The following is a 72,089-nucleotide window of genomic DNA, read 5'->3' as shown; positions in this document are numbered from 1 at the left end:
GAGAAGTTTGTCCGGCTCATCTAGCTAATCCTCGTCTTACATTAGCATCACAGGAGGTTGCTGGCACCTTAATTGGGGAGGACGGGCTGGTGGTAATGGCTGGAGCGGAATTAGTGGAATGGTATCAAATACATAAAACACATGGTTTCCATTCCATTTGCTCAGTTCCAGCCATTATTATGAGCCGTCCTCCCCTCAGCAGCCTCCACTGATTAGCATAGCACGCCTCAAACCTAAGTTGTCCGTCACAGTGAAATTGGCTACTTCTATGTGAATTAATGAGGAGGCGTGCTATGAATTAATGAGAGGTTGTTACACAACATGCCTTTAGATAATTAGCAGGCAGCATGCCTTGGTTTGAGGTCAGGAGGTGTTAACTGTCCTGTTGTGTAACAATCATATTTTGGAACAGTGAGCGAATTCGGGCATTACGCACATAAGAAAACTCACTCTGGGGGGACCGTTAGAGATATTTTGGAACTCACGCGTGAAAAGGTTAATCATCTGCTTTGCCCCTGTGATATTAACAGCACTTCTCATCCAATTCACCCTCTCATCTGTCCACTCTCCTATTCATGGTACTGGCATTGAAATGCGGTCATTATCATTGTTTACATTTTAGTCATTTGGCAGACGCTCTTATCTACCCTGGACCAATTGTGCGCCGCCCCATGGGTCTCCCGGTCGCGGCCGGTTACAACAGAGCCTGGATTCGAACCAGGATCTCTAGTGGCACAGCTAGCACTGCATCCTTAGACCACTGCGCCACTCGGGAGACATTGTTCCCATCAATCACTACTGCTAGTGCTAGGAATACGGTTATCAGTACACAGATGGATGCTGTTATGACAACACTTTTCTTAACATAACTCCTACTCTCAAGTCTCCTTTTCTCCAGCTCTTCTGATAGTAGTGCCTCCTCCAGCTTACCTATTAGTCAGCCGGATCTTGTTTCACATGAGAAGTATGGACCCACTGAGGAGAGGCTGTAGTTTTCACTGCTGTAGGCGCGGTGTGTAGTACTGTGTGGGGCCCGGACAAGCGTTGTCTGAACACTCCGGCTTGGTGGACCTTGATGTACACTCAGTCCCCCAGACTCAGGCCATGCTTGCGGTTATCTCCTGGGGTCCGTTCCTCGTGTGTTACTTTTACCTGTGAATAAACACACTGCAAGGCATGGGTCATTTTCTGACAGTATGACAACATTGATTCACCCATCGTGGAATTACCTCCTTTAGGAGAGCCTGAAAACCGGTCCACAATTACCAGTGTGTGAGTTTTACCCCTACTTTGAGGAAGTGGCCCTACAAAGTCCATCTGCAATGATGTAAAGGATCCGTCTGGTAGTGGTAGCTGTTTGGTGGGTGTAGGCACTGTGGGTGCTACATTGCATTTTGTTAAAATCGTTAAACCTAGTCCCGGAAAGTACCCAACACTCCCCTCCGTAGTATACCACACCCCATCAGTGTCTACTTCACACCCGTTCTCTAACCACTCCCATGTTTCCTTGCTGGGAGTTTGCTGCTGATGTTCTCTCAAGCTGAGAATCCCAGCTTTAGTATTTACACGATTTACATGCAGTTTGGTCACATCTTCTATTTTAGATTGTGGCGCCACTTTACCCGTCTCATCTGCTCGGCAATTCCCTACTTCTATCTTATCAATACGACTGGTGTGAGCTTCACATTTTACCACAGCTAATCTACTGGGTAGTAGATACACTTCTAGTAATGCCTCTACTTCGTGTCCATATTTAATTGGTGTTCCTGTTGCAGTTAGCATGCCCCTTTGTGACCACAGAGTCCCAAAATCATGAACCACCCCTAACGCGTAGCGAGAGTGTGTATATTGTAACATCCTCCCCTACTGACAACTGACAGCGCAACTCCCTGGGCTGAAATTGATGCAGGCAATGGGCCAGCTTTAAATACTCCCACATCATCACACACAGCATATCCAATCACTCGCTTTCCTCCTGTCGTCATGTGACTAGAGCCGTCCGTGTATAATAGCCTACTTTACCCGATTATTTTATTGTTTTACAATGACGGCCTACCAAAAGGCAAAAGGCCTCCTGCGGGGACGGGGGCTGGGATTAAAAATACAAAATAAAATAAAAATATAGGACAAAACACACATCATGACAAGAGAGACACCACAACACCACATAAAGAGAGACCTAAGACAACAACATAGCATGGCAGCAACACATGACAACACAGCATGGTAGCAACACCACATGACAACAACATGGTAGTAACACAACATGGCAGCAGCACAACATGGTAGCAGCACAAAACATGGTACAAACATTATTGGGCACAGACAACAGCACAAAGGGCAAGAAGGTAGAGACAACAATACATCACGCGAAGCAGCCACAACTGTCAGTAAGAGTGTCCATGATTGAGTCTTTGAATGAAGAGATGGAGATAAAACTGTCCAGTTTGAGTGTTGTTTGCAGCTCGTTCCAGTCGCTAGCTGCAGCAAACTGAAAAGAGGAGCGACCCAGGGATGTGTGTGCTTTGGGGACATTTAACAGAATGTGACTGGCAGAACGGGTGTTGTATGTGGAGGATGAGACCTGCAGTAGGTATCTCAGGTAGGGGGGAGTGAGACCTAAGAGGGTTATATAAATAAGCATCAACCAGTGGGTCTTGCGACGGGTATACAGAGATGACCAGTTTACAGAGGAGTATAGAGTACAGTGATGTGTCCTATTTGGAGTATTGGTGGCAAATCTGATGGCCGAATGGGAAAGGACATCTAGCCGCTCGAGAGCACCCTTACCTGCCGATCTAAAAATTACGTCTCCGTAATCTAGCATGGGTAGGATGGTCATCTGAATCAGGTTTAGTTTGGCAGCTATGGTGAAAGAGGAGCGATTACGATAGTGTCACGATTCCCTCCGAAGCTGCCTTATCTCCTTGTTCGGACAGGCTTTGAGGTTCATCGTCACCTGCCTTCTAGTAACTGCCACTCCTCTTTTCATCATTCCATTTGTTTTGTCTTGTTTTCACACACACCTGGTACATATCCCCTCATCAGTCTCTGTATAATTATTCCCTCTGCTCCCCCATGTCTTTGTGTGTGATTGTTCCATGTGGAGGTGTCGCTAGCTCGTGTTGAGCATTATGTTCGCCGGGATATTCACCTGTGTGTTTTGTTTTCCCAGTACGCATTTAAGTCGCACTGTATTTGGTTTACACATTGCTGCGGACTGCTGTATTGGCCTCCTGCGCCTGGCTCCGTCCTACTCACCTTGTTACAGAATAACACATCCAAACAGCATGGAGTCAGCAGGAGCGGGGAATATGCCTGGAGTCATTGAGCGGGTCCGGGAGCATTCCACCATGTTAGCCAGCTTGGGTGAAGCGATGGATCGGTTCTCCAGGCCATCCAGCGCCTGGAGAAGAGAGGATCCGACCCTGCGGAACCAGCTGAGCAACCGGATCCAGCCACCCACACACCAGCAACCAGGGGTATTCACCTGTCTCTACCGAGGTAATACGACGGGACAGCTGCCCGCTGCCAGGGTTTCCTCCTGCAGCTGGACCTCTACTTCAACACCATCAGCCCTGCTCCATCGGATCGGGAGAAGGTGTCCGCCCTCGTCTCCTGCTTCTCGGGGAAAGCCCTAGAGTGGGCCAACCCGGTCTGGAGTGAAGGAGGAGACGCGTTGGACAGCTGTCGCTCGCCTCTTCCATGCAGTCTTTGATCATCCCCCCAAAGGAAGAGAGGGGGGCGAGTGTCTGTTCCATCTGAGGCAGGGGACGAGGACCTCGCAAGACTTTGCCCTGGAGTTTAGAACCCTAGCGGCTGGGTCCGGGTGGAACGAGCGGTCCCTCATCGACCATTTCCGATGCAGCCTGCGTGAGGACTTTCGAAGGGAGCTAGCCTGCCGGGATACCACTCTGACCTTCGACCAACTAGTGGACATGGCCATCCGGTTGGACAACCTGCTGGCTTCGAGAGGACGTCCTGGAAGGTGCCTGCCCGTTACACTCCCCCTCACCCCGGCTCACGTTCCAATGGAGCTAGGTGGTGCAGCATTCCTGGAGAACGGAGGACGACAGATCCAGTGTCACTCATGTGGCAGAAGAGGACATACCCACACTCGTTCAGAGCCCTCTGCTGCGCATTTAACCATCCACGTCAACTTCCCTGATTACACGGTAGTTCCCCAGTGTAAGGCGCTGGTAGGTTCAGGCGCAGCTGAGAACTTTATGGACAGGTCTTTAGCTCTTAGTCTATGTATTACATTGGTTCCCCTGTCTATTCCATTGCCCGCCAAAGCACTTGACAATCGACCATTAGGGTCAGGTTTTGTTAGGGAGGTTACAGCACCAGTCACTATGATTACGCAGGAGACCCATAATGAGCAAATCACGTTTCATATTATTGAGTCCCTTGATTTCCCTGTTGTGTTGGGCCTTCCCTGGCTAGCACTACAGGACCCCTCCTTTTCATGGCCGCAGAGGGCTCTCACGGGGTGGTCGTGAGAGTGTCAGGGTAGGTGTCTAGCTGTTTCCGTTGGTGTGACCATGGTGGAAGTCCAGACAATGCCTCCACCATGCGCATTCTCCCCGAATACCTCGATTTGGCGCACGCCTTTTCCAAAACGCAGGTGACCAAATTACCACCCCATCGCTCAGGGGATTGTGCGATAAACCTCCAGTTAGACGCTGTGCCGCCCAGGAGTCATGTATATCTCCTGTCGCAGGCTGAAATGGAGGCTATGGAAACATACATCCCTCCTCTTCACCCGCCTCCTCAAGTTTCTTTTTCATGAAAAAGAAAGACGGGGGTCTGCGCCCATGCATTGATTACCGTGCATTTAATAAAATTACAATTCGCTATAGTTATCCTCTACCCCTCATTTCCTGTGTGATCGAATCAATGCATGAGGCGCGCTTCTTCACATAATTAGATCTCAGGAGTGCGTACAACCTGGTGCGTGTCCGGGAAGGGGACGAATGGAAGACAGCATTCAGCACCACCACGGGGCATTATGAATACCTGGTGATGCCGTACGGGTTGATGAATGCTCCATCAGTCTTCCAGTCCTTTGTGAACGAGATGTTTCGGGACATGCTTGGTCGCGGTGTGGTGGTCTACATCGATGACATCCTGGTGTATTACACTATGCACGCCGAGCATGTGTCCCTGGTTCGCAGAGTGCTTGGGCGACTGTTGGAGCATGACCTGTATGCCAAGGCAGAGAAATGTCTGTTCTTCCAACAATCCGTCTCCTTCCTCAGATACCACATCACCACCTCAGGTGTGGAGATGGAGGGAGACCGCATTTCAGCCGATAGGTGTACACCCTTTGATAAGACCGCAATCCAAAGGCGTCTTTTGCCCACAGCTCACAAAGATTATCCAAACCTAAAATCGGTTCTACCCCAGCTACCATAAAGAATGATCTCTGTGTTGTTATTGGACCTATTGTCAATGGCATGGGTAGTAGTTGCATAGCTTTAGATACAGCCCCAGTTACTCCAAGTTTTTTTATTGGTCACGTCATACTAGAGTCGTCTAGTCTAGTTGACCCCGCAGGTCTTTAATTTTAGTTTTATCAGTTTTACCTTTCCATTGATAGAACTCTGACATTAAAACGCTTGTGCCAACTCACAATAGCATCTCTGATTTATTTTTATCCGATCAGAATTTTCCATCCGCAGGGAAGTGCTGACCAATTTTATAACATTTGCAAGATTTTCCCCATACTCAAACCGAGTTGTTAGATTGCTCATGAGCCTCTTTCAGCATATCCATGGCTCTGTTAATGTTCCTTTCTCCAGAATGTACATGCATACAGATGTGCCAGCTTCTCCATATACCACACTGATAATGCAGACAATTAAACAGACATGTCGTAGGGACGGCCACTCCCCTCGACCCTCCTAGGGGACTTCAACCCCTAGTCCTAGGGGATGGTTAAACCCTCCTAGGAACGCAGTGCCCACAGTACCTACAGTAGCCTAACCTATATGGGGGCTAAACCTTCCTAAGCACGCCATGCCCACAGTGCCTAGTCTAACCTATATGGGGGTTAAACCTTCCTAAGCACGCCATGCCCACAGTGCCTAGTCTAACCTATATGGTCTAAACCTTCCTAGAGGACTCCAAAACTCTAGGTCTACGACCGGTCATATACACAGTGGGCCTACTGAATAACTCCAGCCTTTCTAGGTCCGTTTCCTATACATTTTGTATTCAGCCTATGACTCTCATCTCCCCAAGATGTCAGAATGAGTGGTAACAGGTTTAGGAACTTTGCCTATCTTGTTTTGTGCCGGCTGCCGTTCCACTGATTCGGAATCGTTAGTTTGACTGTAGATCGTGGTGAATACTGCCAACAACGCCAACTGTTAGGTTCTAATTTCTAGGATGAACAATCAGTCTCATAAAGTTATAGTGTGACTTTATGACTTTCATGTTCCAATAATGTTCCCTAAACATTCTTCAGCAATCATGTCTGGATTCAATTAAATTGCTTCTGATAAAACATTACTGGAATCTTCCGCTAACATTAATGGAGATGTCATCCAAGACACCTACCTATGTATAAGATCTTATATGTATGAATATGTATTCACTCATTAACTGTAAGTCACTCTGGATATGAGCGTCTGCTAAATGACTAAAATGTAAAATGTATATTGACCAGTTTCTCACAGCAGGAATATAATCCTGCAGCAACAGGAAATGCAAATTACTATCCTACAACAGGGTAGTCAAATTAAGATCCTGCATAGGCCTAACAACCAATGATGTGTGTTGATAACAACAAACAGCCCAGCAAACTGGAAAAATTCCCAGAACATTAGCTAACATTCCAATTAAGTTATAGTTAGGGTTTGAGCTAACATCAGAATGATAACGTTCCACAAACATTCAAATAATGTTTTGGATCACCAAATGTTTTTCTCTAAGAAAATGTTTGAAATGAAATATCTTTGGAATGTTATGCTAACGTTCACTAAAATGTTGTTCACAACATCTGTAAAAACGACCACAGAACATTCCCCTAAGGTAATCGATAGGTTGCCAGGGAATGTAATAGCACAATGTTCCGGTAATGTTCTTAGAACATACTGTTGCAACAAAGTGTGGGAGCAATAGAAGTGGTTCTGAGGAAACATGTTATTCGAAAAACCCATAACAACAAGCAGGGAATATTTCTACAATGTCCTCATAGTATGACATTATGACATGATTGTTCTAATAACATTCCCTGAACATACTTCAGCAATATTCAGCTAATGTTGATGGAGATATTACTATTAAAACCTATAACAACAAACAAGAAACATTACTGCAAGTCTCGCACAATTGGCCCAGCGTCGTCTGGGTTAGGGGGGCTTTACTTGGCTCATCGCGCTCTAGCGACTCCTTGTGGTGGGCCGGGCGCCTGCAGGCTGACCCCGATCGTCCGTTGAACGGTGTTTCCTCCGACACATTGGTGCGGCTGGCTTCCGGGTTAAGTGGGCAGGTGTTAAGAAGTGCGGTTTGGCGGGTCATGTTTCGGAGGACCCATGATTTGACCTTAGCATCCCGAGCCCGTTGGGGAGTTGCAGCGATGAGACAAGATCGAAATTGGGGAGAAAAAGGGGGTAAAATACCAACAAAATAAATAAATAAAATAAAATAAAACATACTTCAACAATAATGGAAGTAGTTCTGTAAACCTTGCTGCAATGTTCTGCTAATATTGATGAGTAATGTAACATTATTATAAGAAGTTGCCAAACTTTTAAACAAATAGCACTTCAATCTTCTTACATCATTATATTTCATTAGGGTATTGTCCAAACATAGCTAAAAATGTTTGTAATCAAGTAGATTTGAACCTGCGATTTGCCATCTTCAAGCCCTGTAGGCTACTTAGTCTGCTGCACCACCATGATCCTAATGTTTTTAGTGGATTTCCCTTTGTACTGAAATCCTTCTATTATGATCCAAACTATGGCTATATGTCTTAGTACATATGCACATCTATGTACAGTACCAGTCAAAAGTTTGGGCGCACCTACTCATTCAAGGGTTTTTCTTTATTTTTACTATTTTCTACAATGTAGAATAATAGTGAAGACATCAAAAGTATGGAATAACACATATGGAATCATGTAATAACCAAAAAAGTGTTAAACAAATCAAAATATATTCTAGATTCTTCAAAGTAGCCACCCTTTGCCTTGATGACAGCTTTGTACACTCTTGGGATTCTCTCAACCAGCTTCATGAGGAATGCTTTTCCAACAGTCTTGAAGGACTTGTTGGCTGGTTTTCCTTCACTCTGCGGTCCAACTCATCCCAAACCATCTCAATTGGGTTAAGGTCGGGTGATTGTGGAGGCCAGGTCATCTGATGCAGCACTCCATCACTCTCCTTCTTAGTCAAATAGCCCTTACACAGCCTGGAGGTGGTATTTATGCATAGTCACTTTAACTCTACCCACATGTACATATTACCTAAATTACCTCGACTAACCGGTGCCCCCGCACATTGACTCTGTACCGGTACCCCCTGTATATAACCTCCCTACTGTTATTTTATTTTACTGCTGCTCTTTAATTATTTGCTTTTATAATTTTTTTCTTAAACTGCATTGTTGGTTATGGGCTTGTAAGTAAGCATTTCACTGTAATGTCTACACTTGTTGTATTCGGCGCATGTGGCAAATAAAATTAGATTTTATTTGACAATATTGATGTGAACATTGATGGATAATACACTGTTATTAGAGCAGATCGAGACAAAACAACATCACATAAATCAATAGGTGGCGGGCTATGTATCTTTGTAGATAATACTTGGGCCACGCAGTGTAATTGAACAAGTGCGCACCAGAGACTATGAGATTCTCGTTGTATCATTCAGGTCATTCTATCTACCACGCAAGTTTGGAGAGATTACCATTATTCTGGTATATGTGTCTGGACCTAACAATAAGGAAGTTGCGGACAGGATTACAGACTGTTTCAATGCTGCACTTTCACGATCAACTGACCAGCCAGTATTTGTGCTTGGGGATTTTAATACACTCTCCCTCTCCGCGCACCTCCCCACTCTGCATTAGTATGTCACCTGTCCAACTCACTCAACTCGCATCCTGGACCATTGTTATGGCAACGTAGAGGACGCATACAAGGCAGTGTGCAGAGCACCAATCGGGAAATCAGACCATAACGTTATCCATCTCCTACCGAGATACAGGCAGCAGGTGAAAAAGTGAAAAACCTGTAGAGAAATCCATTCAAGTATGGACAGAGGAGAGTAGGGAGGAGCTCAAGGATTGCTTTGACGTCACAGACTGGGAGGTGTTCTTTGACTCATGCAGAGATCTCCACGAGTTGACAGACAGCATCACATCATACATCCAGTTCTGTGAGGATACTGTCATTAACACAAAAACTGTCAGAGTATTTCCCAACAACAAGCCCTGGGTGTCTAAGGACTTGAAAATGTGCCTCAATGAAAGGAAGTTTGCGTTCCTGAAAGGAGATACTGATGCTTTAAAGGAGAAAGAAAATGAATTCAGGTCAAATGTGGAATGCTTAAAAGGACTTCAAGGATAAAGTGGAGCAGAGGTTCTGTACAGCCAATCCAAGACAAGCATGAGAAGGGCTTAATGCAATGACGGGAAGAGAAGGAAAAGAGAGAACAATAAAATTGCAGACTGTTCATCCATTGTAAACGACCTCAACTGTTTTTATGGAAGATTTGACACCATTGATTTTAAAGACGAATGTAAACAAATATGTGAGAGCATCCACAAATCCTCTCCTGTCCAGATAACAGAGAACGAGGTGGCCTCATGCTTGTCACATACTAAGCCACACAAAGCACCGGGCCCAGGCGTACTACGGTGCAAAGTACTGATGGTCTGCGCCGACCAGCTCAAGGGAGTCTTCACACGACTGTTTCAACTCCTGCTGAGCACCTGTACAATGCCAAACTCCTGGAAGGTGTCGACCATTGTACCAGTGCCTAAGAATTCAGGGGCCAAATCACCAAATGACCTTCGACCTGTGGCCCTCACACCCCTTCTGGCCAAATGCATAGAAAGGGTTGTTAGTAAGCACCTTACCCTGTCCATAGCAGATCAACTGGACCCGTTACAGTTAGCCTATAAGCCACAGAGGGGGACTGAGGACGCTACCCTGACCTTGGTGAACAGGACCTTCAACATGTAAAATCATATACACACATTTTATTTATTGATTTTAGTTCAGCTTTCAATACAATGCAAATATACACACTGCTGAAACGATTACTGGACCAGAATGTCAACGGAGGCCTCGCAGGTTGGTCAAGGACTTTTTAACTGATCGCCCACAGAGGGTCCTCATGAATGGGGCCCTCTCTGATGAACTGACCCTGAACACAGTGGCGCCCCAGAGGTGTGTCTTTCACCGTTGTTGTTCTCTATCTACACTAATGAGATGAAGATCCAAGGAAACAATGTGAGCCTTTTCAGGTAGGCGGATGACATGGCTCTGGTGGGACTCTTTTTAAAAGAGACTACGTCAGATGGGGACAGCTATTTTAAACAGACCAACAACCTTCAAGAATGGTGCCGGTCAAGTGTCCTCCACATCAATGTGGAAAAGACAAAGGAGCTGATCATCAATGGCAACAACTTGCCAATGTCCCAACCACTCTCACTGTATGACCAACCAGTGGAGGTGGTTGAGTGTTTCAAATACCTAGGGACACAAATTGATGACAAGCTGAGTTTTACAGAGAATACAGACTGTATTTTTAACAAAGCAAACCAGCGCCTGTTTTTAATCAGGTAATTGAAGGGGTTTCTGGTCTTCCAGGATCTCCTCCCTCAACTTAACCTCATACCCGCTCTCCTCTCCTTTTCCTGTCCAAGCCCTGGATATGTGACCATTGGGATCAGGCACAATTACTTATGTCACAGCACCACTCCCCCTCACAGTGGGATCCATACACCAGGAAAGCCTTCCCTTCCTCATCACCGCACCCGTACACAAAGTCATCCTCGGCCTCCTGTGGCTCCAACTCCATAACCCCACCATCTCCTGGTCAAAGATGATAATCACCCCCTGGGGACCATGATGCCGGAGGACCTGCTTTATTGGCAATTAAAACGCCAGTATAGGGACAAAGTGGAGTCGCAATTCAACGGCTCAGACATGAGACGTATGAGGCAGGGTCTACAGAAAATCCCGGACTACGAAAGGAAAACCAGCCACATTGCGGACACTGACGTCTTGCTTCCGGACAAGCTAAACACCTTCTTCGCTCGCTTTGAGGATAATACAGTGCCACCGAGGAGTAAGAGATTTAAGCGTGTTAACCCTCGCAAGGCTGCCAGCCCAGATGGTATCCCTAGCCGTGTCCTCAGAGCATGTGCAGACCAGCTGGCTAGTGTGTTTACGGACATATTCAATCTCTCCCTATCCCAGTCTGCTGTCCCCACATGCTTCAAGATGGCCACCATTGTCCCTGTACCCAAGAAAGCAAAGGTATCTGAACTAAATGACTATTGCCCCGTAGCACTCACTTCTGTCATCATGAAGTGCTTTGAGAGACTAGTCAAGGATCATACCACCACTACCTTACCTGCCCCCCTAGACCCACTTCAATTTGCTTACTGCTCAATAGATCCACAGACGATGCAATCGCCATCACACTGCACACTGCCTTATCCCATCTGGACAAGAGGAATACCTATGTAAGAATGCTGTTCATTGACTATAGCTCAGCTTTCAACACCATAGTACCCTCAAAGCTCATCATTAAGCTCGAGGCCCTGGGTCTGAACCCCGCCCTGTGCAACTGAGTCCTGGACTTCCTGACGGGCCGCCCCCAGGTAGTGAAGGTAGGAAACAACACCTCCACTTCGCTGATCCTCAACACTGGGGCCCCACAAGGGTGCATGCTCAGCCCCCTCCTGTACTCCCTGTTCACCCATGACTGCGTGGCCAACCACGACTCCAACTCAATCATCAAGTTTGCAGACGACACAACAGTAGTAGGCTTGATTACCAACAATGACGAGACAGCCTACAGGGAGGAGGTGAGGGCTCTGTGAGTGTGGTGCCAGGAAAATAACCTCTCACTCAAAAATACCTCCAGAAGGCGAGGTCAGTATAGGTGCATCAAAGCTGGAACCGAGAGACTGAAAACAGCTTCTATCTCAAGGCCATCAGACCGTTAAATAGCCTTCACTATCACATTAGAGGCTGCTGCCTATATACATTGATTAGAAATCACTGGCCACTTTAATAAATGGAAAACTAGTCACTTTAATAATGTTTGCATATCTTGTATCACTCATCTCATATGTGTATATACTGTATATACTGGACATTGCTCGTCCATATATTTATTTACATATTCTTAATTCCATTGCTTTACTTAGATTTGTGTGTATTGGGTATATGTTGTGAAATTGGTACATATTACTTGTTAGATATTACTGCACTGTTGGAGCTAGAAACACAAGCATTTTACTACAATTTTATTGCCGCATCCTGTGGTTCCACGTCGGTTGGAGGGTCCTCTGAGTATCCTCCAGCCCATCAAGCGGTCCTCCCATATCGTTGGCCCCATATTTTGGGACGTAGATGTGGACATCCGCCAGGCTCTGGAGAGGGAACGCGCTCCTGCCACCTGCCCTCCAGCGCACATCTACACTACTGGTCAAAAGTTTTATTCAAGGGTTTTTCTTTATTTTTACTATTTTCTACATTGTAGAATAATAGTGAAGACATCAAAACTATGAAATAACACATATGGAATCATGTAGTAACCCAAAAAGTGTTAAACACATCAAAATATACTATATATTTGAGATTCTTCAAATAGCCACCCTTTGCCTTGATGACAGCTTTGCACACTCTTGGCATTGGGACCTGAACACTTATACTCATTTCAGCATTTCATTTTTAATTAATTTGTAAAAATGTCTACAAACATAATTCCACTTGGGTATTGTGTGTAGGCCAGTGACAAAACATCTCAATTTAATCTATTTTAAATTCAGGCTGTAACACAACAAAATGTGGAAAACGTCAAGGGGTGTGAATACTTTCAGAAGGCACTGTAATTAGAAAAGCTCTTGTCTCATCATAACCCATATTAAACTTTTTTACAACTGATTAATCACGTCATATCATATAAGGTCTGGAGTTTTACCTGGTTAGGTTATCAGATCAGGAAAAGCTACGGGCCCCAGCTAAATAATTCACCACTCTGGGACCTGTGGTGCCACCTCTGGTAGAATTGCAGGAAATGAACTTTAGAACAAAAATGTGTCTCTCCACCGTCAAGTGGGGGGCCACTGAAATGTTTTGCTGCGAGGTGGGGGGCCCCAAACTAAATCTCGCTTAGGGCCCCCAAAAGGTTAAAGCTGGTCCTGCATAAGGGTAAATAGCAGGAGGATAAAGAACATCACTTGTCTATAGATCTCCATGCTGGGAGACAGGCAGGCTGGAGACAGACTTCATTGACCTGTGTCATTTGAGCCATTTCTACTATTGTGTCTGAAATGGCACACTATTCCCTATCATGCACCACTTTTGACCAGGACCCCATAGAAAAAAAGATTGCCATTTTTGACACAGTTACAGTGGGGGGGAAAAGTATTTAGTCAGCCACCAATTGTGCAAGTTCTCCCACTTAAAAAGATGAAAGAGGCCTGTAATTTTCATCATAGGTATACGTCAACTATGACAGACAAATTGAGAAAAAGAAATCCAGAAAATCACATTGTAGGATTTCTAATGAATTTATTTGCAAATTATGGTGGAAAATAAGTATTTGGTCACCTACAAACAAGCAAGATTTCTGGCTCTCACAGACCTGTAACTTCTTCTTTAAGAGGCTCATCTGTCCTTCACTCGTTACCTGTATTAATGGCACCTGTTTGAACTTGTTATCAGTATAAAAGACACCTGTCCACAACCTCAAACAGTCACACTCCAAACTCCACTATGGCCAAGACCAAAGAGCTGTCAAAGGACACCAGAAACAAAATTGTAGACCTGCACCAGGCTGGGAAGACTGAATCTGCAATAGGTAAGCAGCTTGGTTTGAAGAAATCAACTGTGGGAGCAATTATTAGGAAATGGAAGACATACAAGACCACTGATAATCTCCCTCGATCTGGGGCTCCACGCAAGATCTCACCCCGTGGGGTCAAAATGATCACAAGAACGGTGAGCAAAAATCCCAGAACCACACGGGGGGACCTAGTGAATGACCTGCAGAGAGCTGGGACCAAAGTAACAAAGCCTTCCATCAATAACACACTACGCCGCCAGGGACTCAAATCCTGCAGTGCCAGACGTGTCCCCCTGCTTAAGCCAGTACATGTCCAGGCCCATCTGAAGTTTGCTAGAGTGCATTTGGATGATCCAGAAGAGGATTGGGAGAATGTCATATGGTCAGATGAAACCAAAATAGAACTTTTTGGTAAAAACTCAACTCGTCGTGTTTGGAGGACAAAGAATGCTGAGTTGCATCCAAAGAACACCATACCTACTGTGAAGCATGGGGGTGGAAACATCATGCTTTGGGGCTGTTTTTCTGCAAAGGGACCAGGACGACTGAGCCGTGTAAAGGAAAGAATGAATGGGGCCATGTATCGTGAGATTTTGAGTGAAAACCTCCTTCCATCAGCAAGGGCATTGAAGATGAAACGTGGCTGGGTCTTTCAGCATGACAATGATCCCAAACACACCGCCCGGGCAACGAAGGAGTGGCTTCGTAAGAAGCATTTCAAGGTCCTGGAGTGGCCTAGCGAGTCTCCAGATCTCAACCCCATAGAAAATCTTTGGAGGGAGTTGAAAGTCCGTGTTGCCCAGCGACAGCCCCAAAACATCACTGCTCTAGAGGAGATCTGCATGGAGGAATGGGCCAAAATAACAGCAACAGTGTGTGAAAACCTTGTGAAGACTTACAGAAAACGTTTGACCTGTGTCATTGCCAACAAAGGGCATATAACAAAGTATTGAGAAACTTTTGTTATTGACCAAATACTTATTTTCCACCCTAATTTGCAAATAAATTCATAAAAAATCCTACAATGTGATTTTCTGGATTTTTTTCCCTCATTTTGTCTGTCATAGTTGACGTGTACCTATGATGAAAATTACAGGCCTCTCTCATCTTTTTAAGTGGGAGAACTTGCACAATTGGTGGCTGACTAAATACTTTTTTCCCCCACTGTAATAGTTGGATTCCTTCAACATGTGACCCTTGAAAAGTATTGTGAAACGTTTGAACGTTGTTCAAAACCACAATCTCAACATCTGTTCTGGACTGTCTCATATTTTATATAAATTATGTCATGATTTCTATTTGCTCAATGTTTTTGTTTATACGCTGGCATTGTATATACATTTCACACTTAATATTGTTGTGTGCTCAAAAACCTGTTAATGCATGATATTTATATTTATTTTTCCATCGATGTAAAGGAAAATACTTTAAATATTTAATGATTTTTCCAATAATTAATTGCTGTGTGAAATCCTTATGTATAAATCTGAAGGTGCAATACATAGAACGTGATTAAATTAATAGTTTATCAGATAGCATATACAAATATTTGCAGTCTTCGTAAAATAATACTGGATTAAAGCAAGGCATTACATTAACAGCATGGATCAAGCTCCTGGTAGGCTAAGAGAGAGGAGATTGTGACACGGTCACAGAACTTGTGGCATAATAACGATGATATAAGAATGACAGAGCCACAACCAGGGCCCATATTCACAAAGCATCTCAGAGTAGGAATACTGATCTAGGATCAGTTTATCCTTTTAGACCATAATGAATAAGAGAGAGGGACCTAATCCTAGATCAGCACTCCTAGTCTGAGACGCTTTACAGTATGAATACAGGCTCAGAACTGATGACAATAACTTCAAATCTTGACATAATCTTCTTTGTAAGGTGACACAGCTAGCACACAGTAAAGTTCAGAGATGGGACCCATACAGTATGATCAACATATGACAGATCTGACTGTCTTTTCCTTTCTGATTCCACTAAAGTGGTGGTGAGACAAAGGCTCTGTCCCAAATGGCACACTATTCCTTATATAGTGCACTACTTTCGACCAGAAATGTATAGGCCCTGGTCAAAAGTAGTGCACTCAATAGGGAATAGAGTGCCATTTGGGATGCAAGCAAAGACTCAAGTGCAGAAACGCAACCGTATCTGTCATTGAATAGACAAGCAAAGCCCAGAAAAGTAATACAACAAACAAAAATATAATTTTATCTGGTATCCTGCACCAGAGATATGTGCATCGTCTATTCACCACTATATGGGAAGAAATACCACTTTATGCCTCCACTCATAGTTCAATTGACATTTTAGAATTGAGCCTGACCTATTGCAAAAATACGGTTTTCTGTACTTTCAAAAGAGCATGACTTTGGGATTGCAGCCTAAACAACTGCAACATTTGGTTCAGATCATTTAAGCAGCTTGTGTCCATGGAATAAACTTATGAAGTGAATCCTTCTTCCTCTTCCATCATCTCCATCTCTTCCTCCTTCTCTTCCTCTCGTCTGGAGGAGGATCCGGAGGGGTCCGAGTGGCTCGAGTGGCCGATGTCCAGCACCTGCAGATTGGTCAGGTGTTTGAAGGAGCTCTCCTTCACAGAGTGGGCTAACAGACGGTTGAACCTGAGAGGGAGACATAGTAAAGGTTAGTAGTCAAATTCCCAATATGTGATGATGACTGAGCAGATGCTTGAGTTTGATGTGTAAACCAGCACAGCAAGAGCTGCTAACTGATAGGATGCTGTGTTTAGAATCTGAACCAGCATATTATAAGAACCAATCTGATGTGAATATTGTCCATAAGGACCGACACAACATGTGGTGTAAACAAATCAGATGCTGAGATTCAGTAATTCAGCTAATTAGAGTGTCTGTTTGCCTTCCATTCACAGTTCTATTAAGTTAGTGAGCACTCCCTATACTGCATCAAGGGGAAATAAGGCCATGTTATCCGAATCAAGCCAATTTTCCACTGTCTTCAGAATCTATGACGTCTTGAGTGTCAGTGAATCCGACCCATCTTAGTTTCTAATTCACTCATTATCTGACCCAGACACTCACACATGCTGCATACTCACGCATGTGCGGGCACACTCACATACGCACACATTTATATTCACACACTCAATGTAAACAGATGCAGGCATAGGCTAAACAGACTCAAATAGATGTGCACACACACACAAATCCACCTCCCCTCCCCCACTGAGGCCATGCTGCATTCCAGATAGGCTGTAATTGGCTCAGGCCAGCAGCTCCCAGATGTGTTGGGATTTGGTGGAAAAACAAGTGTTCCTAACTGCTGTGATACTGCAGCAGATGCTGCTGAGGCTGAGCCCACAGCATGAAGAGACCAACAGGCCGAACGGAGAGAGTGGGCTGGACGGGGTCAGGGTCTGTAAAGTTCATTATCCGATAAAGTGGTCAATTAGACTCCGCAAAACCAAACCGACAAAACCTCAGGGCAGCGTCCCAACGGTCTTGGATGGTTTGCTTTCCAAACTGACCGCTGGCCAAACTGACCTGAAATGATTAGAGTTCTACATGTAAGTACAAATATTAATATGATGGAAACTGATACTAACCTAGCTTCATACACTAGTAAATATTCAGATCAGTGGTAGCAAAAGGAAATGATACAAGTAGATGAGGAGACAATGATTTTGCTGGTTTAGAGTGTTGGGACCCAGCCCGCCCTGCAGAAAAAGAAGAGGTCAGAAGGGGACAGAAGGAAGGAAACTAAAAGAAAACAACTTGGCAGATCCAAGCTGTTTTAGTTAGAAATCCAATCATTGACTTGATTTAATTAATTGGAAAAGCAGCGGAGCATCAACTAGCCAAGAAACAGATCTAGACACAGTGGGGAATATTTCTGAAACTTTACCACCATGGGTTCTGTTCTGTTATATCCTGCATATTCCTCCTTCCAAGAGAGCAAAACAGCCTGCTGAACAAGAATGTCGACACAAAGGAAATCATGACTTTAATTTGGCAAAATACCTGATTTATTGAAATAATTTACATTTCATAACCCAACCAGATAATTAAGAGAGTTAATTACATTTTAGTCATTTAGCGGACACTCTTATCCAGAGCGACTTACAGGAGAAATTAGGTTTAAGTGCCTTGCTCAAGGGCACATTGACAGATTTTTCACCTAGTCGGCTCGGGGATTAGAGCCAGCGACCTTTCGATTACTGGTACAACGCTCTTAACCACTAAGCTAGCTGCCGCCCTACAAACCAACAACACCTGATGGGTAATATACATAGTGTATCTGTGTAAGGGATTTTAATGAGTGCAGTCAGCGCAGAAGTAGAGCAGGAATACAACTTATTCCATCATCAGCTCCCTCCTCTGCAACAGTCTTCTCAGCACAGCACACCACACGCAGACACACACACGCTTGCACTCACGTACGCACGCACGCACACACACACAAACAAACACACGCACACAGCAGAGCAGAGTAGGTTGGATCCAAACGGAAAATAAACTTAGTAAGGATAACGAGGGAACTATCAACCAAATACAGATATTGGCACCCTATTCCCTGTATAGTGCACTAAATTTGAGTAGGGCTCTGGTCAAAAGTAGTGCACTATATAGGGAATAGGGTGCCATTGGATGCAGCCTGGGACTCAGTTGACTAGGGGATATGTGGCTCTGTCTTACAGTTGGCATCAATCAATAGGACTTAGTCACACACTCACAACAGAGGATGAACGAATGGAGTGATGATATGAGCTGACTAGAAGGCCAAAAATGTCTCATTCAGAAACAATGCTACAGACACGGATGGAACAGTGGAGAGGAGAGTGTTCTGCTGGGTTTGGGAGTTAACGGAAAGGGTCAGGAGTTGAATGATGGTTTAATTACTGTTCTATAATAACATAAGTGAGAGTGCGTGTATATACTGATTTGATAGAGTGTATTAATTCACATATCTACTGTAAGTGATTGGTACTCACAATTGAATTTGGTACTTACATGAGCTGTGGGTTTGAACCAAGAAATGGGTTCAGGTGTGTGTGTGTTTCTGAGTGTGCGTTCGTGCATTAGTGTCCAGTCTCTCACCGTAGGAAGATGCCCTTGATGTTGGGCGTGCCCGCAAAGGTGGTGGCGGGGACAGTGCTGATGTGGTTGGACTGCAGATACAGGTACTCCAGAGACTCAGGCAGGTCAGACGGAACATGGGACAGCTGGTTACTGGACAGGTCCAACGTCTGGAGGAACACATCAATCAAATCAATCACTGTATTTATAAATCCCTCTTTACACCGTCTGAGTGCTAACCAACAGGTCCAACAAATGACGGACAGCGCCAACAGCCAGCTTTATCACACAGAAAACCTGTAAGTGTTACTTGTGTGTTTTCACTGAAACATGGGTGGGGGGGACTGGTGGGGGGCACAGGCAACATGCATCCTCTCTCTCCCTCAACATGCATCACCCCTCCCCCCCACACACACACACTCCCCTGCCCCCAGTCTCACCGTCAGAGCACTGAGCTCCATCCATGCTCCCTGGTAGATGGAGTTGAGTCTAAGCTGGTTGTGGCTTAGGTTGATGTTCCTGAGCTTGGCCATGCCCTGCAGTGCCCCCTCTGGTATGGAGGTCAGCTGGTTGTCCTTCACCCGGAGGACCTGCAGGGAGCGGGGCAGGCCCAGGGGCAGAAAGTGGAGGGCATTCCCTGACAGGTCCAAGGTCTCCAGCAGACGCAGCTTCCTGAAGGCTGAATGATTATCAACATGGTCTCATTACAATATGTCGAAATAGAAAAACTAGATACAAAAATCATTGTAGTTAAATGTAGTTATATGCTGACATATCAGTTATTTGATGATAACGTCACTGTATCTGTTAGGAAATTATTTATGTGTCATACAGCAGGACCAAATATAGATAATCATATAGACAAAAGTACTGTACAGTTAATCTCAAACATGTGTGCAAGAGCCACATATAGTTCTACTGTAGATGTACAGTATTCATGTAGATGACAGCACAGCAAAGTACAACACAATACAACAAAACACAACACAACATTTCCATATACTCCATATAGGGTCCAGTGTACCCTCTTTGTGTAGCTTGGGGCTGGTGAGGCGGTTGTAACTGAGGTTGAGCTCGGTCAGGGTGTAGAGAATGACCAGGTCGTTGCGTCCGATCTCATTGATTGTGTTGTGAAGCAGCATGAGTGTCTTGGCTCGACGGGGCAGAGCCCTGGGGACACGCTCCAGCTGGTTGTTGTACATGTGGAGGGTGTGTAGCTTCTTCAGGCCCTGGCGAGAAGAGAAAACTCTTTATGTGAACATTTTCATGTAATTGTAATGGCATTTCATAGCACATTTCAGATTTCTCATGGCTCATTTAACAGAGATACATAATGAACTAGCTGTCAGATCAGGCTTTATATTTAGAATATTTTTCATGGTCCTTCGAGCCGGATACACCTGTGGGGATTCAACTATCCGCAGTATATCCTATAGCCCTCTATATAAGATTGAAATATCCCAAGTATCCTGCAGCGCTGTTGGCCTACCTGGAATGCAGCATGGTGTATGGAGTGGGAGCGAAGCTGGTTGTTGTGCAGCAGTAGGTACTCAAGGTTACGGCAGGCTGTGAGGGCATCGCCAGGGATACTGCGGATACTGTTCCTCTCCAGGTGTAGCAATATCAGACTCCTGGGCAGACCCTGAGGAACCACACTCAGGTTGTTGTTGGACAGGTCCAGATACTCCAGACTGGTCAACTTGCTGAGAGGGGAGAGGAGATGGAAGAGTAGAGGAGGAGAGGAGAGGAGAGGGTGACATTATATTTGATACAGGAGAGGTGAGGTCATCCCTTTATCTTTAAACGTCTTCTTGTTATCTCTCCATGAATAGACAAATCTCATTTTTCTCTCCCATTTTGACATTTTCTCAGAATGTACCAGTTCAACCTCTCACCACTGGCTTTCTCTCTCTCTCTCTCTCTCTCTCTCTCTCTCTCTCTCTCTCATTCTCTCACTCTCTCTCTCACTCTCTTACTCTCACACTCACACCACTTTATTCTCTCACTCTCTCTGATGGCCAAGGGGCTTTCCAGTTCATACTGTGCTTTGTGAGCTGAACTGAACATGAGATCAATACTCATACATCGAAAGTAACAAGTCGACACTCAACTCACCATTCCCTTATGTACCTTCTCATAGATTGGCGTGTTGTCAAGTCTATAGGTCTTTGTTTTAAATTGATGCACTCTGTTATAGCCATTGATACATAATGGGCAACAGTGATAGTGTTCAACCTTGGATATATCGAATCAACTGCACTCAGGTAGAGTGACTGAATGACTCTGTCGAGAGTGTTTGTGTGTCTGAGTGTCCTACACTTAAAAGGAGAGTAGTTTGTAGTTCGCAGTTAAAGCATATTTTTTAAAAGAACCCTGGTGAATGTCTTATCTATTGACTGAAACGTTGGTTATAAGATCCAATATGGAGAATTCAAGAACACCCGACACACTCTTCCTACTACAGTACGTGAAGGTCTCATTGTCGATGCCTTACATTGGCTTGTGTTGTAAAGTCTATAGGTCTTTGTTTTGAATCAATAACCTCAGTTTTAATGTAACAGGTGGCCTCAGATATATCGAATCAACTTAGAAGAAGAGGAAGAATAGAAGAACTGAATGGCTCTCTGTTGAGTGTGTTTGTTTGTTAGTGTGTCTTAATATCCTACAAATTGACCGTAACAGGTACTCCAGTACCTGAAGGTCTTATCATCCATGCTGTACTACGTACTACAGTACTATTAGAATAGTCCTACAGTAATACTAGAATACTAATACAGTACTACTACATTACCTGAAGGTCTCGTTGTCCATGCCTTCGTTGCTGAGCAAGTTGTTCTGTAGGTAGAGCTCTCTGAGCTGGGTCAGGGTATCAAACACCCCTGACGGGATCTTCTCCAGCTTGTTACTCTGTTAACCAAGAAGAAGGACAGACACACAATCAAGCATCACATATCAGTATCACAGATAGTATATGAGCAGGGTTGGGGAGTAATGGATTGCATGTAATCCCCAATAGCTCAGTTGGTAGAGCATGGCGCTTGCAACGTCAGGGTTGTGGGTTCGTTTCCCACGGGGGGCCAGTATGAAAATGTATGCACTCACTAACTGTAAGTCGCTCTGGATAAGAGCGTCTGTTAAATGTAATCTGTTACATGTAATGAATTACAAAAAAAAACTGTAACTGTTACGTTACCAGCAAAAGTATTGCAATCAAATTACAGATACTTAAAAAAAATAGATTATTACTTCTAAGATTACTTTTAATTTCAGAAAGGATGTTTGAGAAATGACATTCAAATCAGCATTGTAAAAAGGTGCAAGTTTGTTCCGCCTGAGCGAGTCTGATTACAAGTCAGAGACCACTGTGATGACACACCAAATGCGTTTGATGAATCGCGGAAAAAGAGCAGGAATAGGCTTTTGGGTAGGCTACAGTCCAAGCTATGTCTTCCAATGGTGCGACTGCTGTCGACATCCAAAGATTGGCCAACTTGAATAAAGTTGGTGGTAAGGACGACAGAAGTGGTGCAACCTACGGGCGATACGGATATCACTTATTATTGATATCTACATAGCGCTTTGATGTGAATCATACAGCTGCTCTCTCATTTAGCTCTTGTTGTGGAGGGCTGTTCACAAACGTATACAGTGTCGTGAAAAAGTATTTGCCCCCCTTCTACATTTTCTCTATTTTTGCATATTTTTGATACTGAATGTTATCAGAACTTCAACCAAAACCTATTATTAGATAATGGGAACCTGAGTTTACAAATAACAAAAGATAGATACTTATTTTATTTATTTAATTAATAAAGTTATGCAACATCCAATTCCCCTATGTGAAATAGTAATTGCCCCCTTTCACTCAATACCTGGTTGTGCCATCTTTAACTACAATGACTGCAACCAAAATCAGTCTCTCACATCGCTGTGGAGGGATTTTGTGGGTTTTCAATCATGAACTGCTCATTTCAAGTCCTGCCACAACATCTCAATTAGGATTACGTCTGGACTTTGTCTAGGCCATTCCAAAACTTAAAATGTGTTACTTTCTAGCCATTTTCATGTAGACCTGATTGTGTGTTTGACCCAGACATAATGGGACCCATCTCTTCCAAAAAGTTGACTCAAGTTTTCCAAAAAGCACCTGGAAGCACCTGGATGATCATCAAAACTCTTGGAAGAATGTTCTATGGACAATGAGTCAAAAGTATAACTTTTTGGACAACATGGGTCCCATTATGCCTGGCGAAAAGCATTCCACAGTAAGAACCTTATACCAACGGTCAAGCATGGGGGTGGTAGTGTGATGGTTGGGGATGCTTTGCTGCCTCAGGACCTGGACGACTTGCCTTAATAGAAGGAACCATGAATTCTGTTCTGTATCAGAGAATTCTACAGGAAAATGTCAGGCCATACGTCTGTGAGCTGAAGCTGAAGCTGAAGCGCAGCTGGGTCATGCAGCAAGACAATGATCCAAAACACACAATCACAAATCTACATGAAAAGGGCAAAAAAGTAACACATTTGAAGTTTTGGAATGGCCTAGTTAAAGTCCAGACCTAATCCCAATGTAGATATTGTGGCAGGACCCACAAATGTCACTGAGTTAAACCAGTTCTGCATGTAAGAGTGGGCCAAAATTCCTCCACAGTGATGTGAGAGACTGATCAACAACTACAGGAAGTGTTTGGTTGGAGTCATTGCAGCTAAAGGTGGCACAACCAGTTATTGACTGTAAGGGGGCAAGTACTTTTTCACACAGGGGCATTGGGTGTTGCATAACTTTGTTCATGAAATAAATGAAATAAGTATGTAATTGTTGTGCTATTTGTTCACTCAGGTTCCCTTTATCTAATATTAGGTTTTGGTTGAAAATCTGATAACATAAAAAAATTCAAAAATATGCAAAAGTAGAGAAATTCGAAAGGGGGAAATACTTTTTCACAGCGACCAAAGAAAAATGTGCTCTTGCAACAACTGCATAGTTCAGATCACAGCCTATGGAATAAACGTTTGAGGGGAGTGCCTACCTTCTAAACTACTCTGTGGTATTGTGCTCCATACTGTCAAAAACTAGTTGAATTTAAGAAGACCACGAGTGCGCCTTTATTGCTCAATCTAATTTGTGCTGATTCAATAAATGTCCATTGGCCTAAATGACACTTGCTCAAACTCCTGTAATTTTGATAAACTTAAAGGGGCAATCTGTAGTTGCTACATCCAATTTTGGATTTATAAATTAATAATATATACACATTGATTCTTGAAGAATATAACTTATAAATGCATCATGAGCTTAGTTCAACTGTCACACCCCATGAGAACCCGAAATATAAGCTTGTTTTTCTCCAATGTTTACATTGTAAATGTAAACAAACACTGTATAGACTCAAAACATTGTTAAAACAATAATGTTTGATATCATGGATGGTCAGTCCTTGCATCCATAGCTCTGTCTATTACAGTGGCGGTCAGTGCCGTTTAAGATGAGGGAGGACAATTATTATTTTTCATGAGCATGGCCTTATTTGTATTACAGAATATTGGATGACTGTCATTCATATTCCATTCACCCAGCTCAATGTAACAGCGACAGGTTTAGGCAAATACAAGATACTCAAATGTTCCCTATACCCATCATGAGGTTGCTACAATCTAGCCTATGAATAAAAGTTTACAACAACAGGTTGAGAGAAAATGTTGAGGTGACAAACAGTGAAACATTCAATATCGCCTTGCAAGCCCTTGCCTGCATCTAGCTGATCTAGGGTGCAATCATTAGTCCAACAGTTGCAAACTAGAGTTTCTATTGGACAAATTGAGGTATGTTCATCCCCGTTTGGTTCTGTTTGCTTCTGTTAAATAAACGTTTTTCAACAGAATCAGCTGAATGAATACACCCCTGATCACTCGTAAACACAGTTTACTTTCATGGCAGCCACGTTGTATTCCTTCTCGCATCTCTGCACTCTTCTCCTTTCACCGTGTCCCTTTGCTTGTGGACTGATGTGCACAAACCAAACCATACCATAGCTGCTATACATAGCCTACATCGTTGTCACCATATTAGCTAAAGTAACGTCATAGTCAACATAATAGAACTAACATTTTAGTAAACCCGCTACAATCATGCAGTAACATTACAGTCAGTAAGCAGTTACACCAGCGGGCCCCGGTGGCAATACATTTGTAAAACTAAAAGCTTACCTTGACTTGGAAGAGTTCCAATGTTGTGTTGGATAGTCATAGCCAGCTAGCTAACATAGCATCCCTCTGTTTGAGCAGGGTGTTTGAGGAGGATAAACTAGCTAGCTGCATGTGCTAGCTAAGTAAGTGAAACTGAAAAAAAATGACAATCTCTCTCTCTATCTCTCTCTTGCTTCTCCTTCATTTTGGAAGAAATTAATTTGTTAAAAACGGTTCAACTATTGTCTTTCTCTCTCTTTGAGTCAACTACTCACCACATGTTATGCACTGCAGTGCTAGTTAGCTGTATCTTATGCTTTCAGTACTAGATTCATTCTCTGATCCTTTGATTGGGTGGACAACATGTCAGTTCATGCGGCAAGAGCTCTGACAGGTTGGAGGACGTCCTGCGGAAGTTGTCATAATTACTGTGTAAGTCTATGGAAGGGGGTGAGAACCATGAGCCTCCTAGGTTTTGTATTGAAGTCAAAAGCAGTGTTACATCAAACACGTCGTCATACGTCAGAGTGCTCAGCTGAACATTGTATGCTGGAAAACACTCAGTTTGTTATTTTTGATTAAAACAAAAACGCTATTCATAAATACGAATACAGAACTTGTTTTTGCGTGGATTCCACGACGCGGTTAGCTTTTAACAGCTAGGACCGATATTTCTTGTTCCGGAATCCCGCTTAAGAGACAGGTTGAAGCCTGCTTGACAGAGACGCTAAGATGCTAGCCATCAAGCTAACGAAGTTGGTACCAGATGAGTTTTGCAATGGAGCCCTCTGTCTGGAGAACAAAATGAACAGTTCCAGCGCTGTAGGAGCTGTATCTATTACGCTTTGTTTCGGGATAAACCGGATCACTCGGAGTTCCAATGTGGCAGTTGTTTACTTGCCGAGGATTATAGGCTTGAGGTGGCTTCATTGATCACGCAGGTCGCCAGCCTACGTAAGAAACTGGGAAAAACGCAGAGTGGAATGTTTACATTTTCTACGCCGGTCACATGTCACGAGCCGTGGAAGCCAAAAACAGCGACCTCCCGCAAAGCAGTCTACACTCCCAACGAGAGGCCTGGAGCGGGTGCAAACAATGAATAGTTTCACCGTCCTGGAGCTTGATCTTCCTGCACCTTCGTCGCTGGGGGTGCCTGTGTCTGCGGCCGCAGTGCCTTCTACTATGATTTCGAAGTCGACGTCGGCAACCTTCCGTCCCTGCTCTGGATCGAGCGGGGCTTCTCCATCTGTCGGAGGCCTGCACCAGGTGCCGGGAGCAATGGGCTCAAGTTATCCTGCCTCTCACCCGTCCATAAAGGGTTCTCCGAATCCTGTGAAGCGTGGGAGTGTGCAGATTTCCTCGTCCTTCTCGCCAGCCGTGATTTTGGGCAGCTCCATGATAAGAAATGTGACCGTTCCTGGTGCAAAAACAATGTCCTATCCCGGAGCTTGAGTAAATTACATTACTAAGCTGCTCCCGAATGTACTACGTCAGGACATGGACATAGATTCTATCGTAGTCCTTGTGGGTTTTAATGACATTATGAAGGGCAGCTCTGAACAGTTGAAACTGGATTTTAAAGAGCTGATTGACTCTCTGCTAGACACTAACAAAAAAAACCATCATATCTGGCCCTGTGCCCTCTGTCACATCTCCTCCTGTTGCTCCCCTCCGGCGCTCTGATTCGCCAGTCTACTGAGCCACCAGTCTGACCGCACCACCTCAGTAACACCGGAATGGAAACCCAACGCACCCTAATCACCTCCAGCACACCTGCACCTCATCATCTCATCACCACACCTATATAGCCCTGGACTGTTCAGTGTTGTGTTGTGTGTGATTGTTAGTGTCTTGTTGTGTACTTGCGCTTTGTTGTTCTCTTGCTCAGTGTTAAGTAAACCTTTACATTGTTGATTCCTGCGTCTGCGTCCTGCCTCTTCGTATCCTCAGTACTCGTCACACCCTCTCTGAATTGTGGCATTGAACGCTTAAGCAGGATTCTTGCTCTTCACAACTGGCTACGTGATTATTGCAGCTCAATGGGTGTAATTTTGGTTGACAATTTCGATACCTTTTGGAAATAAAACACATTTTATAAGGAGGATGGGATCCATCCAAATAATTTGGGTTCCTGGATCCTTTCACAGCATTATAAGGCTGTGTTGAGACAATGACTTATCAATGACCCAAGCCCAGATCAGCTAATCCCTACCATTGTGACACAGAGTTGTCATAATGCTTCAGCAAATGTACATTACACCAGGGGTAATGTACATTTGCTGAAGCATTATGACAACTCTGTGTCACAATGGTAGGGATTAGCTGATCTGGGCTTGGGTCATTGATAAGTCACAATGTAAGTAACCTAATTGCCCTGAATGCGTCTGCTGATCCTACAGCTATTGTATGCAGTAATCATGTGCCTAAGAACCAGATTTATACTGTTAGCACTGAGCCGGAGTGCCCTAGGAGGAAGTCCACTGTGTGCAGCTCACCCTGCATTAACATAAAGAACATGCTGCTAAGCTTCCCAGTAAAGCAATACAAAAGAGTAAACATCCCAGAAGAAAAGTGCTCGAAATAGCCCACGTTAACATATGCAGCTTAAGAAAAAAGGTTCATAAAATCAATAATTTCCTAGTAACAAATGACATTCATATTCTGACTATCTCTGAAACTCACTTAGATAATACCTTTGATGATACAGTGGTAGCAATACAAGGTTATAACATTTACAGAAAATATAGAAATGCCAATGGTGGAGGTGATGCTGTTTATATTCAGAACCATATTCCTGTGAAGATTAGAGAGGATCTCATGTTAAATACTGTTGAAGTAATATTTACATTTAAGTCATTTAGCAGACGCTCTTATCCAGAGCGACTTACAGTTAGTGAGTGCATACATTTTCATACTGGCCCCCCGTGGGAATGAACCCACAACCCTGGTGTTGCAAACACCATGCTCCAACAACTGAGCTACATGGGGGCCTCACCTAAAGCCCATTCTGGTGGGAAGCTGCTATAGACCACCAAGTGCTAACAGTCAGTATCTGGATAACATGTGTGAAATGCTTGATAATGTATGTGATATCAATAGAGAGCTATACTTTCTGGGTGATTTAAATATTGACTGGCTTTCATCAGGCTGCCTACTCAAGAAAAGCTTCAAACCAGTGCCTGCAACCTGGTTCAGGTTATCAGTCAACCTACCAGGGTAGTTACAAACAGTACAGGAATTAAATAATCAATATGTTGATCACATCTTTACTAATGCTTCAGAGATTTGTTTGAAAGCAGTATCCAAATCCATTGGATGTAGTGATCACAATATAGTAGCCATATCTAGGAAAACCAAAGTTCCAAAGACTGGGCCTAATATTGTGTATAAGAGGTCATACAAGACGTTTTGTAGGGATTCCTATGTTGCTGATGTAAAGAATATACAGGTAGCTTAGTGGTTAAGAGCGTTGTGCCAGTAACTGAAAGGTCGCTGGTTCTAATCCCCGAGCCGACTAGGTGAAAAATCTGTCGATGTGCCCTTGAGCAAGGCACTTAACCCTAATTGCTCCTGTAAATTGCTCTGGATAAGAGCATCTGCTAAATGATTAAAATGTAAAAATGTATGTTGGTGTGTAATGAGGAGCAAACAGACACTGCACTTGACACATTTATGAAATTGCTTATTCCAGTTACTAATAAGCATGCACCCATTAAGAAAATGACTGTAAAAACTGTTAAATCCCCGTGGATTGATGAGGAATTGAAAATGGTATGGTTGAGAGGGATGAGGCAAAGGGAATGGCAAGTAAGTTTGGCTGCACAACCGATTGGCAAACGTATTGCAAATTGAGAAATCATATGAATAAAAAGAAGACGAAACTACACTATGAAACAAAGATAAATACAATCTGTAGAAACAATGAGAATAGAAGGGTTCAGACCTTTTGTGAAACATCACAGAACAGTTGAAAAATATATGGCTAATAGAAATCCAATATGGATAGTGTTAAGAAATAGATGGGAGGTGTTGAATGGAGCTGAAGGATGGGACTAATAACAACTAACAACAACTAATATCAACAAGATAACTAATGTAAAGCATACTGTGTCCATAATAAGTATATAGGTTATAGGTTGAGAGCTTTTGTGAAAGAGCACAGTTAGAAAGATATGGCATATAGAAGCAAACCGGAAGGACATTATGAAAATGATCGGAGAGGTTGAGGGTAGAGGAAGTTCATGAGTAAAAACAAACTAAATAGAATTATTGTAAAATTGACTGTGTCCATAAAATGTATATAGTATGTATAAGCTGGTAGTAGAGGCCTAAGCGTTGTTGTTCACAAGTTTAGTCCAATTAGGGAAGGGGTGGTGGGGTTGGGAAGTAATAAAGGGAAATATATGAAAAAAGGATATGTGTATATATATATATATATATATATATATATATATATATTGTATGTATGTATACATAGATATACACTGCTCAAAAAAATAAAGGGAACACTTAAACAACACATCCTAGATCTGAATGAATGAAATAATCTTATTAAATACTTTTTTCTTTACATAGGTGAATGTGCTGAAAACAAAATCACACAAAAATGATCAATGGAAATCAAATTTATCAACCCATGGAGGTCTGGATTTGGAGTCACCCTCAAAATTAAAGTGGAAAACCACACTACAGGCTGATCCAACTTTGATGTAATGTCCTTAAAACAAGTCAAAATGAGGCTCAGTAGTGTGTGTGGCCTCCACGTGCCTGTATGACCTCCCTACAACGCCTGGGCATGCTCCTGATGAGGTGGCGGATGGTCTCCTGAGGGATCTCCTCCCAGACCTGGAATAAAGCATCTGCCAACTTCTGGACAGTCTGTGGTGCAACGTGGCGTTGGTGGATGGAGCGAGACATGATGTCCCAGATGTGCTCAATTGGATTCAGGTCTGGGGAACGGGCGGGCCAGTCCATAGCATCAATGCCTTCCTCTTGCAGGAACTGCTGACACACTCCAGCCACATGAGGTCTAGCATTGTCTTGCATTAGGAGGAACCCAGGGCCAACCGCACCAGCATATGGTCTCACAAGGGATCTGAGGATCTCATCTCGGTACCTAATGGCAGTCAGGCTACCTCTGGCGAGCACATGGAGGGCTGTGCGGCCCCCCAAAGAAATGCCACCCCACACCATGACTGACCCACCGCCAAACCGGTCATGCTGGAGGATGTTGCAGGCAGCAGAACGTTCTCCACGGCGACTCCAGACGTCTGTCACATGTGCTCAGTGTGAACCTGCTTTCATCTGTGAAGAGCAAAGGGCGCCAGTGGCGAATTTGCCAATCTTGGTGTTCTCTGGCAAATGCCAAACGTCCTGCACGGTGTTGGGCTGTAAGCACAACCCCCACCTGTGGACGTCGGGCCCTCATACCACCCTCATGGAGTCTGTTTCTGACCGTTTGAGCAGACACATGCACATTTGTGGCCTGCTGGAGGTCATTTTGCAGGGCTCTGGCAGTGCTCCTCCTGCTCCTCCTTGCACAAAGGCGGAGGTAGCAGTCCTGCTGCTGGGTTGATGCCCTCCTATGGCCTCCTCCACGTCTCCTGATGTACTGGCCTGTCTCCTGGTAGCGCCTCCATGCTCTGGACACTACGCTGACAGACACAGCAAACCTTCTTGCCACAGCTCGCATTGATGTGCCATCCTGGATGAGCTGCACTACCTAAATAAAAAAATAACACTACCTGAGCCACTTGTGTGGGTTGTAGACTCCGTCTCATGCTACCACTAGAGTGAAAGCACCGCCAGTATTCAAAAGTGACCAAAACATCAGCCAGGAAGCATAGGAACTGAGAAGTGGTCTGTGGTCACCACCTGCAGAACCACTTCTTTATTGGGGGTGTCTTGCTATTTGCCTATAATTTCCACCTGTTGTCTATTCCATTTGCACAACAGCATGTGGACTTTATTGTCAATCAGTGTTGCTTCCTAAGTGGACAGTTTGATTTCACAGAAGTGTGATTGACTTGGAGTTGCAATGTGTTGTTTAAGTGTTCCCTTTATTTTTTTAGCAGTGTATATATATATATATATATATATATATATATATATATATATATATATTTGTGAGAGAAAAAAACATATGGGGAAGTGATGCAGACAATTACATTGATGGAACTTACAATCTATCTGTAATATTAAAGCTGATCTACCCCCCTCCCCCAAAAAAAAAAAAAAAAAAAAAGATAAATGACATAAAGAATGATAATTAAAAAGGTTTGGAGCACCTTAAATGAAATGTTGGGGTAAAAGGCAAACTCAGCTCCATCATTCATTGAATCAGATGGCTCATTCATCACAAAACCAACTGATATTGCCAACTACTTTAATGATTTTTTCATTTGCAAGCAGTGGCGGCTCCTGAAAAAATTCTCAGGAGGGGCAATTTTTCTGATGATTTAGGTGACCTACACACATTTAAAAAAAGATATGTCCAGCAACAACATGAAGACAGGGGCAGCATATAAGTCAATACCAGAAGCATTTATTGACTGATCTCAAAAGTGTTGGCTTACCAGGGTTGGTGGAGCCCTCAGTTTCATCTTTGCCTCGCAAAGCTAACTCAAACACTCCGCAAAACTTCACACACTGGATTAGCCGGCTGAGGATGTGGCGGTTCTTGCTAATGTCGTAGTAAATATATTTGTTATAGTGAATATGGAATATGATATGTTGAGTAAAATGTTGTGCTAAGATCTATTTAGGTCAGGAGCTGGTTATAAGTTCTGTTCCTATCCAATAACAATGGACAAAAGGGTCCTATCTTGTCAGCCTTGTCAGCAGGTGGCCAAGGACAACACCCACGCCATAGGCCTCTCAGTTCTTCCAACTCACGAGTTCTTGCTCTGAGGACACACACACACACAAACACACACACACACACATCATCACTGTTAAACACACACACACACACACACACACACATCATCACTGTTAAACACACACACACACACACACACACAAAAAATCCCCTCTCTTAGGCTGAACATTTGAAGACAGAGAACCCGACTCAGAGCCAATGCAACAGTGACAGTAGCCTGCAGGGGACCTCGCCCAACTCATCAGGACCAATCAGAAGATCAGAACTACTAGATTGAACCTACTTCATTTATTGCATAAAATGTCTGCACACAATGTTTCGGGGCTCTCTTCAGATAATAATAATAATAATAATAATAATATGCCATTTAGCAGACGCTTTTATCCAAAGCGACTTACAGTCATGCGTGCATACATTTTTGTGTATGGGTGGTCCCGGGATCGAACCCACTACCTTGGCGTTACAAGCACCATGCTCTACCAGCTGAGCTACAGAAAGTGGATACTCATGGATGCGCATTGCAATTGTAAAATGTCAACACAATTGGAGACACCACGTCATTTTTGGAGACATGTTATTGACAGTAAACTATTGTAGATGCGACTGCTAACTAACTAAAACATTTTAGCTGGCTAGCTAATCATCTTAGCTAAATGTGGGGCAAACAATTCAGTTATTTACCGTTAATTTGAGGGATTGGGGTGAAAGAAATCGAGTTACATAGTGATACTTTACGATATACTGTATTGACAATATCGCAATATTTTAGCGCTAGTTGGCTGTACCTGCACCAAAACACCATTATTGTTCCTTCATAGCTTGTTCTCAATCTTTTCACATTGGGAGCCAATTTGTTTTCAGCACTTTTATTTCCATGACTGATCAAAACTCGTTCTCATGGCTTTCTGATCCCTCTGCAACAGACATATGGTGCGCAATAAAATCACAGTATCGAATCGCAATACGTATAGAATCATGAGACTCGCAATGCTGATGCATATATCTTATCGTGAGGTTCCTGGCAATTCCCAGCCCAAGTTCATTTGCCACAACAAATCTCTTCGCTAGCAAACGCGATGTCTTCTCCAAAACGGCAATGTGTCTCCAGCAATGTTTACTTTTTTGACGTTCTATGGCATCTCCACTTTCCAAGCATATAGCTATGACCACATGTAATATTTTGGTAAGTGATGCAAATAGTGAACTATGTAGGGCCAGGATGTAAAATATATGTAGCTGCAGCAATTTCTCTTATCTGATATGGTAAGTAATGGGGCTTAATTTATAGCTCCCTAAGAGTTTGACGAACGGGTCCGTGAACGCGATTCCAGATATATTTACCTCTGAATAAACTGCCTTTATTACACCATATCCACATCCAGTAAACTTGTGATTATCAACACTAACCTCATCGTTGTGGCGGCGGACAGCTAGCCTGTATCCCTCGTCATCCAGTTGAGTGAGTGGCAATGTCTTTTTTCGTTCGTACCAATTTTTGGAAAATCCTCGGGTGTAGGACTTTCCGCCTTTAGTAGAAACCTGTTGAATTATTAAATTTGGTCTGGGAGGTCCTAATTGTTTCGTTGCCAATTTATCTTAATTTGTTCGACAAAAAGGAACTTCTTTCAAACAATCCACTCTTTTCTCAGTTACGTTCATGGTTACGTAACGTATGACGAAAGCGCGTAAGTGCAAGCCCACAGACACCCATTGAGATTGTATTGAAGGCTCTGAAATTTGAAAAAAATAGATTTTACATGGGAGTCTATGACAGAAGTTCTGGGCGATTTTCAATCTGACTGAAATCGCCCCAAAAGGGGGGTGGAGCCATTTGAAGCACGACTTTAGCCTGATTCGACATTTAGTGGCAGTGTGGCACTGTGGCAGATCAGACGTATAGATTACAACACTGATAACTACTGTTGCCGTGATATAATTGATTAGAAAAAAAATCCCTTCCTTTTCCCGTTTGGCAGTGCGTCGCCCATATCGCCCTATTGAACAGGCCGTCCCTGTTTGCAAGATTAGCAAACTTAGGCATGACATGCCAGCAACAATTGCTGACACTACACATCCAAGTATATCTGACCAAATTATGAAAGACAAGCATTGTAATTTTGAATTCCGTAAAGTGAGTGTGGAAGAGGTGAAAAAATTATTGTTGGCTATCAACAATGACAAGCCACCGGGGTCTGACAACTTGGATGGAACATTACTGAGGATAATAGTGGACGATATTGCCACTCCTATTTGCCACATTTTCAATTTAAGCCTACTAGAATGTGTGTGCCCCCAGGCTTGGAGGGAAGCAAAAGTCATTCCGCTACCTAAGAATAGTAAAGCCCCCTTTACTGGCTCAAATAGCCGACCAATTAGCCTGTTACCAACCCTTAGTAAACTATTGGAAAAATGGTGTTTGACCAGATACAATGCTATTTTACAGTAAACAAATTGACAATAAACTTTCAGCATGCTTATAGAAAAGGACATTCAACAAGCACAGCACTGATGACTGATGATTGGCTGAGAGAAATTGATGATTAAAATATTGTGGGGGCTGTTTTGTTAGACTTCATTGCGGCTTTTGACATTATCGATCATAGTCTAATGTTGGAAAAACGTATGTGTTATGGCTTTACTCCACCTGCTATATTGTGTATACAGAGTTACCTGTCTAACAGAACACAGAGGGTGGTCTTTAATGGAAGCCTCTCCAACATAATCCAGGTAGAATCAGGAATTCCCCAGGGCAGCTGTCTAGGCCCATTACTTTTTCAATCTTTACTAATGACATGCCACTGGCTTTGGGTAAAGCCAGAGTGTCTATGTATGCAGATGACTCAACACTATACATGTCAGCTACCACAGTGACTGAAATGACTGCAACACTTAACAAAGAGTTTCAGTTAGTTTCAGAGTGGGTGGCAAGGAATAAATTAGTCCTAAATATTTCTAAAACTAGTGTCTTACGAAAGTACCCCCCATGGCATTTTTCCTATTTTGTTGCCTTACAACCTGGAATTAAAATGGATTTTTGGGGAGTTTGTATAATTTGATTTACACAACATGCCTACCACTTTGAAGATGCAAAATATTTTTTATGGTGAAACAAACAAGAAATAAGACTAAAAAACGGAAAACTTGAGCGTGCATAACTATTCACTCCCCTAAGGTCAATACTTTGTAGAGCCACCTTTGCAGCAATTACAGCTGCAAGTCTCTTGGGGTATTACATTTTACATTTTAGTCATTTTAGCAGACGCTCTTATCCAGAGCGACTTACAGTTAGTGAATACATTATATATATATATTTTTTCTTTTATACTGGCCCCCCATGGGAATCGAACCCACAACCCTGGCGTTGCAAACGCCATGCTCTATCAACTGAGCTACATCCCTGCCGGCCATTCCTTCCCCTACCCTGGACGACGCTGGGCCAATTGTGCGCCGCCCAATTGTGCGCCGGTATGTCTCTATAAGCTTGGCACATCTAGCCACTGGGATTTTTTCCCATTCTTCAAGACAAAACTGCTCCAGCTCCTTCAAGTTGGATGGGTTCCGCTGGTGTACAGCAATCTTTAAGTCATACCACAGATTCTCAATTGGATTGAGGTCTGGTCTTTGACTAGGCCATTCCAAGACATTTAAATGTTTTCCCATAAACCACTCAAGTGTTGCTTTAGCAGTATGCTTAGGGTCATTGTCCTGCTGGAAGGTGAACCTCCATCCCAGTCTCAAATCTCTGGAAGACTGAAACAGGTTCCCCTCAAGAATTTCCCTGTATTTAGTGCCATCCATCATTCCTTCAATTCTGACCAGTTTCCCAGTCCCTGCCAATGAGAAACATCCCCTCAGCATGATGCTGCCACCACCATGCTTCACTGGGGGGATGGTGTTCTCGGGGTGATGAGAGGTGTTTGGTTTGCGCCAGCCATAACGTTTTCCTTGATGGCCAAAAAGCTCAATTTTAGTCTGACCAGAGTACCTTCTTCCATATGTTTCGGGAGTCTTCCAACATGCCTTTTGGTGAACACCAAACATGTTTTTTGTTTAAGCAATGGCTTTTTTCTGGCCACTCTTCCGTAAAGCCCAGCTCTGTGGAGTGCACGGCTTAAAGTGGTCCTATGGACAGAAACTCCAATCTCCACTGTGGAGCTTTGCAGCTCCTTCAGGGTTATCTTTGGTGTCTTTGTTGCCTCTCTGATTAATGCTTTCCTTGCCTGGTCCATGAGTTTTGGTGGGCGGCCCACTCTTGGCAGGTTTGTTGTGGTGCCATATTCTTTCAATTTTTTTAATAATGGATTTAATGGTGCTCCGTGGGATGTTCAAAGTTTTGGATATTTTTTTATAACACAACCCTGATCTGTACTTCTCCACAACTTTGTCCCTGACCTGTTTGGAGAGCTCCTTGGTCTTCATGGTGCCGCTTGCTTGGTGGTGCCCCTTGCTTAGTGGTGTTGCAGGCTCTGGGGCCTTTCAGAACAGGTGTATATATACTGAGATCATGTGACAGATCATGTGACACTTAGATTGCACACACTTTATTACTTTTTGACTTTATTGAACTAATTATGTGACTTCTGAAGGTAATTGGTTGCACCAGATCTTATTTAGGGGCTTCATAGCAAAGACGGTGAATACATATGGATGCACCACTTTTCCGTTATTTATTTTTTATAATTTTTTGAAACAAGTTATTTTTTTCGTTCCACTTCTCCAATTTGGACTATTTTGTGTATGTCCATTACATGAAATCCAAATAAAAATCAATTTAAATTACAGGTTGTAATGCAACAACATCCCGGAAATCGGTCTTCCCACAAAAATGACTGTAGCGTCCGAACGGTTTGGGCTACAAGCTAATATGACCATACTATGGAAAGGGGAGATTCTCTCCGTTTTGATCTACGACCCCCACAAGTGTCATGGGACTCATCTGAAGGTAACCTGGTACCGGTTAAAAAAATTAATGGAAGTTTGGAGTTATTCAATGCGTTTCAATGGGCTAAAGTATTAAAGGTCAAATGCAATACAGTGAGGGTAATCAATTTATAACATTTTTGAAATGCGTTTTTCTGGATTTTGTTGTTGTTATTCTGTCTCTCACTGTTCAAATAAACCTACCATTAAAATTATAGACTGATCATGTCTTTGTCAGTGGGCAAACGTACAAAATCAGCAGGGGATCAAATGCTTTTTTCCCTCACTGTATTCTATCAAATATTTTGTTTATATACTGTACATACAGGGGTGTCAAAAAATTCTAAATAAAATGGCTAAATGACACATGGTATGACCACCTTAAAACAATTCCATATGTTAGCTTAGTAGACCGCAAAGTTAATACTGATTACAATTTTGGACAGGTAACTAGTAACTGTAATTGATTACATTTAGAAAGTGTATTTATGCATTTGTTAGGTATTAGAGTACATACATGGGAATATCCAGACAGTTTATAAACAGAGATCAACTTGGCCGTATGAATGGGGAGTGAGCTCTCACGATAGGTTGTTATTGTGTGAGGGCTGTAGTTACTCAACTTGATTTCACAAGCTCACCTTCAGATGGAGGCGGTAGATGGCGGAGGGCAAGCTCCTAGGGACGTAGCGGAGGAAGTTACTGGACATGATGAGAACCTCCAGGCTGTCAGAACCGTTAAACATGTTCTCAGGTAGCCCTGCATCTGTCAGCTTGTTGTCATGGAGATACACTGACCTGGGGTGGTTAAGACATGGGGGAACATATGATATTAGTGGTCTGGAGTGGAGCAAAGGGGAAAGATAAGCTTTGGGTGATTAGTTTATTTATGAATAAAGTAAAGTAATGAAATGTAATATAACAATATAACACCTACAGCAACATAAGACCTTTCTACTGTGAAAATTTAATCATCCTACACCCAACCAACTATCTACCTACCCACCCTCTCTCTTACACTCACACACCCACACACATACTGTACCAGTCAAATGTTTGGACACACCTACTCATTCAAGGGTTTTTCTTTATTTTTACTAGTCCTCATGAGAGCCAGTTTCATCATAGCGCTTGATGGTTTTTGCAACTGCACTTGGAGAAACTTTAAAAGTTCTTGAAATGTTCCGTATTGACTGACCTTCATGTCTTAAAGTAATGATGGACTGTCATTTCTCTTTGCTTATTTGAGCTGTTCTTGCCATAATATGGGCTTGGTCTTTTACCAAATAGGGCTATCTTCTGTATACCCCCCCCTACCTTGTCACAACACAACTGATTGATCACAAATTAACTTTTAACAAGGCACACCTGATAATTGAAATGCTTTCCAGGTGACTACCTCATGAAGCTGGTTGAGAGAACGCCAACAGTGTGCAAAGCTGTCATCAAGGAAAAGGGTGGCTACATTGAAGAATCTCAAATATTGTAACGTGTACGCTGGGAGTCGGGAAGCAAGTGCAGGGAGTGAATTTAATAATAAAAGAACATGGAACAAAACAAGAAACACGAGTAGCGTACAGACATGAAACACAAACACTGAGTCAATAACGCCTGGGGAAGGAACCAAAGGGAGTGACATATATAGCGGAGGTATTCAGGAAGGTGATGGAGTCCAGGTGAGTCTCATGAAGCGCAGGTGAGCGTACCGATGGTGACAGGTCTGCATAATGGTGAGTGAACTGGCGACAACGAGCTCCAGAGAGAGGAAGCAGGAGTAGACGTGACAAATATAAAATATATTTTGATTTGTTCAACACTTTTTTGGTGACTACATGATTCCATGTGTCTTATTTCATAGTTTTGATGTCTTCACTACTATTCTACAATGTAGAAAATAGTAAAAATAAACAGAAACCATTGAATGAGTAGGTGTGTCCAAACTTTGGCTGGTACTGTGTACATACACACATTGAGTGCTTACTTCAGTCCTGGCTTCTGACCAAATGTGTAGGGGTAGATCTTCATGAGCAAATTAGCAGCGAAATCAGCACTGACCAGTGAGGGAGGCAGGTGTTTGGGTGCTTTGGTAAGCTGGGAGGGGAAAAAACAGAGAGAAAGCGAGAGAGAGATATAATGTTACTCTCTTCTTTTGTTTTATCCTGTTGTACTGACCACTAATGACCTGTATGTGCTGGCAGTGAGGGGTAATTTACGCCACACAGACAATCATTCTCAATTGACCTTGGAACATTGAGAAATTAACAATTCAGGACACTTCATAACTGTTTCCCTCCCAAATTGTGCCAAGAGGGAGTTTCTGCATTGCTTGAAATGGCTATGGCAGGAGAAATAGGAGAAACTGCTACAGTGGTAGCGAGCTTAACTTTACACTCTTAGAAAAAAGGGTTAAAAAATTTGGCTATTTGGTTATTTGGCTGTTGTCACGATCGTCGAACACAGTGGACCAATGCGCAGCGTGATTTGCGAACATACTTTTATTTTAATTACCACACGAACAAAACAACAAAACGATAACGTGATGTCCTTGGTTACAATACACAAACCAACACGGAACAAGATCCCACAACACACTGTGGAAAACAGGCTGCCTAAGTATGGTTCCCAATCAGAGACAACAAGCAACAGCTGATTCACGTTGCCTCTGATTGAGAACCACACCGGCCAACATAGAAACAAATGAACTAGATAATCAACCTAGCACACAAAACACATAGAAACAACACACCCTGGCTCAACATAACAGAGTCCCAGAGCCAGGGCGTGACAGTACCCCCCCCCCCAAAGGCGCGGACTGCGACCGCGCCAAACATAAACCGAACAGGGAGGGCCGGGTGGGCATTCCTCCTCGGAGGCGGTTCCGGCTCCGGGCTTGACCCCCACCCTCCAACAAACCCCCCATAGCGCCCCTGGTCCGGTCTGGCCCTGCTGGCTGGATCTGGACTGGACATCGGTGGAGCGGATCGCTCAGGCTCCGATGTGGAGCAGCTAACCGGTACCTGACCAGGCACCGGTGACCCAGGCACGGGCTGTGCCGAACTGACGACGCGCACCACAGGCTTGGTGCGGGGAGCAGGAACGGGCCGGACCGGGCTGACGACGCGCACCACAGGCTTGGTGCGGGGAGCAGGGACGGGCCGAACCGGGCTGACGAAGCGCACCACAGGCTTGGTGCGGGGAGCAGGAACGGGCCGGCCCAGGCTGACGACGCGCACCCCTGGCTTGGTGCGGGGAGCAGGAACGGGCCGGACCAGGCTGACGACGCGCACCCCTGGCTTGGTGCGGGGAGCAGGAACGGGCCGGACTGGGCTGACGATGCGCACCACAGGCTTGGTGCGAGTGGCAGGAACAGGCCGGGCTGGCGACGCGCACCCTTGGCTTGGTGCGGGGAGCAGGAACAGGCCGGGCCGGGCTGGCGACGCGCACCGTAGGCTTGGTGCGAGTGGCAGGAACAGGCCGGGCCGGGCTGGTGACGCGCACCCTTGGCTTGGTGCGGGGAGCAGGAACAGGCCGGGCCGGGCTGGCGACGCGCATCACAGGCTTGGTGCGAGGGACAGGAACAGACCGGACCGCACTGGGAACACACACCACTGGCCTTACATGGGAATCAGGAACGGGCCGGACCGGACTGGCTACACACCTCCGTACCTCTCGCCGTGCCTCTACATTTTCCTTCCCTCTACTCGCCAATGGCTCCCGTAACCCGGTGGCCTTCTCTCCTCGTCCACTAACTCGCCCCTTATCTGCCTCCAGCAGCCCCGTCGTCCACGGTGTGAGCCCCCCCCTAAAAAATGTTTGGGTTTGTCTCTCCCCCGTGGATATGGCCTCCATGGCTCTCGCCAGACTCTCCATCCTCTGCTCCCAAGTCCAACCTCTCTCCTCCTCACGCGGCTTGACCCAGTCGAGGTGGATATCCGCTAGAGTTACCTCTGGCGTTGGCTCCTGGACACGCTGCTTGACCCAGTCGAGGTGGAATCCGCTAGAGTTACCTCTGGCGTTGGCTCCTGGACACGCTGCTTGGTCCAGTTTTGGTGGGATCTTCTGTCATGGGCTGAATGTGGATGTGGTGTAGGAATCAGGCGAAGGACACAAAAAGCTTCGTCCAACAGACTTTAGTCGACGACAACAATACAAACTAACGGGCCTCTACGAGCCCGGAGGCGAGCGATTACGCAACAGTGCGCAAAACACCAAAATACAACAGATACGCAAACAGTGCGTCTATACTCAAAACATAGGAGCAAAATATACACGGCACCTAATGACAGGCGGAACAAGATCCCACAACACACTGTGGAAAACAGGCTGCCTAAGTATGGCTCCCAATCAGAGACAACAAGCAACAGCTGATTCACGTTGCCTCTGATTGAGAACCACACCGGCCAACATAGAAACAAATGAACTAGATAATCAACCTAGCACACAAAACACATAGAAACAACACACCCTGGCTCAACATAACAAAGTCCCAGAGCCAGGGCGTGACAGCTGTCCCCATAGGATAACCCTTTTTGGTTCCAGGTAAAATTATTTTTGGTTCCAGGTAGAACCATTTTGGTTCCAGGTAGAACCCTCTGGTTCTACATGGAACCCAAAATGGTTCTACTTGGAACCAAAAGGGTTCTACCTGGAACTAACAAGGGTTCTTCAAAGGGTGCTCATATGGGGACAGCCAAAGAACCCTTTTAGTTTCTAGATACCACCTTTTTTTCTAAGAGTGTAGCGTTACATAGCATTATACTGTATCTGTCCCCTTTTCAACATGGTTTATGGATTAAAGTAACATGGGTGTCTTTGAAGCTTAGTGAGCATTTATAAATCCCCCATTCTTTCTGTTTCTGCATCCCCAAATACTGACAGTCACTAAATTAGCCCATAAACCTGTAGTAATCATGGTTGATTTTGTTAGTCAGTCTCACTCAGATATCATAATAAAAACTGCAAACATTTCTCTCCACCCTATGGCAAAATTTATAGAATTGCAGGAAATTAGTTATAGAATTGCTAAATCTTCTCTCTGCCCCATGGCAAAATGTGAAGAATTGAAGCAAACTTGCTTTAAACTGCAACATTTTCTCTAAGTCCCATGGCAAAATGTGTAGAATTGCAGGATATGAACTCTTAAAACTTCAAAGACTTTTGCTCGCAAGGTGGGGGGGTAAAAGGCTAGGGCCAGCTCTAAATGCATGTGTGGGTATGGATGTGGGTACGAAGACCTGCAAGCCACTGTGGCCCCATCAAAATTGCCCATCCACCAACAAAAACATTACACTGAGTGTACAAAACACTAGGAACATCTTCCTAATATTGAGTTGCACCCCTTTTGCCCTCAGAACAGCCTCAATTCGTTGGGGCATGGACTCTTCAAGGTGTTGAAAGCGTTTCACAGGGATGCTTGCCCATGTTGACTCCATTGCTTCCCACAGTTGTGTCAAGATGGCTGGATGTCCTTTGGTGGTGGACCATTCTTGATACACACGGGAAATTGTTGAGCATGAAAAACCCAGCCGTGTTGCAGTTCTTGACACACTCAAACCGGTGCGGCTGGCACCTACTACTATACCCCGTTCAAAGGCACTTAAATATTTGTTTGTGACCATTCATCCTCTGACACACATACAAATCAAATCACATTTTATTTGTCACATGTGCCGAATACAACATGTGTAGACCTTACCATGAAACGCTTACTTACAAGCCCTTAACCAACAATGCAGTTTTAAGAAAAATAAGAGTTAAGAAAATATTCAAAAATAAACTAAAGTAAAAAAATAAAAAAGTAACAATAAAATAACAATAACGAGGCTGTACAGTCAATGTGCGGTGGTACAGGTTAGTCGAGGTAATTGAGGTAATACAGTGGGGAAAAAAGTATTTAGTCAGCCACCAATTGTGCAAGTTCTCCCACTTAAAAAGATGAGAGAGGCCTGTAATTTTCATCATAGGTACACGTCAACTATGACAGACAAATTGAGATTTTTTTTTTCAGAAAATCACATTGTAGGATTTTTTATGAATTTATTTGCAAATTATGGTGGAAAATAAGTATTTGGTCACCTACAAACAAGCAAGATTTCTGGCTCTCACAGACCTGTAACTTCTTCTTTAAGAGGCTCCTCTGTCCTCCACTCGTTACCTGTATTAATGGCACCTGTTTGAACTTGTTATCAGTATAAAAGACACCTGTCCACAACCTCAAACAGTCACACTCCAAACTCCACTATGGCCAAGACCAAAGAGCTGTCAAAGGACACCAGAAACAAAATTGTAGACCTGCACCAGGCTGGGAAGACTGAATCTGCAATAGGTAAGCAGCTTGGTTTGAAGAAATCAACTGTGGGAGCAATTATTAGGAAATGGAAGACATACAAGACCACTGATAATCTCCCTCGATCTGGGGCTCCACGCAAGATCTCACCCCATGGGGTCAAAATGATCACAAGAACGGTGAGCAAAAATCCCAGAACCACACGGGGGGACCTAGTGAATGACCTGCAGAGAGCTGGGACCAAAGTAACAAAGCCTACCATCAGTAACACACTACGCCGCCAGGGACTCAAATCCTGCAGTGCCAGACGTGTCCCCCTGCTTAAGCCAGTACATGTCCAGGCCCGTCTGAAGTTTGCTAGAGTGCATTTGGATGATCCAGAAGAGGATTGGGAGAATGTCATATGGTCAGATGAAACCAAACTCAACTCGTAGTGTTTGGAGGACAAAGAATGCTGAGTTGCATTCAAAGAACACCATACCTACTGTGAAGCATGGGGGTGGAAACATCACGCTTTGGGGATGTTTTTCTGCAAAGGGCCAGGACGACTGATCCGTGTAAAGGAAAGAATGAATGGGGCCATGTATCGTGAGATTTTGAGTGAAAACCTCCTTCCATCAGCAAGGGCATTGAAGATGAAACGTGGCTGGGTCTTTCAGCATGACAATGATCCCAAACACACAGCCCGGGCAACGAAGGAGTGGCTTCGTAAGAAGCATTTCAAGGTCCTGGAGTGGCCTAGCCAGTCTCCAGATCTCAACCCCATAGAAAATCTTTGGAGGGAGTTGAAAGTCTGTGTTGCCCAGCGACAGCCTCAAAACATCACTGCTCTAGAGGAGATCTGCATGGAGGAATGGGCCAAAATACCAGCAACAGTGTGTGAAAACCTTGTGAAGACTTACAGAAAACGTTTGACCTGTGTCATTGCCAACAAAGGGTATATAACAAAGTATTGAGAAACTTTTGTTATTGACCAAATACTTATTTTCCACCATAATTTGCAAATAAATTCATAAAAAATCCTACAATGTGATTTTCTGGATTTTTTTCCTCATTTTGTCTGTCATAGTTGACGTGTACCTATGATGAAAATTACAGGCCTCTCTTATCTTTTTAAGTGGGAGAACTTGCACAATTGGTGGCTGACTAAATACTTTTTTTCCCCACTGTATGTACATGTAGGTAGGGGTAAAGAGACTATGCATAGATAATAAACAGTGAGTAGCAGCAGCATAAAAATGAAAGGGGGGTCAATGCAAATAGTCCGGGTAGCCATTTGATTAGCAGTTCAGCAGTCTTATGGCTTATGGTTTACACAATCCATGTCTCAATTGCCTCAAGGCTTAAAAATCCTTCTTTAACCTGTCTCCTCCCCTTCATCTACACTGATTGAAGTGGATTTAACAAGTGACATCAATAAGGGATCATAGCTTTAACCTGGATTCACCTGGTCAGTCTATGTCATGGAAAGAGCAGGTGTTCCAGATGTTTTGTACACAGTGTATAAATTACATTTTCTGATGGTTCTTTGACTTCTTTCAGCCATTTGGTTATTTTGCAGTTTTGTTCAGAAAACAATTACTATTTTGAGGGAGACACTGTGTTATGGCTTTAGCCTGAGGCATAACATATCTGTATTGCTGATTTCTTGTGGATGCAGGTCTTTGGTTGTCTCAACCTTAAGACCATCCAAGCTTGTTCAAAATAAAACATTCCAATAGGAGTAGAACCAAATAGAGGTGTGAAGATGGTTTCAGAGAGCTCCATGATGGCACTAGCAGTACTATTAATGAGCACAGCACACTATACTGTACGCTACTCACTCCTGGGAGTCCTGATTATATATAAATCCCCGTGTAGCTCAGTTAGTCCCGTGTAGCTCAGTTGGTAGAGCATGGCGTTTGCAACGCCAGGGTTGTGGGTTCGATTCCCACGGGGGGCCAGTATGAAAATGTACGCACTCACTAACTGTAAGTCGCTCTGGATAAGAGCGTCTGCTAAATGACTAAAATGTTAAAAATGTTAAATGATTACCACAAGTGAAAACATGTACTGAAAAATGTTTACATAGAACCATATGTCCCTGGTTCAAGTTATGTCGCAATTACGGAAGAATAGTGATTTGTTGAAGGTCTGTGTTTTTACGACTGTGTTTAGAATAACTCACCTTGTTATTGGCCAAGTACAAGTAACTCAGTTGTTCCAGCACTGTAAACCCTTCATCTTCAAGGCCTGAATACACACACAAACACACACACACACACACACACACACACATACACGCACAGACACACAAGAAAAATAGAACATGGAATTATTTTTATTTTTTTGTGGGGTAGATCATGGATTATGGAAAATGTTATTCAGCCTAAAAACATATACAGCACAGAATAAAAATATTTGTTTCAGTGAATAAACCTGGACAGCATATAAGAGAAAATAAAAGACATATGGTAATCATCATTTTAATTAGGTATACATTCTTATTGGAGTGAATCTAGAAGAACTAGAGCCCACCCACTGGGCACACACTGGTTGAATCAATGTTGTTTCCACGTCATTTCAATGAAATGACGTTGAACAAACGTGGAATAGATGTAGAATTGGCGTCTGTGCCCAGTGGGCAGTCTCTGAGCCCAGATTAATAAATCAAATCAAATTTTATTTGTCAAATAGAACAGGTGGAGACCTTACCGTGAAATGCTTACTTACAAGCCATTAACCAACAATTAAGTTTTTTATTTTACACCCCCCTTTTTCATGATATCCAATTGGTAGTTACAGTCTTGTCCAATCGCTGCAACTCCCGTACGGACTCGGGAGAGGCGAAGGTCGAGAGCCATGCGCCTCCGAAACACGACCCTGCCAATGACATCCCGGCCGGCCAAACCCTCCCCTAACCCGGATGACGCTGAGCTAATTGTTCGCCGCATCATGGGTCTCCCAGTCGCGGCTGACTGCGACACAGCCTGGGATCGAACACGGGTTTGTAGGGATGCCCCTCGCACTGCGTTGCAGTACCTTAGACCGCTGCGCCACTCGGGTGGCCCCCAACAATGCAGTTTTAAGAAAAAGAAGAGCTAAGAAAATATTTACTAAATAAACTAAAGTAAAAAAATAAATAAAATAACACAATAAAATAACAATAACGAGCCTATATACTGGGGGTACCGGTACCGAGTCAATATGCGGGGGTACAGGTTAGTCGAGGTAATTGAGGTAATATGTACATGAAGATAGGGGTAAAGTGACTATGCATAGATAATAAACAGTGAGTAGCAGCAGCGTTAAAAAGCGGGGGGTCAATGCAAATAGTCCGGGTAGCAATTTGATTAACTGTTCAGCAGTCTTATGGCTTGGGGGTAGAATCTGTTAAGGAGCCTTTTGGACCTTGACTTAGTGCTCCGGTACCGCTTTCCGTACGGTAGCAGAGAGTACAGTCTATGACTAGGCTGGCTGGAGTCTTTGACAATTTTTAGGGCCTTCCTCTGACACCGCCTGGTATAGAGGTCCTGGATGGCAGGAAGCTTGGCCACAGTGATGTACTGGGCCATATGCACTACCCTCTGTAGCGCCTTACGGTCGGATGCTGAGCAGTTGCCATACCAGGCGGTGATGCAACCGGTCAGGATGCTCTCAAAGGTGCAGCTGTAGAACTTTTTGAGGATCTGGGGACCCATACCAAATCTTTTCAGTCTCCTGAGGGGGAAAAGGCGTTGTCATGCCCTCTTCACGACTGTCTTGGTTTGTTTAGACCATGATAGTTTGTTGGTGATGTGGACACCAAGGAACTTGAAGCTCTCGTCCTGCTCCACTACAGCCCCGTCGATGTGAATAGGGGCGTACTCGGCCCTCCTTTTCCTGTAGTCCACGATCAGCTCCTTTGTCTTGATCATGTTGAGGGAGAGGTTGTTGTCCTGGCACCACCCTGCCAGGTCTCTGACCTTCTCCCTATAGGCTGTCTCATCGTTGTCGGTGATCAGGCCTACCACTGTTGTGTCGTCGGCAAACTTAATGATGGTGTTCGAGCCGTGCTTGGCCACACAGTGGGGCGGTATGCAATTGGATTGGGTCTAGGGTTTCTGGGATGATGGTGTTGATGTGAGCCATGACCAGCCTTTCAAAGCACGTCATGGCTACAGACGTGAGTGCTGTGGGTCGGTAATCATTTAGGCAGGTTACCTTGGTATTCTTGGGCACAGGGACTATGGTGGTCTGCTTGAAATATGTAGGTATTACAGACTCGGTCAGGGACAGGTTGAAAATGTCAGTGAGGACACTTGCCAGTTGGTGAGTGCATGCTCTGAGTACACGTCCTGGTAAACCGTCTGGCCCTGCGGCCTTGTGAATGTTGAGCTGTTTAAAGGTCTTCTCACATCGGCTACGGAGAGCGTGATCACATAGTCATCCGGAACAGCTGGTGCTCTCATGCATGCTTCAGTGTTGCTTGTCTCGAAGCGTGCATAGAAGTCATTTAGCTCGTCTGGTAGGCTCGTGTCACTGGGCAGCTCGCGGCTGGGCTTCCCTTTGTAGTCCATAATAGTTTGCAAGCCCTGCCACATCCAACGAGCATCAGAGCCGGTGTAGTAGGCCCAAAGCAGGCCTAATGCAGCCGTTTTCATATCAATATCAAATCATTCCTGGTTAACAATTAAGTACCTTGCTTGCAAAAATAAAGGAAATTCACATGAGCACCACAATGCTTACTCCACCCATGCTCCACCAAGGCTTTCCAGCACAAAGCTTTGACCTACTACAGTAGCTATGTTGGTCTACTGTACTTTAAACAATGTGTTGGCAGGTTGCTTAGGATTCAAACCTCAAACTCAAACAGTTTTCATACTCTTAGAGGAGGTGTTCCAACAAATAATGTGATTTATTAATACTTTAACCACATAGAAGTTAAAGTATTGGATTCTTCACACACAACACTAAACCCATTCCACTACCTTTTCAATCTTTTTTATTGATGGTTTAACGAGAGATCAGCTGCCGATAATCTGGTGGCCTTTGATGGTTGCAATTGGCCATGTACTTTTTACATGTGGTTGTTTATCTACGTTAGTTGAATGCACTTATTTGCTTATTTGTATCCACATTAGCTTTTACAGAAGCAGCAGCTACTCTTCTTGGGGTCCACAAAAAAAAAACACAAAACATGACAAGTAACAAAACACTGATACAATGATAGACAAGGAATATCACATACATTTTAAATACAACGATATACAAACAATGCAACTAAAAAATAATGTGTGTGTTAGAAAGTGTCTGTATGTGTGTGTGTTTGTGTGCTGTCTGCTTGAGTAATTGGAGATGGGAGTTCATGTTATTTCATGTTATTTTTATCACAGTAATATTTCTCATAAAAACTAGGAGAAGCAGTTAATCTCTCGTCAACCCTCAACCAGGAAAGAATGGCATGCATGTTGTTGATGTTAGTTCTGCATGTGCAGTTATGAGAAAGGTGTGCTGCTCTGTTTTGAGCCAGCTGCAGCTTTGCTAGGTCTTTCTTTGCTGCACTTGACTATATTACCGACAGTAATCAAGATGGGACAAGACATACCCCTCCCCATCTTCACAACAACTTTGTCAATATGACTTGACCATGATAATTGACCATCCAATGTTATACATAGGAGTTTACTTTCCTCAACTTGCTCAATGGTCACACCCTTTATGTATAACTCCAGTTGAGGCTTAGGTCTTAGAGAATGTTTTACACCAAATCCAATGCTCTAAGTAAGTTTTAGATGTATTTAAGACCAGTTTATTATTAATCACCCATTCTGATACTGACTCCTTATTTAGAATTTCATTGAGCTCACTGGCTTTGGGTGCGGACATGTAGTGTGGAATCATTCGCATACATAGTCATTCTAGCTTCATGTAAGACCAGTGGCAAATCATTTGTAAAAATAGAGAAGAGTAACGGCCCAAGGCAACTGCCCTGAGGGACACTGCACTGTACATATCTGATGTTAGAGAAGCTTCCATTGAAGAACGCTCTCTGGGTTCTATTGGATAAATAACTCTCCAACCATGTGATGGCAGGTGATGTAAAGCCATAGCATGTGATTTTTTTTCAATAACAATTTATGAACAATAACATCAAAGCCTGCACGGAAATCTAACAATACAGCTCCAACTATCATCTTATTATCCATCTTATTATATTTTAACCAATCATCAGTCATCTGTTCCAGTGCAGTACAAGTTGAGTGCCCTTCTCTATATGCATGTTGTAAGTCAGTAGTTAACTTGTTCTCTGAAAAATAGCATTGTATTTGGTCAAACACAATCTTCTCCATCAGTTTACTAAGAACAGGCAGCAAACTGATTGGGTGGCTGTTAGAACCAGCAAGGGGTGCTTTACTATTTTTAGGAAGTGGAATTACTTTAGCTTCTTTCCACACCTGTGGACACACACACTCTTTTAGGCTTTGGTTAAATATACGTATAGCAAATAGGGCTGGCAATAAAGGCTGCTACCATTCTCAATAGTGTCCCATCAAGGTTGTCTATACCTGGTGGCTCGTCATTATTGACGGATAACAATTTTTTTTCCACCTCTCCCACACTAACTTGACCTAATTCAAAACAGAAATCCTTCTCTTTCATTATTAGATCTTTTATACAAAAATATGATGGTTCACTGCTCAATGTTGTCATTTCACTTCTGAGTTTTTCCACTTTACTTGTAAAATAATCATTGAAATGATTGGCAATATCGACAGAGATTAATTGGGTTTTCTGCCCATGATATCATTTAAGGTACTCATCATTTAAAGTATTTTTCCATAGTGTTTTATGTAATTTATCTTTGTTTGGTAATAAAATGTATTCTTCTTTTTGGTAAGTTTAGTCATAACATTTCTCAATTTACAGTATGTCAACCAATCAGCTGAGCAGCAGGTGGTGGTGTGCTGGTCACAGCTACTCATATATAGACATATGAATACAAGCTTTGCTTTTATACTTACAAGACCATAATGCTTGATTGAGCGAGCTGTTTTGTCTTGTGGTAATGTGGTGCCTACCTGTATTTCCTTAACCCTTTACACTCGTGTGAATTAGCCTATATGGATAGGGCTAAATGGAAATGTTTTTACAGAATAAATATGAAAAGCATATGCATAACCATGGTAACAAAAAGGAACAGTTTGGAGATTATGGGAAAAGTTTTAGACCAAAGGTGAAGACACAACAGTTCACCTGACAAGACTGAATCCAAATATTACACTGTTGATTTTATGTTAATTTTAAATGTACTGTACTTTTCGCTGCATTTGTTGATAATGAAATCTGAAAATACTCTGGATACATTCAGTAACATGATAAGAATATTCCTGGAAAATGTGTGGTAGGTGCAACATAAGGGTTTAAGTGAGAGGACTAACTGGTTTCTTCTCTAAAGTGTGCACAGTTCCTAAGTAATTTCAATGCACTTTTATGACTCAAAGAAGAGTCTTCAATTATAAGGAGATTTTTTGAGCTCTCCTAGCTGTGCCATTGAGGAACTAGAGCAAACTCACTTGTAGTTGTTTTGTTTGGAACACAACCCTGAATCACCGCCCTCACACAATTACTGTTGTTGTTTACGCAATACAAAAATGTCCATTATAAATCGCAATCTGGGTCAGGTGGGTATAATTTGAAAGCCTGTTCTATTGCCAACATGAGTTATAAAGTATAAGTTATAAAATATGATATTACAGTGTTAGGCTTTCACAACGCAATTTCAGGGTGTGCATCGAAAGGAGTCATGAGTGCATTCAGGTGCGTGTGCAGTGGCAATCTTTTTTCACAATAGACAAACATAGGCTCATTCTGTTCAGAACAACCCAGGGTATGACGCCATGTCATCTTGTAACTGTACATCAAACATAGTGATCATAAACGTTGATACTGTATATGACATGAGTTTTATGATATGGAAATGTAAAGTGCGCATTTGGCTTGCTTGTATGACATCAAAGCGGTATTTATTATAATCCTCAACCTCTCATCTTTCAAAATACATAGAGTCCTCTTAACTTACAGCATTTCCCTCAATTAGAACACAAAACATTTGCTAAATCATTGTACCATCTAAATCGCTGTGAAATATCCTTTCAATAACAAAAAATATTGTTTTTACAGCTGTTTGAAGCTGGTGGACCAAAATGAAAGTTATTTTTGGTTTTGGTCCACCAGCTTCCAGTGGTGTGTATAGTACTAAAGTAAAAATAAAGTACTACTTAAGTAGTTTTTTATTTGTATCTGTACTTTATTATTTATAGTTTTGACAACTTTTACTTTTACTCCACTACATTCCTAAAGAACATATGTACTTATTACCCCCATACATTTTCCCTGACACCCAAAAGTACTCGTTACATTTTGAATGCTCAGGCAGGACAGCAATATGGTTCAAATTTACACACCTATCAATATAACGAGTTGTCATCCCTACTGCCTCTGATCTGGAAGACTCACTAAACACAAATACTGTTGCAGTGTGCCCGTTTGTCCGTAAATTTAAAAAAACAAGAAGATTGTGCTGTCTGGTTTGCTTAATATAAGGATTTTGATGTAGTATTTACAAGTATGACAATTTAGTACTTTTTCCACCACTGTACTTAAGTACATTTAAAACCAGATACTTTTAGACTTTTACTCAAGTAATATTTTACTGGGTTACTTTCACTTTTACTTGAGTCATTTTCTGTTAAGGTATCTATAACTTTTACTCAAGTATAACAATTGAGTACTTTTTCCACCACTGCCAGCTTCAAACAGCGGTTTTGGTCCACCAGCTTATTTTTTGTTACTAAAAATATATTCCACAACAAAAAATATATTTCACAGCGATTAAGATAGTACAATGATTCCCTACACTATTCAGCACTTGTTTTCTCACATAAACTGAAATTGGGCGAACAGTGTAGAATTCTTGCAACCAGCAATTTCCACTAGATAACAGAGCTACAACGTCAGAGCAGCTTTCCCAGTTTGACAACAGATGCCACTCTGGCCGGAGAAATCAATAGGCGAATATCACAGCCAATCACAACGCTGGCGGGTAAGTAATACTGTTAAACACTATCATTCCACTATTAGCATCAGATATATTATGATTTTTGTTATTTATTACAATGCAAAAATTCAATAAAATCCTATGTGTATCACCTTTAACTGCACATACAGAACTAACATCAACAACATGCATGCCAGTCTTTCCTGGTTGAGGGTTGACGAGAGAGTAACTGCTTCTCTTCTAGTTTTCATGAGAAATATTACTGTGATGGAAATTCCAGGTTGTCTGCATAATCAAATAACATTCAGCTCAGACACCCATGCATACCCCACAACACATGCCACAAGTCCAAAACGAATTCATGGCAACACACAGTTTTATACAGAGCCATGATCGCATGGAACTCCCTTCCATCTCCAATAACTCAAGCAAACAGCAAAATTACCTTTAAAAAACTGATTAAACAACTAATGGAACAGCAGGGACTGTGAGGAGACACACAGACACACTCTAACGCACACAATTATTTTGTTGTATTGTTTGTATAATTTTTTTGTTGTGTTGTTTGTATATCGTTTTATTTTACATTTGTGTGACTGTCCTTGTCTATCAGTGTATCAGTGTTTTGTTACTTATCATGTTTCGTGTTTTTTGTGGACCCCAGGAAGAGTAGCTGCTGCTTCTGCAAAAGCTAATGGGGTTTAGAATAAACAAACAAACCAGTAAAATAGCTGGAGGCTCCGATTCGACATGGACCGAGACAGAGAAACCCAGCGAGAACAGGACACTACCAGACACTAACAGAGCTCCCACAGTTTGTTGTCAAGAAATTGAACAACTTCCAACCATACTAAATGTGTCTGTCTGTCTGTCTCTATCTCCCCTAGCTACTTTCAGATCGCTGTCCCCTGAAGTCCTTTGTTGTTTTCGTTTGATTCTCTCGCTCTCAGTCTCTCTGTCTGGTTTACCTTGCGTGGTCAGACTAATATTTTTTTCTGTCTGTCATTTTCTCCCTTGGCTACTTTCAGATTAAATGTCTGTCTGTCTGTCTCTCTCAGTTTCTGTCTGGTTTACCTAGCTCTCTCTAAGTCTCTGTCTAGTTTTTACCTTGCGTGGTCAGACAGTTGTTTTGCAGGTTTAGTGTCTCCAACTGCTGCAGACGTGTCAGGTCCTCAATGGTTACTATCTTTATCTGGTTGTTCTGAGACGAAGAGGAGGCAAAGGTATTATTGGCAGAACAGCAATGCTTCATTCATTCATTATTGATTGACTTAGAGAAAATGTACTCCTACCCTGGACATGTCCAGCATTCACTTATGTGCTTTAAACCTTAAATCATTCCTACAAAGAAACATCTATCGGGTTTTAGGTGTGTGTGACCCACCTGGAACAAGATCTATCAGGTATTGGGAGTGTCTGTCAATGTCTGACTCAATAGTGCTACCTGACTGATGTATCTAATGGATGTCTGAGACCCAACTGTAGGGAGAGAATGTAGGTGTTGTGTTGGGTGTGTGTGACCCACCTGCAGCGAGAGAATCCGTGTGCTCTCAGACAGCTCACTAGGAAAGTCCATGAGGTCTACCCCAGCACAGTCCACCACTCCCTCTGTACAGGTACATTCCCCTGGACATACAACCGGCTCGGCCTTCACTACAGCCGGGACTGTAAAGGTCTCTATCTCTGTCTCTGTCTCCTCCATGGGTTCTTCCTCCTCCTCCTCTTCCTTCTGGGGCTCCAGAGGGGCCTGGCAGTGTACCAGAGCCCAGGCCAGGAGCAGCACACTCAGGCCCTGAAAGAGAGACCTCCTGGGGCTGGCCATGTCTGCTGGTCGTGCCTGGAGGTCAAGCTACCTCAGATACCTCAGCTGCCCAGAAGCACCAATGATCAGATGGGTCTATATAACAGTGTAATAAATCAATGCATGGATATATTTTTTTTTTAACTATGATCAGTGACCATAGATAAGATATCAAGAACAAATATCTTTAACAGCTTTACAGAGGATTTCAAGCAATGGTTCTAAAGTGGCAAGTGCTATTGAGACAGAAAAATAGATCATAAAACATAAAAGGGTGTGTGTATATAGGATAGGTAGCTCACAGGACATTAGATTTTTAAAAAAGAGTGTGTGTAGAAAAGGTTGCTTACATTGTCAGAACAGCAGGCCTCCTGGCAAAAGGGCAGGCTAACGAGGACAGGATGTGTATTGTCTGGGACAAGAACAAACCATCTGCTTTTGTGTTGAAACATTTTCGTGATAGACATTATGTTCCTGTTTTGGCGTATATTAAACATATATTCTCTAATTTATTGCCACCAGCATTATCTCTATACTGTAACTTCTTGTGCAATTCTGGTAGACTATTTTCCATATAGTGGAGTGAAATATTTACAAAGTATTTTGTTGTTTTTTAACATTAAAGGCATTGTACTGTTGATATTATTCTCCCAGCAGGCAGAAAGTGTCCCAGTAGAGAAGTGTTTCGGTCCTATGGTCAATCAGGAAAAAGCTCTGCAGTGTAGTCATCTCCTCCTGTGCTGAGGGACAAGTTCCAAACAGGCAGTTTGTGTGTTTGTGTGTGTGTGTGTGTGTGTGTGTGTGTGTGTGTGTGTGTGTGTGTGTGTGTGTGTGTGTGTGTGTGTGTGTGTGTGTGTGTGTGTGTGTGTGTGTGTGTGTGTAGAGTCGCTACCACACCACCAGCCAAGAGCCTGCCTGTGACAGACCCAGGAGACTCACAGTGTGTGTCTGAACATCAGCCAGATATAACATGTTCACGTCAGATATAAAATTAAATTAAAAACAATGCAAACCTACACATGTGATCCTGAGTATATCCCCCCACACGTACCAGACACCATGACAATAATAAAAGGAGTACATTCAACCCCACATGCATAACGCTACTCATAAACAGACATCATGTTCTCACACCTACCTAAAGGACTCCTTTAAGCTAAAAAAAACACAACAACATTGAATCAATGACTCACAAGCTGTAAAAAAATATTTATTTTTATACAAGTTGTACGTGAGTCTGTAAAAGCTCATACACATCTGGACAGCTGTGCATTTGTACAGCTCACTATTATTCACGTATTCACATATTGCCACTCAGCCCATACACAGTCCTTTTCTAATATAATGTTATATGATTGGTGGCACATTACCAATTCATACACAGTCAGTCCATAATACATAGCACATATTGAGCATATCCATCTATAGATCAGGTCCACATGTCCCTCATGTTCAAAGTGCCATGAAAGAGTGACTGAACCTGACAATTATATTCCACCACAGCATTATTGTAATGCATATAAAGCAATATGGATGCACACATAGGCCTACATAATTACAGCACATCTATACAGTACATGCATTCTTTACCTTCTCTGATGGAGGGAGGTTAGCAGTGACAAAGGCAGGGCAGTGCAGTCTGGTGTCCAGTCGAACCAAAGACAATCACATAGCAGGATAGAGAGGAGCCACAGTAACTCCAGATCACAGATCACTACCAGATGGAATAGGAGAGTGGGAGTGACAGAGGGAAAGTTCAGAGAAAGAAGGGGAGAAGAAAAGAGAGAAGATAAAAAATTGTGAGCTGAGGGACAACCAAAAGCACCAAATTATTTGCTTTCAAACTTTCCATGGTCTGCGACAGGTCTTTTACAATCCCCATATAGTAATGAGGCCATTTCATGTTGCAATTAGTTTGTTCTGAAAGAAAGAAAGAAAGAAAGAAAGAAAGAAAGAAAGAAAGAAAGAAAGAAAGAAAGAAAGAAAGAAAGAAAGAAAGAAAGAAAGAAAGAAAGAAAGAAAGAAAGAAGGATGAAAAGGGAGCTTTTTTAATTTTCGTTCTGATTCAACAAGAATAACTTTCATATTGCTCATGAATCAACAGAGATTAGTATCACAGTGAGACTGAGCGAGTATCTTGGACCGAAAGTATCTTGGATGTAATATCTTGGCTGAAGCTGAATCATACATTCCCTGTTTTTCTTTGAGCCCAGTACAAAGAGAGAGCTATCATGAACCAGTGAGCCAGGGATGGCAGTACCATTGTGTTGTTAGCTATTTGTTCCCTCAAAGGCCTAAAACTCCTCTCCTGTTTTTTCTCAATATATCATGTCGAACAACTGTAGAGCCTGAGATTAAAGAAAGAAAAGCTTTACTAAAGATGAACGAAAACTGACCACCAAAGGGGAAACCAATATCATATGAGCCTATAAACTGATCAGAATTAGCATTCAAGTATTTAGAGAACTCATATAATTCCAGCTTGTCTTAAAATGATATGTGTTTTGAAGATTACATTTCATATAGACAGGAAACAAGAGTCTGCCAGAAAACGGTGACAGACAGGATATGTCATAATAGTGCACACGTTCTGCAGAAGGTCCCTCTCTAGTCTGCGAGTGCATCCCATATGGCACCCTATTCCATATAGTGCACTACTTTTTACAAAGGGCCCATAGGGCTCTGTGGATTATATAGGGAATAGGGTCCCATTTGAGACGCAACCTATACCCTACCATCAGATGCTAGGCTATCTACTTTCGGTAGACATTTCTTTGTATTGCAAATTATGTTACTTCCACCATCAGCAGGCCTGTCTTTCCATATTCCCTCTGACACTTCTCAGAGGATATTCCAGCTGAATTATGTCCCATTTGGATGCAAGGCTCTCGTATCACATAAATTATAGGATTAAATCTGGATAAAAAATAAACGATACAGTACACACTAAGAAAAGATGGTTCCTCAAGGGGTTCTTTGGGAAAAATGATGGTTATATGTGGAACCATAATGATTCAAATAACCCCTTTGAGCCGTCGATGGTTCTTTGCAGTTCACAAAAGGGTTATTTGCTCTTTTACAGCCATGATACATTGGCAATTTTTGGGGCAGTATTGCCAAGCAATTTAGATGGCAATGGAGTGGGGTATGAGACACTGGAGCAATGATGCGCAATGAGCAACATGGACATGAATAATAGATTTCAAATTAAGCATATAATCTCAATTTAAAACTGAACACAGTATATACAGTACCAATCAAAAGTTTGGACACACCTACTCATTCAAGGGTTTTTCTTTATTTTAACTATTTTCTACATTGTAGAATAATAGTGAAGACATCGAAACTGTGAAATATCACATATGGAATCATGTAGTAACCAAAAAAGTGTTAAACAAATCAAAATATATTTTAGATTTTAGATTCTTCAAAGTAGCCACCCTTTGCCTTGATGACAGCTTTGCACACTCTTGGCATTCTCTCAACCAGCTTCAAAATGCTTCTCCAACAGTCTTGAAGGAGTTCCCACATATGCTGAGCACTTGTTGGCTGCTTTTCCTTCACTCTGCGGTCCAACTCATCCCAAACAATCTCAATTGGGTTGAGGTCGGGTGATTGGTTTTTTGGTTACTACATGATTCCATATGTGTTATTTCATAGTTTTGATGTCTTCACTATTATTCTACAATGTAGAAAATAGTAATAATAAAGGAAAACCCTGGAATGAGTAGGTGTGTCCAAACTTTTGACTGGTACTGTATGTATTAACGTATCATGATAAAATATTGTAGTGAAGCAACATATGACACGTGAATTGGCCAACATTTTACTCCAACGTTGGAGTTGATTTTCTCTCGCTTGAGCTCAAAAACATTGCCATGTTTTCCAAAATATTTTGGAAGAGCAGACTGATCACATGACCAATATCTGCGCTCTGATTGGAAGAATTTCTAAAAAATTGCCCACTAGGTGGCACTGCCGATCAAGATTCCCCAGATACTAAAAAGTTGCTCATTTTCAATGTAAAATAGTTGCAGCAACTATTGCTGGCAACATTGCTTGGCAATATTAGCCTTTAGCGATAATTAAAATGTTGACTATTTGGGGGCGTGGTTGGTGCACAGTTCTATTTGTTCAACCGTGAGTGAGAGTATCATTCCAGTTTATGTAAACTGTCATGTTATGCCATTACATCTTAAATATGACTATGGCCAATGACGGTGTCTTGTGAAAGACTCACATATTGCTTGCGTCAATTGAGAACTGATACCTAAATCAGGGGTTTGTAAACCTCTCCTCAGGGACCCCCAGCTGTTCCAGAGCTAGTACACCTGATTCAACTTGTCAATTAACACAATAATAAAACCTATGGAATTTCAACAATATAATATGGCTAACAATTTTTTTTTACCCTGTATTCAAAAGTTTATTTCTAGAACCTTTGAGATTGAGAAAGGTTCTTTATAGCCCCATTAAATAGGGTTCTATATAGCCCAAAAAAGCATTGTAACCATAGCGGAACCCTTTTTTGGTGCTACTGTATATACAGTAGAAACTTTTATAAATTGTTATTTATAGAACCTTAGAAAACAGTTCTTTATAGCACCATAAAGGATCCATTTAGAACCTTATGAGAATGGTTCTTTATAGAACCTTAAAAAAAAGGTTATATATAGCACCAAAAAGGGATCCGCCATGGTTTCAAGCCGAACAACCCTCATTTGGCACTATATAGAACCATTTGTTTTTAGTGTGCATGATACAGTGGTTTCCTTCCTCATTCCTATATGGCTGTCCATAGGGCTGTAAAATGTGACCATAGACAGAAGTACTCAACACTTGTTATAAACTGGGTGGTTCGAGCCATGAATGCTGATTGGCTGAAAGCCACGGTAAATCAAACCGTACACCACGGGTATGACAAAACATGTATTTCTACTGCTCTAGTTACGTTGGTAACCAGTTTATAATAGCAATAAGATACCTCAGGGTTTGTGGTATATTGCCAATATACCATGGCTAAGGGCTGTATCCAGGCACTCCGCGTTTCGTCGTGCTAAGTACAGCCCTTAGCCGTGGAATATTGGCCATATACCACACCCCCTTGGGCCTTATTGCTTAATTATACAGTACATTACCCTCTTTGTTTACATTACAATTCAGTCCTATCAGATGAGCAACTAGCTATACAAAGCATGCACCAGTAAGCACCATCATCTACACTCTAAAAAATTAAGGTACAAGTTGGAACCAAATAAGGTTCTTGAGAGCGATGCCATAGGGTAACCATTTTAGGGTCTCTGAAGAACTATACAAAGACAAGAACTGTGACTTGCTTTCCTCTCTGGAGAAAGGCGCCATTGAAAGGAGTGAAACTGGAGTGGCGTTAAGTGTTGAGGAGGATCAACTGAAGTTGAACATTCCCGGTGTCTGTGATGCCCGCCGTTGGTGCGACGCGGACCCGGTGGAGAGTGTAGTGAAACAGAGAAGACACTGTCTGTTTTGATGCAGAGTCTTTACCAGATAAAATCAAGTTAGGATGTGTCAGTTATCCCCTCAAGCTTATGGTCATGTGACAGCAGTGTGTTGGAGGGAAATTCCTAGATGTGAGAAGTGTGCAGGAGGACATGAGACAAAGGAATGTGTCATATCGGTGGAAAAGTTGTGTGTGTAAACTGTAGGGGTACCGATGGTGCTGGAGATCAGAGGTGTCCGCTGAGAGGAAGGTAGGTTGAAGTTGCAAGGATAAGAGTAGTACAGAAGGTGTTGTATGCTGAGGCAGTGAAGAGAGTAGTAGAGGAAGATGGGTCCTGGGCGAGGGATCGTAAGAGGAGCCCTGTGAGTAGGCCGAGGCCAATAGTGAGTGATAGGAATAACGTGCTTCAGTAAGGTTGGTTTATTGGCGTCCATGGCCATGGTTGTCAATTGTACCACAGGAATGGAACATGAATCACAGAGGATAGATGCTGTGGTGGCAGCTGCAGAAAAGTACTTGGGTGTACGAGATTGTACTGTAGAAGAGTTACAAGATGTTTTTAACAATAATGTCCCGTCCTCCCAGGCTACTGGCCTGGAGTAGGATCAGATAGGGCCAAAGTAGTGGAATAGTGGTGAGGAACCCATAAGAGTCTAAGCCCTGTCTAAGCCGGGGGGTTCTACTAGCTATATGGAATTGTTTTAAGAAGGTCATACCAAAGATCATTTAGCTATTTGATTTTGAATTTTAAGACCCCAAAAAATGATTTGATGAAGAAAAGTTGCTATTAGCCCATACAAACGCATTGAATAACAGATTCACTACATGGAACAACAGATAGTGCCCCCAAAAAATCTAAAGGAAGTTTGTTCTGAAGTGTCTGTCCTATGTCTGAGAGATTAAAAAAATATCAGGAATTTTTTATTTATATATATTTTTTTACATGTATGTAAGGAAGTTTGAGCGATATAAGAAGATCAGGAAAAAAATGTGTTTTTATGTTTTTACATGTATTTAACCACTTATTTTTGGCACTAAACAGTCCATATATACTTCTATTCATTTTTTCAACTGATACAGGGGGACCTTCAGACAAGTCTTGTGAGGCCCGACGTACAGGTTCGTGAGAGTCTCACCTTTCCATAGAGGGGTCATATTAGTTTTTAGGCCAAACCATTGGGACACTACAGACGATTTTGTGAGAAGACCGATTTTCAGGATGTCTCATGGTCTGACAAACACTGCTCTAGCTCTGTCACCTTTCACCTCAGATGCACAAGTGCGACATAGGGGGATTTCTCTAGCTTAAACTGACAGGTTTTTATGGGGATTTTTTTATTATGCTAATACATTTTCCATGGGGGCAAAGACATCAACCTTAGGGGGTTTTAATGGGTGCAGGATTAGTTGGTAGGGCAATTTTTTCAGAAAGTGTAATGAATTCATACTACAGAATAGTAAGCTGATACACAGCCAATACAGTAGGTGGTGGCATGCACCTATAATATTTGTTTGTGGACTGCCATTATACAAAAGAAGAAGAAGAAGAAGAAGAAATCCAAAACGTAACATTATGACTATAACTACTGTTCCCTGAAGGAGGGAATTGAGGTACAACATAATATGGGGAGTCACACTCTCGCGACTTCGGTTGAAGGATGTACAATCACGCCTGACAAGGCCAATGAAATCCACGCCTCGCTGGAAGCCCCGCCTTCCACAGGTGACAAGCGTGAGGCTCGGATTCATTCCTTCAATTTAATACCGCTCTTCACCGAGCGCAGGAACGGCGGGTGCGGGGCCAAACAGGTGTTGTACCTTGTTTCCCTCCTTCAAGGAACAGTAGATATAGTCATAACGTTACGTTCCCTTTCAGTCAGCTAACTTCGGTTCAACATACTATGGGGAAATATAATCACGCCCCAAGCCAACACCAACAGATACTAAATTAAAAAGGCACATGACAGACCACCTAGCTCTGACCCTGCTAGATGGGACTGCACTGTAACAAATTGCTGTAAATTTACAGCAAAACTTTCGAAGTTAGCTACTATAATTCTATATTACAGTACAGTACTGGACTGTAAAGAGCAATGCATTATGGGGGCTCAATGGCGTTCTGCAAAATTTCTGTAAAATTACAGCAATTGCTGTAATTGTACAATACCATTTTACAGTAAAGTAATGTACTTCCTGTTTTGCTGTATATTTACAGCAGCATACTGTGAATCATGGTACATTGTGGGAAAATGTTGTGGGCGGTGAAAGGATCTCTGGCTCATTAACATATTTTGAGGCGTGCCTTGTAAAGTCGTCCACATGATTCCCAGACGAAATAGTTCGGAAGAGTTGTGAGGTTTTTGTTCGTTTTTGACTTTTTTTCTTGAGGCAAGCCAAAGTTGGTAGCTGAAGTCTACGCCCCTTCCTCAGTGATTGGTCAACAGTAGGGATTCTTCAATAGTCTTTGTTGTCATTCAATGAGAGATGACTCGTTTTCATGCACATTTTTTCATTGAGAAATACTCCACCAAACATCTTAGTTAGATGTAGAATTGCGCGACTAAGATCTCCTCTGCAAAAACATCAAAATTAATGACAGATTTCTTGAGTTATCTTAGATTAATTCGGACTATTCTGAGGACGTGTATACTGGCTATGGCATCTCAAAATGGACAAACAGTTCTATTGCAGCTTTTTTCTCATTTTTCAAGCGAAGGTCTTTTAAGGGAGTATGCAAGCAAACCTTTTCCTGTAAATCTACAGTAATTTACTGGCTACTGTGCTGCCAGTAATTTACTGTAATTCAGTACCACCCCCACAGAATACAGTACCAGACTGTAATTTTGGAGCACCAAAATCCGTGGATGCATGGTATTGTTGTGGCTCATTAACAAATTGTGAGGTGTGCCTTGTAAGAGTCTATACTTGTTGCACCCGTTAGTGAGAGTGCTGTACCAATTTAAGTGACATATGGTAGTAGTTCCCTACTAATTACATTTATGTAGGGAACAGATCAGAGTGATAGCAAGTTTCAAACCTTTAATGGTTGAGTGGCTAGCCATGTCCTTCTGATCGGTTTTGTCATGTAGTCACTGCCAGTTTAGAAGCATTTGTTAAGGCCTGTGCAAGTGATATAAAACACTGAATATTAATCGGTATGCTGTAACATATAATCATATATTCACTGTCAGCAACTGCTGAAATTTTATTACGATACAGTTTAACAATAAATTGCTGTTTTGCTGTATATTTACAGCAGCATACTATGAATTATGGTGCATTGTGGAAAAATTTTGCGGGATAGGAAAGAATCGCTGGCTCATTAAAATATTTTGAGGCGTGCCTTGTAAATTGGTATACAGTGGGGAAAAAAGTATTTAGTCAGCCACCAATTGTGCAAGTTCTCCCACTTAAAAAGATGAGAGAGGCCTGTAATTTTCATCATAGGTACACGTCAACTATGACAGACAAATTGAGAAAAAAATATCCAGAAAATCACATTGTAGGATTTTTAATGAATTTATTTGCAAATTATGGTGGAAAATAAGTATTTGGTCACCTACAAACAAGCAAGATTTCTGGCTCTCACAGACCTGTAACTTCTTCTTTAAGAGGCTCCTCTGTCCTCCACTCGTTACCTGTATTAATGGCACCTGTTTGAACTTGTTATCAGTATAAAAGACACCTGTCCACAACCTCAAACAGTCACACTCCAAACTCCACTATGGCCAAGACCAAAGAGCTGTCAAAGGACACCAGAAACAAAATTGTAGACCTGCACCAGGCTGGGAAGACTGAATCTGCAATAGGTAAGCAGCTTGGTTTGAAGAAATCAACTGTGGGAGCAATTATTAGGAAATGGAAGACATACAAGACCACTGATAATCTACCTCGATCTGGGGCTCCACGCAAGATCTCACCCCGTGGGGTCAAAATGATCACAAGAACGGTGAGCAAAAATCCCAGAACCACACGGGGGACCTAGTGAATGACCTGCAGAGAGCTGGGACCAAAGTAACAAAGCCTACCATCAGTAACACACTACCCCGCCAGGGACTCAAATCCTGCAGTGCCAGACGTGTCCCCCTGCTTAAGCCAGTACATGTCCAGGCCCGTCTGAAGTTTGCTAGAGTGCATTTGGATGATCCAGAAGAGGATTGGGAGAATGTCATATGGTCAGATGAAACCAAAATAGAACTTTTTGGTAAAAACTCAACTCGTCGTGTTTGGAGGACAAAGAATGCTGAGTTGCATCCAAAGAACACCATACCTACTGTGAATCATGGGGGTGGAAACATCATGCTTTGGGGCTGTTTTTCTGCAAAGGGACCAGGACGACTGATCCGTGTAAAGGAAAGAATGAATGGGGCCATGTATCGTGAGATTTTGAGTGAAAACCTCCTTCCATCAGCAAGGGCATTGAAGATGAAACGTGGCTTGGTCTTTCAGCATGACAATGATCCCAAACACACCGCCCGGGCAACGAAGGAGTGGCTTCGTAAGAAGCATTTCAAGGTCCTGGAGTGGCCTAGCCAGTCTCCAGATCTCAACCCCCATAGAAAATCTTTGGAGGGAGTTGAAAGTCCGTGTTGCCCAGCGACAGCCCCAAAACATCACTGTTCTAGAGGAGATCTGCATGGAGGAATGGGCCAAAATACCAGCAACAGTGTGTGAAAACCTTGTGAAGACTTACAGAAAACGTTTGACCTGTGTCATTGCCAACAAAGGGTATATAACAAAGTATTGAGAAACTTTTGTTATTGAACAAATACTTATTTTCCACCATAATTTGCAAATAAATTCATAAAAAATCCTAGGTGATTTTCTGGATTTGTTTTTCTCATTTTGTCTGTCATAGTTGACGTGTACCTGTGATGAAAATTACAGGCCTCTCTCATCTTTTTAAGTGGGAAAACTTGCACAATTGGTGGCTGACGAAATACTTTTTTTCCCCACTGTATATGTATATATATATATATATATATATATATATATATATATATAAATTACACTCAAATTGAAAAATCATTCAACTAAATAATGAAGATTTCTATCATCCTAATCGAGGTGTAGATTACATCTCACATTCCAGTGTTCAAACTTGTAAACAAGGCTGCATGGGATTTCTGTAAATTCGACTCCATGTAGCCAATGGCAATGTCCACTTTAGGTATAATGCTGGGAGCCACCTTTGACACCGCCAAAACAACCGCTATGTGGAAGTTGGCTGAAACGGATCTGATTGAATGGACCCCTAGGATAAGATCTAAAACAAGGATTTGAGGAATCTGTCTGGGGATTGAAACTACTGTGTATATTGCAGTGTATGATTCATTCTGGGTCTGGCTGACGGGATGTCCCATGGGGGGGTGAGAGAAGGAGTGTAGAAGGAGTGTTAAGTGTGGGATCAAGTGGAGAGGGAGTCTGACTAGACTAGACTGACTGTTCACATCTGTTGAGCTGCAGCCTGCTGTGGGATGGCAAGGCCCACTCTTTGATATAACATTGTGGCCTTGAAGCTGGTCTCAGACCAGGAAAAGATGACAGGTAGCATATCCTCTCTCTCAACTTCCTATGATCCACCCTATTATCATGGTTCTGCTCTTTGTTTTTCTCACAATGTGGCTTCATAATACAAATATTGCTGGTTTCTAAATAGGAAGACTAAAACTTCTGCATGTGTTGAGGAATGAGTGTGACTGGGGAGACTACATACTATGCAATAGGGAGGATCATTCACGAGAGACCGAGAGAGGAGGATTGGTACTGACTGAGGCATCTTGAGATATAGACAATAGTAAATGAGGGCATGGGGAAATAACATTGCCTTTACTTAATACATAATAACTCCTGTTCTGTTTCACACTTACCACATCAACTTTAATATCACATCTTTAATGGAGTGGTTACTTGTAAAACTCTCAGTCAGACAGAATGCAGGGGAAAGCTTTGTGGATTGTGAACTTCATAACTCAATCTATTGCTTGCAAATCCCTCTTTCCTGGAAGGTCCTCAGTGAAATCAAATCACAATCAAATCAAAATCGAAAAACGACATTCTAATGAAAACAACATCTCAGATTGGCTGTCGTGCCTCGTTTACACCCACACTGGAGCTGAACGGGAGCGAGGCTCCATTCTCCGCCGCCTCGCTGTGTGTGTGTATCTACGTGGGTGTGTGTGTATGTTGACACTTCTCATCTTATTGCTATTCCTCCATGTTAAACCAAGCTCCCACACAGCACAGATAGAATAACATAAAAGTTCATTTTGACAAGTTCTAATTTCATATGCCCTACTAAACTGTTTGGCAGGGAGGAACATGCATTGGCAATGGTGGTGAATGATGTCCTCTGGCAGGGTAAATGACAGGGCTGGCCAATGCTTAGAAAGACTGGCATTATAAAGATTAAGGCATTTTTATAAAGAGAAGTTATATGCAAAATAGGATTGTATTTTATATCTGTTTATACACCTTTAATATTAACATTCTAATTATGGGCTATCAACCCTTTATATGCATTGAGTGTGGGAAATGTGCTCTATTATTATCTCATGTGTAAAAAAAACATGGCTCAAATATGTACCATCCATTGTTATCTTCAAAGGTGATTTCTCCTTTTTACATTCTACAAGAAAAACCAGCCTCTGAAACCAGACAGGGCAACACAATAAAAAATACTGAAAAGTATGCGACTCAAGATTAAGGCATTCTCAGACTGAAGAGAGACAGAGGTCAGCGTTTCAATGTGGAGGACAAAAAAAGCCATTCTTGTTATCATGTAAATAGAAAAAGATTTAAAAATCAACATTTTTCAAAACACCAGCAAATCAGCAAGTGATTTTAATTTTGAAAGTCTGTTCCAAAGTATTCCCACGCATAATAGAGAGATATACACTGAGTGTACAAAACATTAGGAACATCTGCTCTTTCCACGACATAGACTGACCAGGTGAATCCAGGTGAAAGCTATGATCCCTTGCTGATGTCAAATCAGTGTAGATGAAGGGGAGGAGACAGGTTAAATAAGGATTTTTAAACCTTGAGACAATTGGGACAATGCCAGGGTTGTGGGTTTGATTCCCACATGGGACCAGTACGAACAAATAAGAAAATGTAGGCACTCACTACTGTAAGTCGCTCTGGATAAGAGCATCTGCAAAAAAACGTAAATGTACATTGTGTATGTGTGCCATTCAGAGGGTGAATGGGCAAGACAAAATATTTAAGTGCCTCTGAACGGGTATGGTGCCAGGAGCACCGGCTGAATCTAGTTGATGATCTCTGGCCTACTAGATGAGCTGATATAAATTACTGTCATGCCCTGATCGAGAGAACTCTTGTTGGTTGGGTCAGGGTTTTCTGTTTAGATTCTATGTTTAGAGTCTAGTATTTGTATATCTATGTTTGGCCGGGTATGATTCCCAATCAGAGGCAGCTGTCGCTCGTTGTCTCTGATTGGAGATCATACTTAGGCAGCCAGTTTTCCTGCCTGGGTTGTGGGATCTTGTTTGTGTTTCGGTAAGTTTGGCTTGTTTGTGTATAGCCTTCTGATGTCACGTTTCGTTGACTTTTGTTGTTTTGTCAGTGTGTATTCAGTTTAATAAACATGTTCGCACACCACGCTGCACCTTGGTCTGACCCGTCTCTCAACGATCGTGACAATTACACCCAGGCTTACTAAAAAAAGTTGTAAACATCTATCAAAATATGCATGATTTCCTTTCAAATCTCATGGCAATGGAACTTAACATAGAATGGGACTAGTGGTCACGACTACCATTAAACTGAATAATAACCTCCATACATGGACAATAACACATACTGTAATTGTTATTAGAGGTCACACTCAAATATTCACCTGTCCACAAAGATTTATCCAGGTGGCACAAAATAATCAAAGGTCTGACTGCACGGAGATGCTTGGGGAAAATGGTTACAAAGGGGGACCAGAGCGTTTGTGTCTCAGGTGAAAAGGGTGGATCTGATCTCCATCACCTAGGACTTGACATAGATTAATCAAATCTCACATTGTTGTCAATTTTTGCTCGATCTTGCATGCTTTCTCAAACAGCTGTAACTGTATATGCATTCGTAAATCAGGTCCTTTCCTGAGTTGGGCTCTGGGAATGTGAGCTCTAACATGGAGCCCCAGGCCGAGGGAGATTGACAGTTCTTTTGTGTTTCTTCCATTTGCGAATAATCGCACCAACTGTTGTCACCTTCTCACCAAGCTGCTTGGCGATGGTCTTGTAGCCCATTCCAGCCTTGTGTAGGTCTACAATCTTGTCCCTGACATCCTTGGGGAGCTCTTTGGTCTTGGCCATGGTGGAGAGTTTGGAATCTGATTGATTGATTGCTTCTGTGAACAGGTGTCTTTTATACAGGTAACAAACTGAGATTAGGAGCACTCCCTTTAAGAGTGTGCTCCTAATCTCAGCTCGTTACCTGTAGAAAATACACCTGGGAGCCAGAAATCTTTCTGATTGAGAGGGGGTCAAATACTTATTTCCCTCATTAAAATGCAAATCAATTTCTAACATTTTTTACATGCGTTTTTCTGGAATTTTTTTTGTTATTCTGTCTCTCACTGTTCAAATAAACCTACCATTAAAATGATAGACTGATAATTTCTTTGTCAGTGGGCAAACGTACAAAATCAGCAGGGGATCAAATACTTTTTTCCCTCACTGTAACAACCGTTGAGCATCTGATCTTATGGTTGATTGTGGAGGAAAGGGGTTGAGTGTGTTATAGTATGTGCGTGTGTGTTTATCCCACATCTGTTGCAAGGGGGTAAGGATGTTAGGGAGAATATAGGATGAACCACAATAATTGTTTGCTAAAATAATAATTTATTGTCAAAAATGTAATGTAATACAATGGCAATCCAAATTATAGGTTAAAATCCTATGCATGAACTGCCGACATATTATGCATATTAATTGATAATGATGGAAAATAAGATATGCAAGATATTTGAATAGATATATATTTTTAAATAGCAATATATATTGAGGTGAGAGCATTGGAAATGCTTTTGGCGGTTGACCTGCGTCTGTTTTGTGGGTGGCACTGTGTGCTGTTTTCGATGGATGGGTCCTTTAAATTGTTTAACTTGGGTCAAAAGTTTCGGGTAGCCTTCCACAAGCTTCCCACAATAAGTTGGGTGAATTTTGTCCCATTCCTCCTGACATAGCTGGTGTAACTGAGTCAGGTTTGTAGGCCTCCTTGCTCGCACACGCTTTTTCAGTTCTGCCCACAAATGTTCTATATGATTGAGGTCAGGGCTTTGTGATGGCCACTCCAATACCTTGACTTTGTTGTCCTTAAGCTATTTTGCCACAACTTTGGAAGTATGCTTGGGGTCATTGTCCATTTGGAAGACCCCATTTGCGACCAAGCTTTAACTTCCTGACTGATGTCTTGAGATATTGCTCCAATATATCCACATAATTTTAAATAACATTACTTGTGTCATGCACAAAGTAGATGTCCTAATTGACTTGCCAAAACTATAGTTTGTTAACAAGAAATGTGTGGAGTGGTTGAAAAACAAGTTTTAATGACTCCAACCTAAGTGTATGTAAACTTCCGACTTCAACTGTATATAATGATAAAGAGAATTTAAACTTGTATCTCATTATGGTATGTGGTGAAATAAGTATAGCCAGTTATAATTGTAATGGTTTAGCAGATAATAACAAAAGAAGAACAATATTTACATGGCTCAAAGAGAAGGAACATAATATCTATTGTTTACAGGAAACTCATTCAACAATTCTAGATGAAGTTGCGTGGAAAAAGGAATGGGGGGGAGAAATATGCTTCTCCCATGGGCAAAGAACTCAAAAGGGGTGATGATATTAATTAACAGTAATTTTTATCCGAATGTGCAAATTGTCCAAACAGGCAAGGTAGATGGATTATTTTAAATATGTTATTGGACCATAAACAGATATGGCTCATTAACCTTTACGGACCAAATAATAATGATCCACACTTCTTTGACAATATATATAATACAGTATCAACCCTGCAAGCAATTCAAGACTCTATTATTATGGCGGGAGATTATAATAGTGTTTTAAATAGCTCAATGGACCGTAAAGGAAATCAGACTACAAACAATCACCCTCATGCTCTTAAGGAAATCGTGAATGTCATGGATACATTAGAACTAGTAGATATATGGAGGCTTAAATATCCTGATCTAGTGAGATATACATGGCGGAGACTCAATCAAGCTAGTCGTCTTGACTTCTTTCTTATATCATTCTCGTTGGCACCAAAAGTTATAAAAGTGTTGATAGGGGACAGAATGCGGTCGGACCGTCATATAATTGACATATACATTACTCTTACTGAATTTCCACGTGGGCGAGGATATTGGAAATTGAATCAAAGCCTATTGGATGATAACTTGTTTTTAACAAGGACAGAGGAATTGATAACAGTTTTTTTCTGACATAACATAGGTACAGCAAATCCCCTTATTGTATGGGACACCTTGAAATGTGTCTTTAGAGGCCATGCAATTCAGTACTCATCTCGAAAACAAAAGCAATTTAGGTCAAAAGAGTCAATACTAACAAAGGAAATAGAAGGTCTAACAGAACAGGGGCTCAGAATAAATTAGAGAAAAACCAAAAAGAAACTTATTCAAGAAAGATCAAGTGTAAAAATAAAGCAAACTGGATGGAATATGGGGAAAAATGCACCAAATTATTTTAAATCTTCAACACATGAATGCTCCCAAAAATAATTTACTGTAACTGGTTACAAATGACGGAGTCACCCATGATTCACCAAATTATATTTTGAAGGAGGAAACAAAGTACTTTAAGCATATGTTTTCATTTCAGTCGCCTCCATCTCCTCTAACTGAAGCTAATTGTAGAGATGTTTTTTCTATTGATAATGTAAAATGAACAGCCATACAGAAAGACTTCTGGATGCAACTAAAGTCCGGGAAAACTCCAGGGTTGGATGGCATACCAGTCGAGGTATACCAAACCTTTTTTGATATACTCAGATGACCGTTATTAGCATGTTTTAACCACTCCTATGTAAACGGTAGATTATCAGACACTCAAGAAGAAGGTCTGATTTCATTATTACTGAAACAGGATACAAGTGGAAAATGTAAAGATCCAGTCCATTAAAAAAATTGGAGGCCCCTTACACTTCAGTGTTGTGATGCAAAAATTCTAGTAAAATGTATAGCGCATAGAATTAAAAAGGTATTGTCGGACATTATACATTCTAATCAGACAGGTTTTTTGTATGGAACATACATTGGAGATAATATGGGGCGCCAGGTAGCTTAGTGGTTAAGAGCGTTGTGCCAGTAACCGAAAGGTCGCTGGTTCTAATCCCCGAGCCGATTAGGTGAAATTCTGTCCATGTGCCCTTGAGCAAGGCACTTAACCCTAATTGCTCTGGATAAGAGCGTCTGCTAAATGACCAATATAATGTATTTATTTATAATATAAGGCAAGTACTGGAAACAATAGAACACTATGAAAACCTGGGAAACCAGGCCTGCTATTCATAGCAGACTTCGAAAAGGCATTTGATAAAGTACGACTGGGGTTTATATATAAATGCCTGGAGCATTTCAATTTGGGAGAATTTCCTATAAAATTGGGTCAAAATCATGTAAAGTAACCCTAGGTGTAAAATAGTAAACAATGGCTATTTCTCAGAAAATGTTAAACTGTCAAGAGGAGTGAAACAAGGTTGTCCACTATAGGCATATCTATTTATTATGGCCATCGAGATGTTAGCTATTACAATCAGATCCAACAATCATATCAAGGGATTAGAAATCCAGCCTCAAAGAAGATCTAGATACATTTTCTAACCTCTCTGGATTACAACCAAATTATGATAAATGTATTATATTACGTATTGGATCACTAAAAAAATTTAATTGACATTGCCATGTAGTTTACCAGTAAAATGGTCTGATGGTGATGTGGATATACTCGGAATACATATCCCAAATGAAATAAATGATCTCACTCCAATACATTTGAATAGAAAGTTAGCAAAAATAGATAAGATCTTGCTACCATGGAAAGGTAAATACCTGTCAATTTGTGGGAAAATCACCCTGATTAACTCTTTAGTATTATCCCAGTTTACCTATTTGCTTATGGTCTTGCCTACGCCTAGTGAACAGTTTTTTAAAATTATATGAGAAAAAAATATTCCATTTTATTTGGAACGGCAAGCCAGACAAAATTAAACGGGCCTATTTATATAATGAATGTGAATTCGGAGGACAGAAATCATTAAATATTAAAGTATTAGACCTATCACTAAACGCTTCAGTCATACAATAGGTATACTTAAATCCGAACAGGTTCTCTAGCAAATGTTCAAGAATGGCCTTTTT

At 42.3% G+C, this 72,089-nt stretch overlaps 1 protein-coding gene across 1 annotated transcript; it reads right to left on the bottom strand.

Moving 5' to 3' along the window:
• Positions 1–16,483: 16,483 nt before the first annotated feature.
• On the bottom strand, positions 16,484–54,231 carry LOC121539865 (podocan-like). The gene is made up of 12 exons (XM_041848513.1): positions 54,169–54,231; positions 53,935–54,057; positions 53,517–53,610; positions 45,558–45,622; positions 39,086–39,195; positions 37,746–37,902; positions 21,907–22,022; positions 20,605–20,818; positions 20,140–20,344; positions 19,556–19,794; positions 19,137–19,285; positions 16,484–16,682 (listed from the first exon to the last, which is right to left on the bottom strand). Exons 1-12 carry the CDS (start codon positions 54,229–54,231, stop codon positions 16,502–16,504), a joined length of 1,716 nt encoding a protein of 571 aa, XP_041704447.1. The 3' UTR covers positions 16,484–16,501.
• Positions 54,232–72,089: the final 17,858 nt, after the last annotated feature.

The sequence above is a fragment of the Coregonus clupeaformis genome, chromosome 26 (genome assembly GCF_020615455.1).
Source record: "Coregonus clupeaformis isolate EN_2021a chromosome 26, ASM2061545v1, whole genome shotgun sequence".
NCBI lineage: Eukaryota > Metazoa > Chordata > Actinopteri > Salmoniformes > Salmonidae > Coregonus > Coregonus clupeaformis.
The sequence above is the reverse complement of the archived record's forward strand: the minus strand, read 5'-3'. Positions and strand labels throughout refer to the sequence as shown.

What these genes read in the sequence shown, in the direction of transcription:
- LOC121539865 (XM_041848513.1), bottom strand. Translation starts at nt 54,231, where the DNA reads ATGGCCAGCCCCAGGAGGTCTCTCTTTCAGGGCCTGAGTGTGCTGCTC. An exon ending in TGTACTTGGCCAATAACAAG is followed by an intron (nt 39,196 to 45,557) that starts GTGAGTTATTCT and finishes TTCCCCTCCCAG; the next exon opens with CTTACCAAAGCACCCAAACA. An exon ending in ATCAAGGGCATCTTCCTACG is followed by an intron (nt 16,683 to 19,136) that starts GTGAGAGACTGG and finishes TCTCCCTCTCAG; the next exon opens with GTTCAACCGTCTGTTAGCCC.